The sequence below is a fragment of the Salmo salar genome, chromosome ssa03, assembly GCF_905237065.1.
Source record: "Salmo salar chromosome ssa03, Ssal_v3.1, whole genome shotgun sequence".
In the NCBI taxonomy this organism is placed as follows: domain Eukaryota; kingdom Metazoa; phylum Chordata; class Actinopteri; order Salmoniformes; family Salmonidae; genus Salmo; species Salmo salar.
The window spans coordinates 48,772,188-48,838,296 of NC_059444.1; the positions used below are offsets into that span (position 1 = coordinate 48,772,188).

The following is a 66,109-nucleotide window of genomic DNA, read 5'->3' on the forward strand; positions in this document are numbered from 1 at the left end:
GTGGGCCAAGCTGAAGGTGGAGCGGGGGGCAGTATTTTCACGGCCGGATAAAAAACGTACCCGATTTAATCTGATTATTACTCCTGCCCAGAAACTAGAATATGCATATGATTATTAGCGTTTGTTGCTGATTGAGAGTCATACATAGGCAGCCTGTTTTTCCTTTGGGGTTTGTGGGTGAATGTTTTCTGTTTAGTTTTACAACCTGACAGAACTGTTGCTGGTAGTTTTTGGTTTATTTTGTAAGTGTTAATTTAGTCCATTAAAGTCTTTCAAGAGTACCTGTAGGTATGTACGGCAGGACCAAATCGGAGAGATGGGTAGGAGCAACTTCATGTAATGCTTTGTAGGTTAGCAGTAAAACCTTGAAATCAGCCCTAGCCTTAACGGGAAGCTAGGCTAGCACTGGAGTAAAATGATCAAATTTTTGGGTTCTACTCAACTATTAGCAGTTGACATTAACCTCTTACATCTAGACGTTCCGCTAGCGGAACACCTGCTCCAATATCCAATGATAGGCGTGGCACGAATTACAAATTCCTCAAAAATACAAAAACTTCAATTTTTCAAACATATGACTATTTTACACCATTTTAAAGACAAGACTCTCCTTTATCTAACCACACTGTCCGATTTCAAAAAGGCTTTACAGCGAAAGCAAAACATTAGATTATGTCAGCAGAGTACCAAGCCAGAAATAATCAGACACCCATTTTTCAAGCTAGCATATAATGTCACAAAAAACAAAACCACAGCTAAATGCAGCACTAACCTTTGATGATCTTCATCAGATGACACGCCTAGGACATTATGTTATACAATACATGCATGTTTTGTTCAATCAAGTTCATATTTATATCAAAAACCAGCTTTTTACATTAGCATGTGACGTTCAGAACTAGCATTCCCACCGAACACTTCCGGTGAATTTACTAAATTACTCACGATAAACGTTCACAAAAAACATAACAATTATTTTAAGAATTATAGATACAGAACTCCTCTATGCACTCGCTATGTCCGATTTTAAAATAGCTTTTCGGTGAAAGCACATTTTGCAATATTCTAAATAGATAGCCCGGCATCACAGGGCTAGCTATTTAGACACCCACCAAGTTTAGCCCTCACCAAAGTCAGATTTACTATAAGAAAAATGTTATTTCCGATTACACGATTCAGCTTTTTGCCGCCTTCTGAGAGCCTATGGGAGCCGTAGGAAGTGTCACGTAACAGCAGAGATCCCTTGTTTTGGATAGAGATGATCAAGAATGCCAAGAAATGGTCAGACAGGGTACTTCCTGTACAGAATCTTCTCAGGTTTTGGCCTGCCAAATGAGTTCTGTTATACTCACATACACCATTCAAACAGTTTTAGAAACTTTGGAGTGTTTTCTATCCAAAGCTAATAATTATATGCATATTCTAGTTTCTGGGCAGGAGTAATAATCAGATTAAATCGGGTACGTTTTTTATCCGGCCGTGAAAATACTGCCCCCTATCCATAACAGGTTAAAGTATATGACAACAGAATGAACAGTCATCTATGACACCCATTATAACTAGTTTTATAACATCTTATGTCATTGCTCATAACTATTTAAACCTACTTATCACAGCGTATGACAAATGCGGTTATAAAGGCTTTATTAATGCATACATAAGGACACCTACAGTAAAGTGTTACCATCATTTCCATATCATAAATGGTAAATATTGATGCGCAGGAAATTATCCTGACACTAGTAGTTTGCTTTTCATCCCAAAACAATGACTTGAAAATAATGTAATTATCTTTGTTACGCAGATCAACAGTAACTCCCCACCTGTCGAAAACCAGTAGGGTTCAGGTGGCTTCTGTCACATTTCCATATTATGAATGATTTGTATTTTATGCTAATGAGGAGAGGGGGAAACTTTGGACTCCATTTTCTCCCTGAGTCGGTTTACGAGTCTCAACATGATTTTCTGTTTCACTCTCTGTGTTACAAGAATAATTATCACTCCTGAATGAGAATCATGTTTTCCTTCTTAACCTGTTCGGGCTAGGGGGCAGTATTTTCACGGCTGGATAAAAAAACGTACCCGATTTAATCTGGTTACTAATCCTACCCAGTAACTAGAATATGCATATACTTATTATATATGGATAGAAAACACCCTAAAGTTTCTAAAACTGTTTGAATGGTGTCTGTGAGTATAACAGAACTCATTTGGCAGGCAAAACCCTGAGACATTTTCTGACAGGAAGTGGATACCTGATGTGTTGAATTACCTTTAAGCCTATGCCATTGAAACACACAGGGGTTGATTAATGTTTTGGCACTTCCTATTGCTTCCACTAGATGTCACCAGCCTTTACAAAGTGTTTTGAGTCTTTTACTGTGAGATCTGACCGAACAAGAGCCATGGAACGGTGATGGCCGATTAGACTCTGGCGCGCAGTTCATGTTGGGTACCCTCGTTCCAATACGTTATAAAAGAGAATGCATTCGTCCACCTTGAATATTATTCATGTTCTGGTTAAAAAGGCCCTAATGATTTATGCTATACAACGTTTGACATGTTTGAACGAACATAAATATATTTTTTCCCCTCGTTCATGAAGTGAAGTCCGGCGGGCTTAGATCATGTGCTAACAAGACGGAGATTTTTGGACATAAATGATGAGCTTTTTTGAACAAAACTACATTCGTTATGGACCTGTGATACCTGGAAGTGACATCTGATGAAGAGAATCAAAGGTAATGGATTATTTACATAGTATTTTCGATTTTAGATCTCCCCAACATGGCGGCTAGTCTGTATCGCAACGCGTATTTTTCTGGGCGCAGTGCTCAGATTATTGCAAAGTGTGATTTCCCAGTAAGGTTATTTTTAAATCTGGCAAGTTGATTGCGTTCAAGAGATGTAAATCTATAATTCTTTAAATGACAATATAATATTTTACCAATGTTTTCTAATTTTAATTATTTAATTTGTGGTGCTGACTTGACTGCCGGTTATTGGAGGGAAACGATTTCCTCAACATCAATGCCATAGTAAAACTCTGTTTTTGGATATAAATATGAACTTGATAGAACTAAAAATGCATGCATTGTCTAACATAATGTCCTAGGAGTGTCATCTGATGGAGATTGTAAAAGGTTAGTGCATCATTTTAGCTGGTTTTATGGTTTTGGTGACCCTGTCTTTGAATTGACAAACATTACACACAGCTATTGTCAATGTAGTCTCCTAACATAATCTAACTTTATGCTTTCGCCGTAAAACCTTTTTGAAATCGAACAACGTGGTTAGATTAAGGAGATGTTTATCTTTCAAAGGGTGTAAGATAGTTGTATGTTTGAAAAATTTGAATTTTGACATTTATTTGGTTTCAAATTTGCCGCTCTTGAAATGCACCTGCTGTTGATGGAGTGCACCACGGGGGGGACGCTAGCGTCCCACCTAGCCCATAGAGGTTAAACCTTAAAATCGGTTGTCATTCATTCCTTAACTGGACCAAGAATCTGTTTCATCAAAGCCCGATTGATTGACCCCCTCTTGGCCAGACTTGAAAGAGTTTAAAGAGTTTAAAATGTCTTGTACAAAAGCTACTCTGACTCAACAAAGTCGGTATCCAACTTCTTTGATTCCAGCTCGTATTGACTCAGTGAAGTACTTTCCTTTTGATCTTGAGGTTAAAGTTGTAAAGGGCCCCTGCGATCAGTGCTTGGCCTTTCCATGGGGAGCTCTAATGCAGTGAATCACAAGAGACTCGGTGGGGGCCTTGTAATTCAACCACTGCAAATCACCATCGGCTCCCAAAGGGCCCCTGCGATGCAGGTTGATGTTTATTGTCTTGCCCTGGAGGCGGAACCAAATCACATTTTATTTGTCACGTGCTTCATAAACAACAAGTGTAGACTAACAGTGAAATGCTTCCTTACTGGATCTTCCCAACAATGCAGAGAGAAAGAAACCAGAGAAATAATAGAAAAGTAATAACACAATAATAATAATAATAAAAGCAATAATAAATACACAATGAGTAACAATAACTTGGCTATATACACGGGGTACCAGTACCGAGTCGATGTGCAGGGGTATGAGGTAATTGAGGTAGATATGTACATAAGAAGGAATAAAGTGACATATAATAAACAGTAGCAGCAGCGTATGTGATGAGTCAAAAAGTGTCAATGCAGATAGTTAAATAATTAACCAAATTGCTACCCGGACTAACTATTTAGCAGTCTTATGGCTTGGAGTTAGAAGCCGTTTAGGGTCCTGTTGTTTCCAGACTTGGTGCATCGGTACGGCTTGCCGTACGGTAGCAGAGAGAACAGTCTATGACTAGGATGGCTGGAGTCTTTGACAATGTTTAGGGCCGTCCTCTGACACCGCGTTGTATAGAGGTCCTGAGTGCAGGGAGCTCGGGCCCCAATGATGTATTGGGCCATATGCACTACCCTCTGTAGCACCTTGCGGTCGGATGCCAAGCAGTTGTCATACCTAGCGGTGATGCAGCCAGTCAAGATGCTCTCAGTAGTGCAGCTGTATAAGTTGTTGAGGATTTGAGGGGCCCTGACAAATCTTTTCAGTGTCCTGAGGGAAAAGGGATGTTGTTGTGCCCTCTTCACGACTGTGATGGTGTGTGTGCACCATGATAGATTCTTATTGATGTGGACACCGAGGAAATTGAAGCTCTCGTCCCACTCCACTACATCCCTGACGATGTGAATGGTGTGCTCGGCCCTCCGTTTCCTGTAGTCCACGATCAGTTCCTTTGTCTTGCTGACATTGAGAGAGAGGTTGTTGTACTGGCACCACACTGCCATGTCTCTGACGTCCTCCCTATAGGCTGTTTCATCGTCGTTGGTGATCAGGGCTACCACCGTTGTGTCATCAGCAAACTTAACGATGGTGTTGGAGTCGTGCTCAGCCATGTAGTCGTGAGTGAACAGGGAGTACGGGAGTGGCCTAACCACGCACCGCTGAGGGACCCCCATGTTAAAGATCAGCGTGCCGGCCCGTCAGAAAGTCCAGGATCCAGTGGCAGGGTCCCAGGCTCCTAAGCTTAGTGATGAACTTGGAGGGCACTATGGTGTTGAATGTTGAGCTGTAGTCAATGAACAGCATTCTCACATAGGTGTTCCTCTTGTCCAGGTGGGAGAGGGCAATGGGGAGTGCAATAGAGATTGTGTCATCTGTGGATCTGTTGGTTCGGTATGCGTATTGGACTGGATCCAGGGCGTCTGGGATGATGGTGTTGATTTGAGCCATGATCAGCCATTTAAAGCATTTCATGGCTACAGATGTGAGTGCTGCGGGGCGATAGTCATTTAGACAGGTTATCTTATTGTTCTTGGGCACAGGGACTATGGTGGTCTGCTTGTGTCAGTGAAGGCACTTGCCAGCTGGTCAGCGTATGCTCTGAGTACGCATCCTGGTAATCCATCTGGCCCTGCTGCCTTGTGAATGTTAACCTGTTGAAAGTAGCGATTAACACTGGTAACCGGGATCCTGTGACTTTCCCGTGACCTTCCCGAAAAATGTAAGTCTGGGAAAATTACAAAATGTACTCCCTATGTCGCACTAATGCAATTCCACAAAATACACAACATGCCAGCAGCAGATTGGATAATGTGCTATTACATTTTTTGCCAAACAGGTTGTCGCATGGAAGCCTTTAGCCTAGCTTATTCACTTTACACAAGTCGCCATAAATTCAAAGCACATGCATAATTGACACTGCCAGACTGCACACCCGAATGCAATTCAGAGTTCTCATCAGAACCCAAGTTCAAAGTAAATGGCACAGATCTATATATGGCAATGGTCTATTTGCATATAGGACTACTGCAGCTTTGATTGGTTATGCCGCACAGTCTGTGTAGAGTACAGCTTGAGTCATGTGCAATAGAATTCTACTCCGATGCATTCTGCCTACAACAACATCTCTTGCATAGTTTGTTTTGTTTCGGTATGTTGCATTGTGGCTAATATTGAATTGAATCGATCACAGTTGCCACATTAAAGAGAAACGTTGATAGTGTTAACAGGGAAAACTCTAGAAAGTTGAGTGAAGTTCAATCTCGTGCTTCTCTCTGTGGGCTGATATTTCTTCTGCTGTGGCAGTCCTGGGGGAGCTACGGGGCGCATGCGTGCTGTTTACATTTACATTTACATTTTAGTCAATTAGCAGACGCTCTTATCCAGAGCGACTTACAGTAGTGAATGCATACATTTCATTTCATTTCATGCATTTTTAGGGAACATTGATCATGAGGTATTCAAACTCAGGCGAGCAAAACTTGAGACTTCCTTATCAGTAGAGATCGCGCAGTAGCTGTTGTTTATTTATTTATCTGTTATTTTATTGAACCTTTATTGAACTTGGCAAGTCCGTTAACAACATATTCTTATTTACAATGACGGCCTACCAAAAGGCAAAAGGCCTCCTGCGGGGACGGGCGCTGGGATTAAACATTTTTATAAGTAAAAAAAAAATAGGACAAAACACCCATCACGACAAGAGAGACAACACTACATAAAGAGACACCTAAGACAACAACATAGCATGGCAGCAACACATGACAACACAGCATGGTAACAACACAACCTGACAACAACATGGTTGCAACACAACATGGCAGCAGCACAACATGGTAGCAGCACAAAACACAGTACAAACAGTATTGGGCACAGACAACAGCACAAAGGGCAAGAAGGTAGAAACAAGAATACATCACGCAAAGCAGCAATAACTGTCAGTAAGAGTGTCCATGATTGAGTCTTTAAATGAAAAGATTGAGATAGAACTGTCCAGTTTGAGTGTTTGTTGCAGCTTGTACCAGTCGCTAGCTGCAGCGAACTGAAAAGACGAGCAACCCAAGGATGTGTGTGCTTTGGGGACCTTTAACAGAATGTGACTGGCAGAACGGGTGTTGTATGTGGAAATCTCAGATAGAGGGAGTGAGGCCTAAGAGGGTTTTATAAATAAGCATCAACCAGTGGGTCTTGCCATGTGTAAACAGAGATGACCAGTTTACAGAGGAGTATAGAGTGCAGTGATGTGTCCTATAAGGAGCATTGGTGGCAAATCTGATGGCCGAATGGTAAAGAACATCTAGCCGGTCGAGAGCACCCTTACCTGCTGATCTATAAATTACATGTCTGTAATCTAGCATGGGTAGGATGGTCATCTGAATCACGGTTAGTTTTGCAGCTGGGGTAAAAGAGGAGCGATTATGATAGAGGAAACCAAGTCTAGATTTAACTTTAGCCTGCAGATTTGATGTGTTGAGAGAAGGACAGTGTACCGTCTAGCCATACTCCCAAGTACTTGTATGAGGTGGTAATCACATCTGTGGGGAGAGGGGCATTCTTCTCACCAAAGCACATTACCTTTCTTTTGGAGGTGTTCATTACAAGGTTAAGGGCAGAGAAAGCTTGTTGGACAGCAAGAAAGCTTTTGTTGTAGAGCGTTTAAGACAAAATCCATGGAGGGGCCAGCTGAGTATAAGACTGTATCATCTGCATATAAATGGATGAGAGAGCTTCCTACTGCCTGAGCTATGTTGTTGTAAATTGATGTAAATGTAAATTGAGAAGAGGGTGCGGCCTAGGATCGAGCCTTGGGGTACACCCTTGGTGACAAGCAGTGGCTGACACTGTATTCTTTGAGAGAGGTAGTTAGCAAACCAGGCCAAAGACCCCTCAGAGACATTTATACTCCTTAGCAGGCCCACAAGAATGGGATGGTCTACCGTATCAAAAGCTTTGACCAAGTCAATAAAATTAGCAGCACAACATTGCTTAGAATCAAGAGCAATGGTGACATCATTGGGGACCTTTAAGGTTTCAGTGACACATCCATAACCATATTGCATAACAGAGAGAATACTATAGACATCAAGAAAGTCTATAGTTTTTCCCAACACTTTTGATAAACAGGGCAAAATAGAAATAAGCCTGTAACTGTTAGGATCAGCCTGATCTCCCCCTTTAAATAAAGGACAAACCGTGGCTGCCTTCCAAGCAATGGGAACCTCCCCAGAGAAGAGTGACAGGTTAAAAAGGTCAGAGATAGGCTTGGCGATGATAGGGGCAGCAATCTTATAGAAGAAAGTGTCTAAACCATCTGACCCAGAGGTTTTTTTGGGGTCAAGTTTAAGGAGCTCCTTTAGCACCTCAGACTCAGTGACCATCTGCAGGGAGAAACTTTGTAGCGGGGCAGGGGAAAAAGAGGAAGGAGCATTGGGGCTATTCGCATTAGAAGGGTTTTTTACCAACCGTCTATGACAAATCAGGACAGGTCGTTTCACTGAGCAGCCATGACGAACACAGGCTGTAAAACAGTGATCACTAAGGTCATTACAGAAAACACCAGACTGATACATATCAGGATTATTTGTGAGGATAACATTGAGGAGAGTAGCCTTTTCTGGATGTTTGGAGTCATACCTTGTGGGATTGGTAATAATGTGAGAAAGATTTAGGGAGTCCCATTGCTTTAGGGCTCGGTCAAGTGGTTTAAGTATGTCCCAGTTTAGGTCACCTAGCAGGACAAATTCAGATTTAGTGTAAGGGGCCAGGAGAGAGCTTAGGGCAGGTAGGGTACAGGCCTGTGCTGATGAAGGACAATAACACCCAGCAGCAGTCAACGAAGAGCTATTTGAAAGTTTAATGCTTAACCTCTTACATCTAGACGTTCCGCTAGCGGAACACCTGCTCCAATATCCAATAATAGGCATGGCGCTAATTACAAATTCCTCAAAAATACAAAAACTTCAATTTTTCAAACATATGACTATTTTCCAGCATTTTAAAGACAAGACTCTCCTTTATCTAACCACACTGTCCGATTTCAAAAAGGCTTTACAGCGAAAGCAAAACATTAGATTATGTCAGCAGAGTACCCAGCCAGAAATAATCAGACACCCATTTTTCAAGCTAGCATATAATGTCACAAAAAACAAAACCACAGCTAAATGCAGCACTAACCTTTGATGATCTTCATCAGATGACACACCTAGGACATTATGTTATACAATACATGCATGTTTTGTTCAATCAAGTTCATATTTATATCAAAAACCAGCTTTTTACATTAGCATGTGACGTTCAGAACTAATTTACTAAATTACTCACGATAAACGTTCACAAAAAACAGAACAATTATTTTAAGAATTATAGATACAGAACTCCTTTGTGCAATCGAGGTGTCCGATTTTAAAATAGCTTTTCGGTGAAAGCACATTCTACAATATTCTGAGTAGATAGCCCAGCCATCACAGCTAGCTATTTAGACACCCACCAAGTTTAGCCCTTACCAAACTCCGATTTACTATTACAAAAGTTTGATTACCTTTGGTGTTCTTCGTCAGAATGCACTCCCAGGACTGCTACTTCAATAACAAATGTTGGTTTGGTTCAAAATATTCCATTGTTATATCCAAATAACAGCGTTTTGTTCGTGCGTTCAAGACACTATCCGAAGTGTAAATAAGGGTCACGAGCATGGCGCATTTCGTGACCAAAAAATTCTAAATATTCCATTACCGTACTTCGAAGCATGTCAACCGCTGTTTAAAATCAATTTTTATGCCATTTTTCTCGTAAAAAAGCGATAATATTCCGACCGGGAATCTGCGTTTAGGTAAACAGACGAAAGAAAACAAAGCATGGGGTCGACTCGGGCACGAGCCTGAGTCTCACAGTACTGTGACCAGCCACTATCCAAACGCGCTACTTTTTTTCAGCAAGAGCCTGCAAAGCCACGATTCAGCTTTTTGCCGTCTTCTGAGAGCCCATGGGAGCCGTAGGAAGTGTCACGTAACAGCAGAGATCCCGTGTAATGGATAGAGATAATCAAGAAGGCCAAGAAATTGTCAGACAGGGCACTTCCTGCATGGAATCTTCTCAGGTTTTGGCCTGCCAAATGAGTTCTGTTATACTCACAGACACCATTCAAACAGTTTTAGAAACTTTGGAGTGTGTTCTATCCAAAGCTAATAATTATATGCATATTCTAGTTTCTGGGCAGGAGTAATAATCAGATTAAATCGGGTACGTTTTTTATCCGGACGTGAAAATACTGCCCCCTCGCCATAACAGGTTAAAACCAGCAAATCAAATTGTTTGGGGGACAGACTTGGTGGAGACAACCGAGCACTGAAGGTGATCCTTGGTAAAGATTGCCACTCCCCCACCTTTGGAAGATCTGTCTTGCCGAAAAAGGTTATAACCAGAAAGGTTAACATCAGTATTCAAAACACTCATCCTCAAACACGTCTTAGTAATGACCAACACATCTGGATTGGATTTGTTGTTAACAAAGAGACACCTCCCCCCTTAAGCTCACCCTAATCTGCTGTCCTGTCTTGCCGACGCATTAAAAAACAGCTAGATGTACTGTACAGTAGGTTCTTCCTTTAAAAGTTACGAGCTTATGCCATGACCGTTAGTGGTAGATGGTGGCATTCTGTCATTGCACCACACTATCACAAGGGGGAGTTAGAATGCTGATCTATTGGTAGTCTAAACGGTGGCACAAATTTACGATCTTTTTGTAAATTAATGGAGGTGTTTTCAGTCAGAGAGTCTCTCTTCTCTGGCACTAGAGTCCTGCATCAGGCAATAACAACAAAAAACTGTCATTGGTCCTGGAGTTAAGTGAGAACTTGGGTAAATACAATGGGGGAAGTACACTTGACATGTGGACTGACGATTTTCGAAAAATAGGCATAGTGGGCTTTTGGTTTCTCTCCCTCTTAAAACAGGAATAAATCATTCTAAATAACAAACTGGCTTTACTTACAAATGAGTAAGAATGTCTCACCCCATGTTCAAGAATGGCATTTATTCAGATTATAACCGCTCACTTTCGGTTATTTGAAAACTTTTAAATTATTTTTTTAAACAAGCCATGGGACATGGTTTATGAATTGGCACGCACATTTCAGTTTATTATAACCTACTGCAGGCCTAAAACCTATGGGTTTAACCTTCTGAGTTGATGATTATATTGAAGATAGAAGCCGCCTCTTGAGTTCTGATAGCCGATCTGTTATCCAACGATTGTTATTATCATTATTATTATTAACCATGCATTGTAATTATATAAAAGCCCCTTAGATATTCTGTGTTTTCATTTACAGTAGTGATGGACAGCTGGAGGCATTTTGTTTTTCACATGCGTAGCACCTGTGAATTCTGCAAACAACGTTTCCAGGATGGGCTATTAGCAGGAAAATAGACTCTACAACCTTTACAGAAAGATAGTCTAATAGCTCGGCTACAGTAGGTGTACAAAAAAATCCCCCCAACTTGCAATGTATTACGTTTTACATTTCTAACTCCAAACCTCATGCAACCGCAAAATGTCAGATCAAGCATATACTGTACAGTATTTATGCCTTTGTTAATAAAATAATGATAAAAATACTCTTTCAAAATGCAGATGTTTATTTCAACTATCAGCAGGACAATGGGGAATAAATATCACCGAATGACAGAGCATGGGGATTGATCTTGATAAATGAAAGAGTTTTATTTGGAAATGTTAGGATTATTTTGCTCTTCACTTGCAGTCACTTAGTAGCTTAGGCATAAAGTCACGCATCGTTGGCGGTGAGTCAGGCGGAGAATGGCGCATTGAAGAGGGCGAGGAACGAGATGGAGTCACAAGCCATGCTAGACACACCTGTGAGCTCTGGAACTCCACCTCCTGTTTGTGGACTCGGCAAACAACGTGTCCTTGATGGGCTAGAAGCCATCCACCCTTTATGGGCTATCAGCAGGACAATAGACTCTTGCCGAGTTTAGGGACTTTAAATGTACATTATTAATGTCACTTCTCCCATATCTTTTGCATAGCCCACCAAATGCACTGTTTTCTAACCACATCTGGATGGATCCATAACGAATTACTAAGGGAATAAATATCACTGAATGACAGAGCATTGAGCCTGGTCTTTATAAATCAATCAGATTTTTATGTGGAAATGTAAGGATTATTTTGCTCTTCACTCACAGTCACTTAGTAGCCCAGGCCTACTGCCGACTGGTCACGTTGTACAGCAACATATTGTCTGAACTGAAACCCTTAATTAAATCACTTTAGCAGTGATTGTAAAATTAATCAGGGCTCCCTTTGTTATTTAGTTTTATAATTAAAATGCTTGACTGTATTTAAAGACATGGATGACATGCACAAATTAATGAGTGATTGATTGTACTGTATATTTAAGTAGGTCTTTATGCCAAAAAGTAAGTTACGCTAAAACAGCTACAGTAACAAATGCCTTTTCGTTTTCTTGGAATAGAAACACGTTGTACAGTGTCATATTTTCCTAACAGAAAACCTTAGGCCTACAGTACATCGGCTACAGTAAGAAATGCATGTTCTTTTTTTGGGGAATTGAAAAATAAATAATATTCATCAAATTAATTAAGCTACATTTCTAAAAATCTATCCCATATAGTCTGTTCTATTCAAGGCTCCCTCTCTTAGGCTTACAGCTCCATGTCATTTCAATGACTTAGCTTCTCAAAGATGCCCTCTGGAGGGCAAACTAGCACTTACTACCATTAATGGCAACGATGGCTGACTCTTAAATAATGTGCCATAGAATTTTGCAGCAGCCCGCAAGCTGGGCTGCAGTACGACACAAATTTTAAAGGAAGAACCACTGTATATTATCCATGTCCTTGTTCAGCCAGGACGCCAAGGAACTTGGAATATTACAGTTCTTCAGGTCCCATTGATAGGATAGTTTCGAACTGAGCTCGTCCAGTTTGTTCTCCGGTGATTGTAGGTTCATCAATAGAATGGATGGTAGAGGCAGTTTATTTACTCTCCAACGTAGTTTCGTCAGGGTGCCCGCACGTCGGCCTCTCTTGTGCCGTCTCTTTCTCTTCCGAGTCTCGGGGATTAGGGGCTGGTCCGAGGTGAGCAGTATTTCCTGCGCTGCCGACTCATTGTAGTAGAAATCTTTATCCAAATCGAGGTTAGTGATCGCTGTTTTGACGTCCAAAATCTCTTTTCTGTTATAGGATTTGATGGCAGAAACATTAATGTACAAAAAAAGTTAAGATTAGCTCAAAAAAACACACACTAAATAGCCTGTAAAACGGCAGCTATCCATTCCAGCACCACTGAGGGATTTCCACTAGATGGGCCAGCTGCAAAGTCAAAATTGGCTAGATTGTAAAAATTCATGAAAACAAAAATGTGCTTTTGGTCTTCATTTAAGGTTAGGGTTAGGCATTATGGTTAGCAATGTGGTTAATGTTAGGTTTAAAAATCTAATTTTATGACTTTGTGGCTGTGCCAGCTACTGACTACTCTGCAGAGTTGGCCTCAAGAACATGAGTCATGACAATAAATGTGCCATTGGAATAAAACAATGGTGATCTGAGTGAAGATTAAGACCGAACCAGATGAAACCAGATTCTACCTTATTCGTCTGACCTCAATTAAAGCTGATTGTCATCAAGCCTCATAACTGAAGAGTATCGCAATTAATTGACTCTCTCTTTTTTACCCCAAACACGCATTATGCCTGCTGCCGGTTCCATAGCCTGTGGGTGTCACAAGTGTAGAGAGGAGTAGGCAGGAGGCAGTCGCAGGTTTAGAACTACTGAGTTTATTAAAGCACCATATATATAAAAGCGGGACAAAACCCAAAGTGCAAAATAATAAGGTATTCAGGAAACAGTAGGAGAGATTCCTCTCAGGAAAATAAGCAACATTTACAATGACCAACAAAGACAAATGACAAAGGGAGTAAATATACAATGATAGAGTGAGGATTGAAACCAGGTTTGTGTAATGATGACGAGACAAGTCTGGGGTTGATGAGTGAAGGGCGTTTGCCAGCAGCAGGTTCGGCAGCAGCTAGAAGGCCGGCGACGCCGAACGCCTGAGATGGACAGGAGGCGGAGCCAAAGCGAAGCATGGTGTGACAGCAGGCACTTTACCCAGCATGCTCGGCAGCAAGGGGACCACATAGAGCTGTGGCGCCGCCGTAGTTAAGAGTCTCATCAGCAAAGGTGCTCATTATTCACACTGATCGCATAGTTAACATCTGGCTCCTCCCTCCCACTGCGATGGCTCTGGAGTGACAGCCACAACTGGTGGTTCTGTCTGCTACATCACCGACCGAGCGCACTAGGTTACCTCTCCATCACCATTCATATTGGAGAACTCAGGATTGAGCTTTTTCGTCCAAGTAATTTATTCAGTATCACTCTATTTGTGCGGTCTACAAGACTTTGTGGAACCCATAATAAGAAATTTTTCTTTGTGTGTTTCTGTGTGTCTGTCTTTGTGTGTCACAGCCTGTGAGATAAAGATCATGTTTCTTCTTGGATGTGATTAGAAAAGTGTTACTTGCTCTGCACTGTGCATGAGATCCCATTGATGTCTGAAGTGAATAGTTATTAGGCTACTCCTAATGGATTGATTAATGATATAGACTAAGATAACTTGTGGCATATTTTTGTGAGGAAACATATCGGTCTCATTATAAATGTGGTTGTTAATTTCCCCCCTTTTACTTTATGTTGATATGTGCAAATTCTCTATTGATGATTCAGGGAAAGTGTGAATGTCACATTCCGAAAGCCTTCATCTTGGCAGTCCGAACAACTGGTGCTCTGGACACCATGTGACCCTCTGCTATGTGCTGGTGGGCATTAATTACTTTTAAAGGGAGAAATCCGGTGAGTCACGCTCTCACTCTCACCAAGCGTAGGACGATATTCTAATAAGTTAATTGCGACCATTACAAACCAATAGACTATGCTGTTATAATGTCACCGTTACATTCTTGAGATAAAACGCCATTGTGGCGTGACATTGAGACTCGACAAGCCATCACACACATCATTAGAATTGGTCACCACTTGATACCATCAAAATCTCCAAGGCAGAGTCTGAAGAAAATATGCTCTATTTTGCATACATAAATGAATGCTTCCAAAGATTACACATTTTCATTAACGACTAGTTGTGTCTCCTCCTCGTGAAATGTCAGCAGCTGTTTATTCCTTTAAAGGGAGTTGCAATGTGAAGGGCTTCCAGGTGGCTATTATTGTTGTTCTAGATGTGATTGGAATACGTTTCTTTCAACAAATCAACATGGCATGAATGAATAACTAATGAAGGACCATGCCCTAAGATAGCATGCTAGCTTCACACAATAATCCATCCTCAAATATCTCCTAAGAAACACCCTCTGCTTTATAATTATTTGACATTTATTTCATGTTTTCTTTTCTTCCATTTTGTCCCTCAAATAATATGTATCTTACTGAACTGTTTCATGCATCTTCCTCTGTTCTCCACAGGATACTGTTCTGTCTCTGTAGATAGCGTTAGCATTGATAATTCAGACGCCTCCTTTGCATTGACGGCATCTGCCAGGCCACGTACTGCCCTTTTGTACCATTCTCTAGTGCAGTACATAAACCATCGAGCAATTGTGATCTCCTGCATTGTCCTTTCAGCGCTTTACGTGTGCCTTTAGATGGGGGAGATAAATGATTGCTGTCACAGTCCAACCACCTACCTATTATCCTTAGCAAATTAGCTGTGGATGAAGAGTCGTGTCACCCTTTGAGGTGGCAAATTGTCTGTCACTAATTGTATATACAGGGTCCAGAGTGCCTATTCTGTGGAGACCGGCGTCTTCCTTACAGTTCAATAAAATCAAACATGCCATGGGTTTCGAGAGTTATTAGCCTATTGCCTCAGAACAAAGGTTTGTTGTTGTCCTTATGTATGTTGTCCTGTGCTGTGTGTTTGACTCTGTTTGGCAATGAGCAAAGTGCACCCTGACTGCTAGCAGCATGCAACCCTGCTGTGATATATAAGCCCCTGGCAGTTTGGAAAACACCTGAAGGGGAACCGGGGGTTAAGGCTTGGGCACACAGGCTGTTACATGTGTGCACACATGGCAGACTCCACAAACACTCCAACAAGCCTTGCATGCAGCCAGCTACATGGCTACAGCGTCAATCATTCAAAATCTAGCCTTTCGATCAAGCTGATATGGATGCTCGTTTGAAGCACCGAGTTCAGGCTGAATAATAACTGATAGAGGGTGTCTCTTGATATAATCTTTTGTTTATGTTCGCTTACAATGATTTCAAAGAAGCAGCTGCATTACACTGCAATTTATAGGCATTTGTAAATGTGCACTGGGGCTTGGAATTTGGAATATGTTGAAACTTATCAGGGAAGTAGTGCCATGTAGGAAATCAACAGGAAGATTGCGAGGCACAGATGTTTTCTCATATTCCCAGAGGAGCCTAGTCTGTGTATTTATTGAGTCCCTGTAATGGGAGTTTGAGATTATGGCAACGTTATGCTCCTGCCTCCAGTGACGGGCCTTGATTAATAACTAGGACCATGTTTGTCAATGCCAGAAAGCCGTGGGGAAAAGGCATAGTGTACGAGCATGCATAGACTACACAATTAAGGAGTGGAAAGGGGGCAGGGGTGTGGATCATTCACTGCTACTTGGCTTATGACCAAATCATTACATGTACTGTATTGTGCACTTACAATATTGTTTATTATGGATGGATTTGAATACCCCATGGTAATGTTGCACAGCACACTCATGCCCAGAGTGGAGATACGAAAGCAGTGTGTGTTTGTTTCAGTTCGGCTTCCCATGGACAAAACCCTCACCTTTCAAATGAAAGCACCTCTCAGCAAAGGCATCGACGGAGATAGGGAAAATAGATTGTGATCAGAGACCTACACAGTTGTCATTCTTGACATGATGATTTTATCTAGGTGGAGTGTAAGATGCCAATTAGGGGAATCAAGATCTTTCAATGTCTAAATCTTGCTGCCTCTCACTCTTCATCAGATATGGGGTTGGGGATGTGTGTGTGTTTTTTTTGCGAGTGCGTGTGTGGGCGTGTGCATATGTGTGTGTGCTGTGTTCAAGCTGCCATCTTTCAAATGGGCCCATGATCTCAAACTTCTAGATTGCATACACTACAGCACTCGGTCCTGAGACACCCCTGGGTGCACGTTTTGAGTTTTGCCCGAGCACTACACAGCTGATTCAAATAATCAAAGCTTGATGATGAGTTGGTTATTTGAATCAGCTGTGTAGTCCTAGGGCAAAAACCAAAACGTGCACCCAGTGGGGTCCCCAGGACCGAGTTTGGGAGACCCTAAACTACAGTACCATTTCCTTTCAGGTGCTCAATTGCTTTGATTCATGTGACTGTCCATGCCCATCGCACAGTCATCCTTCATTCCTGGATTGCCTTTGTACGAGATCAAAGGCATAGTAGCTATGCTGAAAGTCACAGCGCTTTTGAATGGCTATAGTTTACGAGTGCATTATTTTTTCAAGAGACTAATGTTACAGTTGACAAAGAGCATTTCGCAAATCTGCTCTATAATATCGCATGAGGACACATTTCCCCCTGAAAATCAGCGTGAGAAAAGTGTATTCTCTGTAAAAGCAATGCAGGTTAATCTGTCTTTCCTTTTGGCTACCTCTCCAGCATACCAGAATATGTTTGATGTTGAATATGGAGATTGAGGAGAGCTGACATTGCCTCCATTTTATGAGAACTTCAGTGTTTTGCATTCTCAGTTCTTCAAAAGCAATCTATTTGCCTTTGATGTCTATAATTCATGTTTTTTGTGCCAGAAATGCAAATATTGTCTTATCCTGTGCACCAATTCACAAGATTTAATTTACAAGAAACAACCCCACACCCCCTGATGTTAATCCTTTGTGGCCAAACAGTATCATATTACTTTACAGTAGAGAGGGACTTGAAGAAAGCTCAATGCAGTAAGTCATTCTCTGCAGCCCATCTTTACTGTAAAGTATGCTGATTGATTGAATTTATTAGATAATTAACAGTAGTATGCTGCTCCAGCCAGAGACATTACATACATTAAAAATCAAGGATAAAAACACAACAAAGTAAAGCCTAAAGGCTTTTTGGGCACACATTGTTAATGTCATATTATGATGAAGGAAATATAAATATGGTTTTTATTTTTAACAAACTCTAAAGATTCCATTCATTGGGAATTAAAAGGGAAACCAAATTAATGATTCAATCAAACACGCAGCACCATTGTGAATTAGCATCACCAAATCAATTCACAAAATAATATAAGGTAGACCCCTCACATATGCTTCTAGTTCTCAAAATAAGGCTGTAGGCACATAGCTACATAAATGTCTGAGGAATCTCAAGTGGTGCATGTGAATACTATAATGGTACCCATGATTAGGTGCCTTATGCTCAAAGCATTCTGGGAAAGCTCAAGAACATTTGGATGATTCATCATTACTCACTCAACCCTTTAATTTGTCTTTCCAGTGGCTAAGTACTACTAAACTCAGCAAAAAAAGAAACATCCTCTCACTGTCAACTGCGTTTATTTTCAGCAAACTTAACATGTGTAAATGTTTGTATGAACATAACAAGATTCAACAACAGACATAAACTGAAAAAGTTCCACAGACATGTGACTAACAGAAATGTAATAATGTGTCCCTGAACAGTCTATATCTGGTGTGGCCACCAGCTGCATTAAGTACTGCAGTGCATCTCCTCCTCATGGACTGCACCAGATTTGCCAGTTCTTGCTGTGAGATGTTACCCCACTCTTCCACCAAGGCACCTGCAAGTTCCCAGACATTTCTGGGGGGAATGGCCCTAGCCCTCACCCTCCGATCCAACAGGTCCCAGACATGCTCAATGGGATTGAGATCCGGGCTCTTCGCTGGCCATGGCAGAACACTGACATTCCTGTCTTGCAGGAAATCACGCACAGAACAAGCAGTATGGCTGGTGACATTGTCATGCTGGAGGGCCATGTCAGGATGAGCCTGCAGGAAGGGTACCACATGAGGAAGGAGGATGTCTTCCCTGTAATGCACAGCGTTGAGATTGCCTGCAATGACAACAAGCTCAGTCTGATGATGCTGTGACACACCACCCCAGACCATGACGGACCCTCCACCTCCAAATCGATCCCGCTCCAGAGTACAGGCCTTGGTGTAACGCTCATTCCTTTGACAATAAACGCGAATCCGACCATCACCCCTGGTGAGACAAACCCGTGACTCATCAGTGAAGAGCACTTTTTGCCAGTCCTGTCTGGTCCAGCGTTGGGGGGTTTGTGCCCATAGGCGACGTTGTTGCCGGTGATGTCTGGTGAGGACTTGCCTTACAACAGGCCTACAAGCCCTCAGTCCAGCCTTTCTCAGCCTATTGCAGACAGTCTGAGCACTGATGGAGGGATTGTACGTTCCTGGTGTAGCTCGGGCAGTTGTTGTTGCCATCCTGTACTTGTCCTGCAGGTGTGATGTTCAGATGTACCGATCCTGTGCAGGTGTTGTTACACGTGGTCTGACACTGCGAGGACGACCAGCTGTCCGTCCTGTCTCCCTGTAGCGCTGTCTTAGGCGTCTCACAGTACGGACATTGCAATTTATTGCCCTGGCCACATCTGCAGTCCCCATGCCTCTTTGCAGCATGCTTAAGGCACGATCACACAGATGAGATGAGCAGGGACTCTGGGCATCTTTCTTTTGATGTTACTCAGAGTCAGTAGAAAGGCCTCTTTAGTGTCCTAAGTTTTTATAACTGTGACCTTAATTGCCTACCGTCTGTAAGCTGTTAGTGTCTTAACGACTGTTCCACAGGTGCATGTTCATTATTTGTTTGTGGTTCATTGAACAAGCATGGGAAACGGTGTTAAACCCTTTACAATGAAGATCTGTGAAGTTTTTGGGATTTTTAGAAATTATCTTTGAAATACAGGGTCCTGAAAAAGGGACGTTTCTTTTTTTGCTGAGTTTATTATTAAGGACTTTAATAAGACCAGCTGGGAATCAATAAAAATGAGAGGAAATCTAAAGTTCAATTGAAGTCTCTCAAAGTGCTTCCTTCCACCCCTTCCCATTGTATTGCATTTTCCAGGTCTGACTTGTAAAATAAGTATTCTGACCTCAATGGTACTTTCTGCATAAATAAAGGTTAAAAAAGTAATAATAAAAAAGTTAAATGCTGACTCATACTTTTCCTGACATATCAGATATGCAGACACATACCAGTAGGCTTGTCAGGGATTTCTTCGTCGTCAGACGATATGGCGAAATCATCGTCGGAAAATGAGGACCAATATGCAGCAGAGTTGTGATAGTTCATTTTGAACATTTAATAAACTCAAAAACGAACATACAAAAATAACAAAAACGAACTCACGATTTACAGACCGTCCTGTTAGGCTCACTCACGCTAAACAAGAAACAATCTCCCACAAATACACAGACAAACACACCCAACTAATATAGGACTTCCAATCAAAGGCAACACCACACAGCTGCCTTCAATTGGAAGTCCACCCCAATTAACCAAACATAGACATACAACCAACTAGATCAACATAGAAATACGTAGACAAGGAACAGTGCCCAAAACCCCCGGAATACTAAATCAAATGCCCTTTTACAAAAAACACCACCCCGAGCCACATAAAACAAATACCCTCTGCCACGTCCTGACCAAACTACAATAACAATTAACCCTTATACTGGCCAGGACGTGACAGTACCCCCCCCCCCCCCCCTAAAGGTGCTATCCCCGGAAGCACCTCAAAAATAACAACCCCCCCCCAAAAAAAATCCCCCTAACTAAAGGGAGGGAAGGGAGGGTGGCTGCCGTCAACGACTGCACTGTGCTACACCCCCCCTCCCCAACCCACCTATATCTGGAGGTGGCTCTGGTTCAGGCAGTTCCGGGCAGACGACCCACCCCGGCAGCGCCGGGTAGACGGGCCACTCTGGCCGGCCCGGAAGACAGTCGGGCCCCTCTGGCAGACCCGGAAGACAGTCGGGCCCCTCTGGCAGACCAGGAAGACAGTCGGGCCACTCTGGCAGACCCGGAAGACAGTCGGGCCACTCTGGCAGACCCGGAAGACAGTCGGGTCACTCTGGCAGACCCGGAAGACAGTCGGGGCAGTCTGGCATCGCCGGGCAGTCTGGCATCGCCGGGCAGTCTGGCATCGCCGGGCAGTCTGGCATCGCCGGGCAGTCTGGCCACTCTGGCATCGCCGGGCAGTCTGGCCACTCTGGCATCTCCGGGCAGTCTGGCCACTCTGGCAGCTCCTGACTAGTGGGTGGCTCTGGCGACTCTTCACTGACGGGCGGCTCTGGCGATTCCTCACTGACGGGCGGCTCCGGCGACTATTGACTGACGGGCAGTTCGGGCGACTCTTGAATGACGGGCAGTTCGGGCGACTCTTGACTGACGGGCAGTTCTGGCGACTCTTGACTGACGGGCAGTTCTGGCGACTCTTGACTGACGGGCAGTTCTGGCGACTCTTGACTGACGGGCAGCTCTGGCGACGTCGGACTGGGATGACGCACTTGAAGCCTGGTGCGTGGTGCTGGTACTGGACGTACCAGACTGGGAACACGCACCTCCAGGCTAGTGCGGGGAGCGGTAACAGGACGAGTCGGACTGGGCTGACGCACTTCCGGGTCCGCACGAGAGACAGGTGCTGGAAACCCAGGGCTATGGAGGCGCACAGGCGGTCTTGATCTTACCTCCTGCACAACCTGTCCTGGCTGGATGGAACTAGTAGCCCTGTACGAGCGGGGTGCTTGTACAGGGCGGACTGGGCTGTGCAGGGGCCTGATGGTAGCCGTGCGTAGAGCGGGAGTTGGGTAGCCTGGTCCTCGGAGGCGTACCGGCGACCAGATGCGCTGCGCAGGCATCCTCCTACCAGGCTGGATGCCCGCTCTAGCACGGCACCTGCGAGGGGCTGGAATAACCCGCACCGGACTGTGCGTGCGTATGGATGAGAGAGTGCGCTCCTCAGCGAAACATGGCGCTCTCCACCTCATACGCTCCTCCATATAACCACGGGTAGCTGGCTTCGGGCTCTTCCTTGGCTTAGCCAAACTACCCGTGTGCCCCCCCCAAAAAAATTATTGGGGGTGCCTCTCGTGCTTCAACGCCAGTCGCGTTCCTCGGTAACGTTCCCGGTCCTTACTAGCCATACTCCATGGGCCCTCTCCGGCCATAACTTGCTCCCATGTCCATTTCTCCCTTTTGCTCAACTGAAATTCCCTCAGCTCCTTCTTCTGCTGCTTGGTCCTGGTTTGGTGGGAGATTCTGTCAGGGATTTCTTCGTTGTCAGACGATATGGCGAAATCATCGTCGGAAAATGAGGACCAATATGCAGCAGAGTTGTGATAGTTCATTTTGAACATTTAATAAACTCAAAAACGAACATACAAAATAACAAAAACAAACTCACGATTTACAGACCGTCCTGTTAGGCTCACTCACGCTAAACAAGAAACAATCTCCCACAAATACACAGACAAACACACCCAACTAATATAGGACTTCCAATCAAAGGCAACACCACACAGCTGCCTTCAATTGGAAGTCCACCCCAATTAACCAAACATAGACATACAACCAACTAGATCAACATTGAAATACGTAGACAAGGAACAGTGCCCAAAACCCCCGGAATACTAAATCAAATGCCCTTTTAGAAAAAAACACCACCATGAGCCACATAAAACAAATACCCTCTGCCACGTCCTGACCAAACTACAATAACAATTAACCCTTATACTGACCAGGACGTGACAAGGCTAGATTAAATACTAACAAACAAGGATCCAACATTGTTTATTTGGGTTTGGATGGTTGTGAAAGATTTATCTCACTAATACTTTAGTATTACTATAGATGTTGGTTATGTATACTGAACAAAAATGTAAACGCAACATGTAAAGTGTTAGTCACTTGAGCTGAAATAAAAGATCCCAAAATGTTTCATATGCACAAAAAAAACATATTTCTCTCAAATTCTGGCCACAAATTTGCTTACATCCCTGTTAGTGAGCATTTCTCTTTTGCCAAGATAATCCATCCTCTTGACAGGTGTGGCATATCAAGAATCTGATTAAACAGCATGATCATTATACAGGTGCACCTTGTGCTGGGGACAATAAAAGGCCACTATAAAATGTGTAATTTTGTCACACAACACAATGCCACAGATGTCTCAAGTTCTGAGTGAGCGTGCAATTGGCATGATGACTGCAGGAATGTCCAACAGAGCCATTGCCAGAAAATGTAATGTTAATTTCTCAACCATAAGCAACTTCCAATGTCGTTTTAGAGAATTTGGCATTAAGTCCAACCAGCCTCACAACCGCAGACCACGTGTAACCTCTCCAGCCCAGGACCTCCACATCCGGCTTCTTCACCTGCTGGATTGTCTGAGATCAGCCACCCGGACAGCTGATAAAACTGTTGGTTTGCACAACTGAAGAATTTCTACACAAACTGTCAGAAACTGTCTCAGGGAAGCTCATCTGCGTGCGCGATGTCCTCACCAGGGTCTTGACCTGACTGCAGTTTGGCATCGTAACTGACTTCAGTGGGCAAATGCTCACCTTCGATGGCCACTGGCACGCTGGAGAAGTGTGCACTTCACGGATGGTTTCAACTGTACCGGGCAGATGGCAGACAGCGTGTATGGCATTGTGTGGGTGAGTGGTTTGAGGATGTCAACGTTGTGAACAAAGTACCCCAGGGTGGGGTTATGGTATGGGCAGGCATAAGCTACGAACAACAAACACAATTGCATTTTATTGATGGCAATATGAATGCACCGAGATAGCGTGATGACATTCTGTGGCCCATTGTCATGCCATTCATCTGCCACCATCACCTCATATTTCAGCATGTTAATGCACGGCCCCATTTCACAAGGATCTGTACACAATTCCTGGAAGCTGAAAATGTCCCAGTTCTTCCATGGCCTGCATACTCACCAGACATGTCACCCATTGAGCCTGTTTGTGACGCTCTGGATCTACGTTTACGACAGTGTGTTCCAGTTCCCAGCAACTTTGCACAGCCATTGAAGAGGAGTGGGACAACAGGCCACAATCAACATCCTGATCAACTTTATGTGAAGGAGATGTGTCGCGCTGCATGAGGCAAATGGTGGTGACACCAGATACTGACTGGTTTTCTGATCCACACTCCTACTTTTTTTAAGGTATCTGTGACCAACAGATGCATATCTGTATTCCCAGTCATGTGAAATCTATAGATTAGGGCCTAAATAATTTATTTCAATTGACTGAATTCCTTATATAAACTGTAACTCAGTAAAATCTTTGAAATTGTTTCATGTGGCGTTTATATTTTTGTTCTGTGTAATTATTACCTAGAATATGTGTTATTCCAGAGGACAATTTGCACGGGATTAGTTTTTCCAAACTGCCCCTGTCATTTTTTTTCTCCATTCAAATTTACTTATGACGGATGCCTGGAGGTTTTTAAACATGAAGGTATTTCAACATAATGTGTAGATGATAATAAGCTACACTGATAACTCTTGCTTGGTGTCCTCATATTATTTAAATTGAGGAAGGGTGATCATAATCATTATTTTAGCGACGTCCCTACTAATGAAAATGCCCCCCCATCCTGCTGATATGTGCTGCTAAGCAGTACATTTTCACTTAAGATGCGTTTACGGATGAGAAAGTGAACTTGCCATTTCCAAAAAGTTTAGCTCACTGGGGAATCAGGGATGACCTGCTTTGCGAACTATTGCCTACATCAACAGTCAGGGTCTCATTAAATAGGGCTAGGCACAATAGTTTTTTATTGCACATTTAATTAAACGGACGCATTTGGCAAGGTTCAGCTTCAAATAATTGGCACAAAACAAAATTATTCACTGTGAAAGTTGATAAATGTAGGCCAGTCATATGAAATGTATGCACAGCACTTTGTTTTAAGCATCAATTTATATAAAGCAGTTTTTGTTTTCTTGCTCAAACTTCGAGCAGCACCTGTCAAACACAGGGATGGCAATACGCAAAGGACTAGTATTATCAGAGGACCTTGGAGTTACCCGACAAACTGTTTTTTTTATTTTCTTGCTGGAATTGGTACTCTCCCGCCATGTAAAAAAATAACTGAAATGGCAGATTCGCATGTGACTAAAATTACGATGTGGTGTTTTGCGCTCGTGCAAATAATTACATTATCCGACCTCCCCCAGTAAAACTAATCCCGCCCGAATATGGCTTTTATGTCAAACTCGGTAATTGTACATTCAGAGTTCTAAAACTCTTTCTGATAGGCATTAAGTACACCGATACATTTCCTCACAGCCGTACTGCCTTGTAGGTATGTTGGAAAGAGGGATAGGCAAGGTCTAACATTCCACCAGAGTTCATTAAGTTTCCTTTTCCATTTGATCTCTGCTGAAGTGGGCCATTAAGTGCATCTGGCTAACTGATCGGCTAATCTCCCCATGATTTATGTGGCAAGGAAACTGAGGACTTAACTAAGGCTCTGAAGGCATTGATTACTGACATGGTTAATTGGCGAAACTCACTGGTAAATTGAGATGGGGCTTTTTGGAAATGTCAAATCAAGCGCCTCATTTGCATTCATGATGTATGGTGTCGATTACAACTTTTGCCCAGGCAGCACAAACTGACACAAACTGTGATAGAGAAGGGCTGGGACTTTTGCCTCAAATTTGTAACTGACCATCTGTCCTTCCGAGCGGTTGGCTCGCTTTTGAGATTCCACTTTTTTGTTCAACAAGGGCTAACATTAGCCTATCCATTGAGCTTAGCTTACTTTGGATGAATAGAGGACAAGTGCCATGCTGTTACTCGGGGTCAATACTCCTATGGGGGTTAAGGTAACGAACAGTGTTGTTACAATTACACATAACATGATAAAAAGATGTTGACGATACCTGAATGTTTTAGGTGCCCCTCATCGAACAGTGTGTCGGTGGGAAATTGATAGAACTTTCACGGTGTAATTTTGCTCCACAATTTCCCACAGTGTAGAAATGGAGGAAGCATGTTCAAATGGAACATTGTTGTTGTCATGATGATTGTAGGTGGTGGTGTTGACTGGAGTTATTGTTGTGGGATCTCCTTTCGTCTCAGGAAGTTAGTTCCACACAACCTGGCTCACATTCCTTGAGATCATGAGGTAAAGTTTTATTGTATATACAAAACAAATTTCTCATTTGGAACAGTAATGTATTTAACAAAGTGACAGACTCATCTACTAAAACTACAATTTGCTCTCTATCTATTTGGTATCCATAGAACATCTTTGTTGTGAAGCATGTGGTGCTTTGGTGACCGACTGGGTTCAAACTTGGGTATCCTGCATGCCACAAGACTTTGTAAGACCACTAAATGAATGTCTAGACATTGGCTTGGGGAGCTAATTTAAGTCTTCAGGTCTCAGGCAAGGTTACCAACAGTGCACAGATGTAATTTCAACATCTAGTTTTGACTTACATTTGGTTGAGTGAGTTGTCAACTAATATGAAATCAGCAAATGCCACAACGTCATTGGTTAAAAATGTAGGTTAAAAGTCCTTACGTTGATTACTTTTTTCAAATCCAATCAGTTTTCCACATTGATTCAACGTCATCACATTTAATTTTTTTTGTTGAAATGACATTTGTTGAAATGACAATGTTGATTCAACCGGTTTTTCCCCACCTCTGTTCCATTTCACCCCACTTTGACCTCCACTTCCCAGAGAACCATCTGGGTCACGGCACCAGGTCTTATGTTAGCCAGCTGAGCTAAAGCCTAGGTATGAGCACAGGGAGCTACCATAAGTCTTCAGGTCTCAGGCAAGGCTACTCACATAAACGTGGTACACAGTACCACCTCCGAAACACTTTGGCATATATTGTTGCTTCATATGAATGTAGTCAGGAATTACGTAACACTTCAGAGCACAATGAAACTGAAGAAACGTTCAACGTGAACAACTGTTTCTCTTTTGAACTCTCTTTCGAATTGCGACTCCTATATAGCCAATTAAACACTAGGCACTGCGTACCACTAAATCGCTGCTCTGCAGCTATACCTGAACTCTGTAAGAAGATATCGGCACTCAAAATGTTTTATCAGCAAATAAGCACCTTCTAAAACAGGTGGGGATCAACATATTAATGTTAAGTTCTCGTAAATGCATCTATTTATATCAATGTTAAGCAATTCACATGTATCCTAATTAAAACACTGTAGATGACTGTAGCTGTTCATGTGCTGCGATAATTACGTAGATGATGTGAAATAGTGTGCTGTCCATGTGGTTCAAGACTTAATCGTGATTTCATGGCACATTTCCATACAGGATTTACCTCCATTTTACCCAAAAGGCTCAGACTTTCTGTTTCGATCTATGCGGGCCGGCACGCATGTCTCACTGGGCCATGCCTCCGGCGGACCTGCTCTCTCTTGGGGCCAAAGTCAGGCCAATGGTACTTTTCAGCTGTCATTTACAGAACAATGGCTAATCGTGAATCTTAACACCTTCTCTCAAAGCAACTGTTTTGATTATGCAGAGGTTGTTGAGTCTGCTCTTCACAAGTCCTCACTGTCAGCCCTAGCTATGGTAACACAATTTCCCATAGTATAACACAAGGGTGTACTGTATACACTAGTGTAACACTGATGTTACAGTCGAAAGCAGCATCAGTGTACTCTAGCCACCCGCCGTTGTTTCCCCATTTAATTCACCATCCAGAGCCACCATTTGATCATTATCTTATCTTGGCATGCTCAGCGTGAAGACCCCTGTACTTCACTACTGTTTGTAAAAGCCTCAGCAATGAGCACCCATCTACATCAACCATGTTCAATCATGACAACCATTTTCATTGTTTGATCACGCGGACTGGTATATAGGATATGTTCCGGGTTGCCTCAGAATAAAATTGTAGTATACACTGACTCGTTGACTGAGTTCATCAGGAAGTGAATAGAGGATGTTGTTCCCACTGTGACGATTAGAACTTATCCAAACCAAAAAAATGTGGATAGATGGCAGCATTCGCACAAAACTGAAAGTGCGAACCACCACATTTAAGCACGGCAAAATGACTGGGAACATGGATGAGTACAAACAGTCCAGCTACCTTTCATAAGGCAATCAAACAGGCTAAATGTCAGTACAGAGACAAAGCGGAATCGCAATTCAGCGGCTCAGACATGAGATGTATGTGGCAGGGACTCCAGACAATCACGGATTACAAAGGGAAACCAGCTGGTGGTAACGGGGTGAACAGGATGTCGCGGACACCATGCCTTGCTCCCAGACAAGCTAAAAGCCTTGGCTCGCTTCGAGGAAAACACAGTGTGGCCGACACGGGCCACCACCACTCACGAGGACTGTGAGCTCTCGTTCTCCGTGGCCAATGCGAGTAAGACATTTAAGTCTTGTTAACCTTGTAAAGCTTAACCTTTGCTGTTAACCTTTGCAAAGCTGCCGGCCCAGACAGCATCCCTAGCCATGTCCTCAGAGCATGTGCAGAGTGTTTACTCAATCTCTCCCTATCGCAGTCTGTTGTCCCCACTTACTTCAAAATGTCCATTATTTTTCCTGTACCCAAGAAAGCGAAGGTAACTGAACTAAATTACTATTGCCCTGTAGCACTCACTTTTGTCATCATGAAGTGCATTGAGAGGCTAGTTAAGGATCATATCACCACAACTGCACCGTTTGCAACCGCAGGACTCCAGAGTTTGGTGCGTTCAGCCCAACGTATCTCTGTGGGCACACTGCCTGCCATACAGGACATCTACACCAACCGGTGTCACAGGAAGGACAAGAAAGGACCTCAGCCACCTGAGCCATGGCCTGTTCACCCCGCTACAATCTAGAAGGCAGAGACAGTACAGGTACATCAAAACTGGGCCAGAGAGCCTGAAAAACAGCTTTTATCTCCAGGCTATCAGACAGTTAAATAGTCACCACTAGCCGGCCTCCAACCAGTACCCTGCCCTGAACTTTTGTCACTGTTACTAGCCGGCTACCACCCGGCACTCAACCCTGCACCTTAGAGACTGCTGCTCTATGTACAGTGGGGGGAAAAAGTATTTGATCCCCTGCTGATTTTGTACGTTTGCCCACTGACAAAGAAAGGATCAGTCTATAATTTTAATGGTAGGTTTATTTGAACAGTGAGAGACAGAATAACAACAAAAATATCCAGAAAAAAGCATGTCAGAAATGTTATAAATTGATTTGCATTTTAATGAGGGAAATAAGTATTTGACCCCCTCTCAATCAGAAAGATTTCTGGCTCCCATGTGTCTTTTTATACAGGTAACGAGCTGAGATTAGGAGCACACTCTTAAAGGGAGTGCTCCTAACCGCAGCTTGTTACCTGTAAAAAAAGACACCTGTCCACAGAAGCAATCAATCAATCAGATTCCAAACTCTCCACCATGGCCAAGACCAAAGAGCTCTCCAAGGATGTCAGGGACAAGATTGTAGACCTACACAAGGCTGGAATGGGCTACAAGACCATCGCCAAGCAGCTTGGTGAGAAGGTGACAACATTTGGTGCGATTATTCGCATATGGAAGAAACACAAAAGAACTGTCAATATCCCTTGGCCTGGGGCTCCATGCAAGATCTCACCTCGTGGAGTTGCAATGATCATGAGAACGGTGAGGAATCAGCCCAGAACTACACGGGAGGATCTTGTCAATGATCTCAAGGCAGCTGGGACCATAGTCACCAAGAAAACAATTGGTAACACACTACGCCGTGAAGGACTGAAATCCTGCAGCGCCCGCAAGGTCCCCCTGCTCAAGAATACATATACATGCTCATCTGATATTTGCCAATGAACATCTGAATGACTCAGAGGACAACAGGTGAAAGTGTTGTGGTCAGATGAGACCAAAATGGAGCTCTTTGACATCAACTCAACTCGACGTGTTTGGAGGAGGAGGAATACTGCCTATGACCCCAAGAACACCATCTCCATGTCGATATAGGACTTGTTTTACTGTGGATATAGATAATTTTGTTTCATCCAGCATCTTCACAAGGTCCTTTGCTGTTGTTCTGGGATTGATTTGCACTTTTCGCAACAATGTACGTTCATCTCTAGGAGACAGAACTCGTCTCCTTCCTGAGCGGTATGACAGCTGCGTGGTCCCATGATGTTTATACTTTCGTACTACTGTTTGTACAGATGAACGTGGTACCTTCAGGCATTTGGAAATTGCTCCCAAGGATGAACCAGACTTGTGGAGGTCTACAATTTTTTTTCTGAGGTCTTGGCTGATTTCTTTTGATTTTCCCATGATGTCAAGCAAAGAGGCACTGAGTTTGAAGGTTGGCCTTGAAATATATCCACAGGTACACCTCCTATTGACTCAAATTATGTTAATTAGCCTATCAGAAGCTTCTAAAGCCATGTCAACATTTTCTGGAATTTTCCAAGCTGTTTAAAGGCACAGTCAACTTAGTGTTTGTAAACTTCTGACCCACTGGCATTGTGATACAGTGAATCATAAGTGAAATAATCTGTCTGTAAACAATTTTTTGTGTCATGCACAAAATAGATATCCTAACCGACTTGCCAAAACTATAGTTTGTTAACAAGACATTTGTGGAGTGGTTGAAAAACAAGTTTTAATGACTCCAACCTAAGTGTATGTACATTTCCGACTTCAACTCTATATACGTACATATACAGTTGAAGTCGGAAGTTTACATACACTTAGGTTGGAGTCATTAAAACTTGTACATCTACTAAGTAATTTTTCCAACAATTGTTTACAGATAGATTATTTCACTGTATCACAATTCCAATGGGTCAGAAGTTTACATACACTAAGTTAACTGTGCCTTTAAACAGCTCGGAAAATTCCAGAAAATGATGTCATGGCTTTAGAAGCTTCTGATAGGCTAATTGACATAATTTGAGTCAATTGGAGGTATACCTGTGGATGTATTTCAAGGACCAACTTCAAATGCAGTGCCTCTTTGCTTGAAATCACCATCGTTATGTTTGGAGGAAAAAAGGGGAGGCTTGCAAGCCCGAAGAAGACCATCCCAGCCGTGAAGCACGGGGGTGGCAGCATCATGTTGTGGGGATGCTTTGCTGCAGGAGGGACTGGTGCACTTCACAAAATAGATGGCATCATGAGGCAGGAAAATGACGTGGATATATTGAAGCAACATCAAGACATCAGTCAGGATGTTAAAGCTTGGTCGCAAATGGGTCTTCCAAATGGACAATGACCCCAAGCATATTTCCAAAGTTGTGGCAAAATGGCTTAAGGACAACAAAGTCAAGGTATTGGAGTGGCCATCACAAAGCCCTGACCACAATCCTGTAGAATATTTGTGGGCGGACCTGAAAAAGCATGTGCGAGCAAGGAGGCCTACAAACCTGACTCAGTTACACCAGCTCTGTCAGTAGGAATGGGCCAAAATTCACCCAACTTATTGTGGGAAGCTTGTGGAAGGCTACCTGAAATGTTTGACCCAAGTTAACAAATTTAAAGGCAATGCTACCAAATTAATGTCAAGGGACCTAGCATGTGCCAGGAAAACATTCCCTGCCCCATTACACCACTGCCACCAGCTTGTTCCGTTGACACCAGGCAGGATGGGGCCATGGACTCATGTTGCTTGCGCCAAATCCAGACTCTGTCATTTGCATGATGCAACATGAACCGGGATTTGTTGGACCAGGCAAAGTTTTTCCACTCCTCAATTGTCCAGTGTTGGTGATCGTGTACAGCTTCTTCTTGGAGTGGAGCAGCTTCTTCTTGGAATGGAACCTGGATCCTGGTGTAGTCTGCTGCAATAGCCCATTCGTGACAAAGACAGACGAGTGGTGTGCCGTTTTGCACACCACTATTGTACTGTGCCATTATTTGCTTGTTTGTGGCTCGCCTGTTAGCTTGCATGATTCTTGTCATTCTCTTTCGACCTCTCATCAATGAGCTGTTTTCGCCCACAGGATAGCCGCTGACTGGATATTTTTTGTTGGCCGCACCATTCTCAGCAAACCCTAGACACTGTCGTGTGTGAAAAGCCCAGTTGGCCGGACGTTTCTGAGATACTGAAAGCAGCGCCAGGCACCGACAATCATATCACGCTCAAAGTCGGCTTAGGTCACTTGTTTTGCCCATTCTAACATTCAATCGATCAGTAACTGAATGCCTTGATACCTGTCTGCCTGCTTTATATAGCAAGCCACGGCCACGTGACTCAATGTCTGTAGGAGCGAACAATTTTAGTGAATGAGGTGGTGTTTTTTAGTTTAGTTTATTAATTCGACCATTTTAAAAAACAAGCACACATAAAACTTAAAAGCCATACATGCACATGAATAAAATAATCGAGGATAACACACAATAAAGTCTGGGACTTATTTCCATTGTGGTCCTCTTGAGACAAGATGGCTAGACAAGATCAAACATAGTATGGCAGTGAAATAATAAAACAAAAACATAGAAGAACATCTATCTCATTCCAGTTACATCATAGGGGTTATTCATATTGGCACAGAAGACATCAAACATATTTTTACTTTATTTTTAAAGCTGTCCAGAGAGGACGTTGTTTTTATAGGCAGAGACAACTCATTCCATTCTGAGGCTCCAGTATACAAGAGAGTACCTTTCCCAGCATTACTCCTGAGCCTGTATAAGCACACATCAGCAACACCTGATCTGGTGCTGTGATTGTGTGCATCCCTAACACGAGGAAAGTAATCACTTAGATATCTGGGCGCAGGACTATAAATACTCCTGTAAACCAAACCTAGTCTAATCTGGGACACCCTAGCCTCAACAGGCAGCCAGTTTAGTTCCTGAAAGCAGCTCCTGCCTATGTGAGTACGTGGACTCACCTTCAATACTACCCTGATCAGCTTATTCTGGGCTATCTGGAGCTTCCCCTTCATAAGTTTAGATAAGCCCCCAAACCAGGAAGTACCAGCATAGTACTTGTATCTAATAAACTGGCCACTGAGTGTATATTTATATTCCAGACTCTGACATTACTTGTTCTAATATTTATATATTTCTTAATTCCTTTATTTTCATTTTGGGGTTTGTGTATTGTTTTGTATTAAGTATTACTGCACTGTTGGATCTAGGAATATAAGCACTTCGCTACACCCGCGATAACATCTGCTAAATATGTGTACGTGACCAATAACATATGATTTGATCAATCAGCACAAGGCTCCCTGAAAAAAGACTACTCTTAAATTAGACCGAGAAATACAAATGAAAAGACAGAGAATGAAGAGTAGCGTAATGAATGTATTTGAAAATCCCTCATTAATATGCTTCAAAGCAGCATGGAAAGAAAGGGAATGTGGAAGTCGGGTATAAATCATGCATTGTCTCATTGCGTTTCATTTGATGAGTGCACCACCGGCCAGGGTTGTATCAAGTGCGCTTATCCCTGCTTAATCCTTCTACAGAAAGAGCAGATTCAGAAAAAAACATGAAGATAGAAGTCTCATTTTGTCAGCTGTCATGTCGACGTGTTGAGACAGATAGAGCCTTAAAAGGACTTGGGACACAGCCGAGATAGATATATATCTACAGTGCTGTTACAGTCTTTATGTCCTCTGAATGCTCCGCACAAAACATACAGTGGGTCCAAAATTATTGACAGCCTAGAGAAAGATGAGTAAAAATTATAAAATCATAAATAATTCAAAGACTGAGCTATAAAAAAACTGGGAAATGTTATAATTTTAAACTAATGCAATTGCTCAAATAATAAAATTGTGTTTAACAAGCAACATTTGTTTCTCTCAAAAAGGGTCAAAATTAACACCCCTGTTTTCAAACGCTTTCAATACCTCACCTGACAAGGATAACGGCACTGAGCCTTTTTCTAAAATGTTTTACGAGATTGGAGAACACATTGGGAGTGATCTTAGATCCATACAGAATATTTCCAGATCCTTGATATACTTAGTCTGCGTTTATGGACTGCCCTTTTCAATTCAAACCACCGATTTGATGCAGATATGGGCATTGCAAAATGCCAATTAACCATTTATTTTTGGATTTTGATATGTGCTTGGGGTTGTTGTCTTGCTGGAAGATTCACTTGCGGCCAAGTTTCAGCATCCTGGCAGAGGAAACTTGTCACTGGTGTTGTCAGGAACTCAAAGCAGCAGGAGGGGTGAAGTCAGGCGCAGGAGACCAAGGTCCATGAACACACGTTTTAATAGGCAACAGTCCAAAACTGCCAACAACATGTAAGGCAGGGCGAAAAGACAATAACAGTAAGAGCCCGAAAACAGAGTAGGGGCGCAGCCCAGAAAACTCATATGCCTTAACACACAAAAATGCAGAGGGAATGCCTAAATCCCAACCTAACCAAACCAGACAAAAACAATCCCGCACAATCCCCAAAACTAAACAGAGAGACTAAATACCCCCCCCCCCCACTAACGATCTAACACAATACAGGTGCAAACATAAACCAGACCTCACCAAAACAAAATGAAAAGAGGATCGGTGGCAGCTAGTAGGCCAGCGACGACGACCGCCGAGCGCCGCCCGAAAGAGGAGAGGCGCCACCTTCAGTCGACGTTGTGACAGGTGTAGAGAGGAGTAGGCAGGAGGCAGTCACAGGTTTAGAACTACTGAATTTATTTAAGCACCATAGAACCAAGCTGGACGAAACCCAAACGCTGTTGTGCTCAAAATATATCTTCATAAACAAAAAGGCACAGGGCGAACCCAAAGTGCAAAATATAAAGTACTCAGGAAATAGTAGGAGAGATTACTCTCAGGAAAACAAGTAACATTTATAATGACCGACAAAAACAAATGGCAGAGGGAGTATATATACAGTGATAGAGTGGGGATTGGAACCAGGTGTGTGTAATGATGACGAGACAAGTTCGGGGTTGATGGATGAAGGGCGTTTGCCAGCATTGAGTTCCCAAATACGAACGAAGCAATAGACAGCACCCACATTGCCATTAAAGCACCATCCCAAAATGAGTTCAGCTATGTGAACAGAAAAGGCTTCCACTCACTTAATGTGCAGGTGATGTGTTATGTGATGTGCAAGAGACGGTGCTGAATGTGGTGGCCAGGTGCGATGTACAACCCCTTCGTTCTGCAGAAGAACAATGTTGGTCTATATGCCTACAGGAGGGAGCTGTTGAGGATGGATGGCTTATTGGTGAGTGTTGCCTACTCATTTGAAGTATATTTGCCATTGCTAAAGCAACTTGAATTGTCCTGATGGTCCTCTCTTTGTAGCTGTGTTTAGATTTTTACTGGTCAAGCCGCAACTGATCGAGCCAAATAAAACCTTTTGGTTGTTCGCAACTTCTGACACTAGCACCTCTATTTCAGTAAATAAAAAAACACTTTTTTTGGTTGCACCGTTGTATTTCATGGTACGCATTGTATATTCCCCACAGGCTTTAAAGGGATGATTTTGACCATATATGGTTAATTAGGGGTGTTTCGAAAGGCAAATAGCCAAGGTTGTGCATGAGCACTGAGGCTGAGAACAATTGGTATTTATCAATGGTGATGATCGTAGGATTGTTTGATGCATTTTCAATGCCTATGAACATTCTAAATTCTGTCGTAAGTAGTATTTTAGAATAATTTATATGCAATATTGATAAATAGGCCCCTAAAACACCCAAACACATTTACTTGATGAACAGTTCAGATACAAAGTTTGGTAACAGAATGACAGTAAAATCTCCCTCTGTTTTTTTTAGTTGAACCTTTATTTAACTAGGCAAGTCAGTTAAGAGCAAATTCTTATTTACAATTATGGCCTACCGGGGAACAGTGAGCTAACTGCCTTGTTCAGGGGCAGAACGACAGATTTTTACCTTGTCGGCTCAAGTAATCGATCCAGCAACCTTTCGGTTACTGGCCCAATGCTCTAACCACTAGGCTACCTGCCACCCCAAAGTTTTAATGCTCATTTCTAGCAATTCTATCCATTTTGCCATGGGGTGGAGAATTTGTTTTTCTGTTTTAAAGCTAATTTCCTGCAATTATACACATTTTGCCATGATGTATGCAATGGTAATGATATGAGTCAAAGTGACCAACAAAATCAATGGGTGCCCCCTGCAGGTCAGGGCCCCAGGGTCGTTATTTGGCCATGATTACTACAAGTTTAGTTAACTGGCTAGACTAACTTACTGATCTAAAAATTGTTAGCTGACATGGCTAATTGACTGTCAGCGACTGACAAAACAAGAGAAAACTGCTGATGCACAACCAAATGTCAAACTTCTGTATTCTACAACTCTAACTCTTAACAGTAAGTTGAGTTGTTTACATTTTAATAATTTAGCAGACGCTCTTATCCAGAGCAACTTTCAATCAAATTTTATTGGTCACATACACATGGTTAGCAGATGTTAATGCGAGTGTAGCGAAATTCTTGTGCTTCTAGTTCTGACCACGCAGTAATATCTAACAAGTAATCTAACAATTTCACAACAACTACCTTATACACACAAGTGTAAAGGAATGAATAAGAATATGTACATATAAATATATGGATGAGCGATGGCTGAACGGCATAGGCAAGATGCAGTAGATGGTATAGAGTACAGTATATACAGATGAGTAATGTAGGGTATGTAAACATTATATAAAGTGGCTTTGTTTAAAGTGACTAGTGATACATTTATTACATCAATTTTGTTTTTATTAAAGCGGCTAGAGATTTGAGTCAGCATGTTGGCAGCAGCCACTCAATGTTAGTGATGGCAGTTTAACAGTCTGATGGCCTTGAGATATAAGCTGTTTTTCAGTCTCGGTCCCAGCTTTGATGCACCTGTACTGACCTCACCTTCTGGATGATAGCGGGGTGAACAGGCAGTGGCTCGGGTGGTTGTTGTCCTTGATGATCTTCTTGGCCTTCCTGTGACATCGGGTGGTGTAGGTGTCCTGGAGGGCAGGTAGTTTGCCCCTGGTGATGCGTTGTGCAGACCTCACTACCCTCTGGAGAGCCTTGCGGTTGTGGGCGGAGCAGTTGCCGTACCAGGCAGTGATACAGCCCAACAGTATACTCTCGATTGTGCATCTGTAAAAGTTTGTGTGTTTTTGGTGACAAAAAGAAGGCAAATTTCTTCAGCCTCATGAGGTTGAAGAGGCGCTATTGCGCCTTCTTCACCACGCTGTCTGTGCGGGTGGACCATTTCAGTTTGTCTGTGATGTGTACGCCGAGGAACTTAAAACTTTCCACCTTCTCCACTACTGTCCCGTCGATGTGGATAGGGGGGTGCTCCCTCTGCTGTTTCCTGAAGTCCACGATCATCTCCTTTGTTTTTTTGACATTGAGTGTGAGGTTATTTTCCTGACACCACACTCCGAGGGCCCTCACCTCCTCCCTGTAGGCTGTCTCGTCGTTGTTGGTAATCAAGCCTACCACTGTAGTGTCGTCTGCAAACTTGATGATTTGAGTTGGAGGCGTGCATGGCCACGCAGTCATGGGTGAACAGGGAGTACAGGAGAGGGCTGAGAATGCACCCTTGTGGGGCCCGGGTGTTGAGGATCAACGGGGTGGAGATGTTGTTTCCTACCCTCACCACCTGGGGGGTGGCCCGTGAGAAAGTCCAGGACCCAGTTTCACAGGGCGGGGTGAGTGAGTGCATACATTTTCATACTAGTCCCCTGTGGGAACCAATCCCACAACACTGGTATTGCAAGTGCAATGCTCTACCAACAAAGCTACACGGGACTGAGCCCCTTACAGCCAGGGGATCTAAGTGACCGCTTATGTCACATATGCCTGGAGGCGGACCTGATTTTAACCAAAAACCTGGTTGCTTCTGCCAGGAGGCTGACATCTGTCCGCAAGTGGATCTTCCAGCAAGACAATAACCCCAAGCACACATCAAATCCACAAAGAAATAGTTAATTGACCATAAAATCAACATATTGCAACAGCCATCTCAGTCTCCGGACTTGAACACCTTCGAAAACCTGTGGTTTGAATTGAAGAGCAGATGAAGGTATGGGGGAATGGTCTAAGATCACTCCCAAATTTCTTTCTCTGAGGATTTTATTAGTATTAAAGAATATAATTTCCCAATTTTCCCCAACCCTGTCGTAGAGTCAGGGACTGGGTCAAATAGAATGTCTTCCTAATGAGGATTTTACAGTGCCTTTAGAAAGTATTCATACCCCTTAAAAGCCTAGGCGTCCCTTTGTCATCCAAAGGGTCCCAGCTATAACATGTAGTGTCGTGTTAGAATCCTTCTTTATATCCCAAAAAGTCTGTTTTGTTGGCGCCATCGATTTGAATAATCCACTCATTCACCATGCAAAGAAAGGAGTCCAAAAATCTACCCCTAAACTTTGTTTCAACAAGTCAAAATACGTTTCTTTTTATTCCTCAGATACCCTAAAATTTTATCAAACTATAATATTTCTTATGGAAAGAAGTATGTTCAATAGGAAACCGAATTTAGTAGGTTCTTCTTGGCACGCGCAAACATGGATTTCCAAGCCGGTGTCCTTGTACTAAAACTGTTATTTCTTATTCGTTATTAAAGTTACAAGCCTGAAACCTTGAACATAGACTGCTGACACCCAGTGGAAGCCATAGGAATTGCATCCTGGGAGCTAGAATTGAGTGTACTGGCCATTGGAAGAGCATGGTCTCTCTCTCAAAATAATTCTGGTTGGTTTTCTCCTACCATATCTATTGTGTTATACTCTCCTACATTATTTTAACATTTCTACAAACTTCAAAGTGTTTTCCTTCCAATGGTACCAATTATATGCATATCCTGGCTTCAGGGCCTGAGTAACAGGCAGTTTACTTTGGGCACATTATTCAGACAGGAAGTGAAGAAAAAAGGGGCCTAGTCTGATGACACCTTAACTTATTCCACATTTGTGCTACAGCCTGAATTAAACATGTGTTAAATATCTCACCCATTTACACACAATAACCCATAATGAAAAAGTGAAAATGTGTTTTTGGAATTTTGGCAAATGTTTTGAAAATTAAGTACAGAAATATCAAATTTACTTAAGTATTCACACCCCTAATCAATACATTTGTAGAATCACCTTTGGCAGCGATTACAGCTGAGAGTCTTTCTGGGTATGTCTCTAAGAGCTTTGCACACCTGGATTGTACAATATTTTCATGTTAGTATTTTTTTTATTCTTCAGACCCTGTCATGTTGATCATTGATAGACAGCCAAGTCACAACTGTAACTAGGCCACTCAAACATTCAATGCCATCTTGGTAAGCAACTCCAGTGTATATTTGATGTTGTGTTTTAGGTTATTGTCCTGCTGAAAGGTAAATTTGTCTCCCAGAGTCTATTGGAAAGCAGACTTCACCAGATTTTCCTCTAGAATTTTGCCTGTGCTTAACTCGATTCCATTTATTTTTATCCCCCAAAAAATCCTAGTCCTTGACGATGACAAGCATGCCCATAATATGATGCAGCCACCACCATGCTTGAAAATACGAAGAGTGGTACTCAGTGATGTGTTGTGTTTGGCCCAAACATAACACTTTGTATTGAGGACATAAAGTTAATTTATTTCCTTTTTTTTTATTGCAAACAGGTGCAAGTTTTGGAATATTTTTTTGCTCTGTACAGGCGGCTTTTCACTCTGTCATTTAGATTAGTATTGTGTGGGGTAACTACAATGCTGTTGATCCATCCTCAGTTTTCTCTTATCACAGCCATTAAACTCTAACTGTTTTAAAGTCACCATTGGTCCCCATCTACGAATATTTGCCCGAGGCATTGGAAAACCTCCCTGGTCTTTCTGGTTGAATCTGTGTTTTGAACTCACTGCTCAACTGAGGGACCTTACAGATAATTGTATGTGTAGGGTACAGGGATGAGGTAGTCATTCAAAAATCATGTTAAATACAATTATTCCACACAGTGAGTCCATGCCACTTATTATTTGACTTAAGTACATTTTTACTCCTGAACTTATTTAGGCTTGCCATATCAAAGGGGTTGAATACTTATTGACTCAAGACATTTCAGCTTTTCGTTTTTAATTAATTTGTTAAAATGTCTAAAAACATAATTCCACTTTGACATTATGGGATATTGTGTGTAGGCCAGTGACACAATTCAGCCTCAAACATCTTTTAGGACAGAACGGGCTCTGGTGTAATATACCAACAGATAGCCTGTAGTCAAATATTTTCTACATTTCATCACGTTTTCACAAGCCTCATGCTTTTCATTTAATTGGATTATACAAGTGGTTTAGGTGATGGGTTGGGTGATCTGCATAATGAGAAATTAGGTTTCCAAAATTGAAACCGTGACCTGAAATAACCTGTATACACAATGTGTATCATTATGAACTGGCACTGAACATTAGATGAGTCTTTGTGTTCCAGGTCAAGTCCTATTCTTCCCATATCTATAAAGCACATCATAATTGTTCTCCACTCCCTGCCTTGTACTCTTCTTTTCTCTCCACCACCCTCCCCATCCCCTTCTCTGTCCTGTAGCCCTGCATGAGGTCCTGTCCGCAGGCAGAGACTGTCTGGTGGCGGGGGACTCATGCTCCAGCGATGAGACCTGCAGCCCACGTCTGCGGACCCTGCGTCAGTGCGTGGCGGGCGATGGCAGCATGAAGCTGGGCCCCGGGGCCCGGAGCCAGTGCGCCAACGCCGTCTCAGCCCTGATTTCTAGCCCCCTGCATGGCTGCCAGTGCAAACGGGGTATGAAGAAGGAGAAGAACTGCCTCAGCATCTACTGGAGTCTTCATCAGTCTGTCATTCACGGTGAGCAACTTAGCTCTGTCATTTGTATCGGATGGGATGGCGGCCAAGTCCATTTATGTAACACAGGTTACAGATTTAACTCTCTACCCACAACACAATCTGGCTGATGCAGCTTAGTCATGATGCCTGGCACACAGTCAGTCATCAGTCACCACACCTGGCGTTACCGTGTAACAAATTACTGAAGGTCCTTGGAGAGGGGGAGTATTTGCTGTATTAACCTGCAGGAGTCATAATAAACAACTACAGGAAATGAACAATGTGCAAGTCCTGTTCATTAGCTCCAAAGGGATACAGTGTCATTACTGTGTCATATAATGTGTCATTCCGTATCCCCTCAGGACTCAACCTGGTAGAGAGTTACCCTTACGAAGCCATGGAGAGAGACTACGACTCCGTTCGTCTGGCCTCCATCACGGCTGGTAAGTAGATGGACCTCGGTTTATTTTGATCTTACTGCAACCTTTTGACCATGAGCCAGAGGTTTCATGTTGAAATAACCCATCTTGTATCTTTTAGGTCCCCCTGGAGGGCAGCCTTAGGCATAGAATAACCCACATTGTATCCTGAAGGCATAGTTAAAAATTTATACAATTAGCATCATAAAAAATGTGATGTTTTGCTTCCAAGCATCTCATTTACATCTGATTTAACATTTCATTTGCAGGAAGAGAAGTACAGAGGAACAATGAATACCCGTAAATAATTATTTAGGTTTCTCAAGACGTTTACTACTTTTAAATGGCAATTTCCCTCAAGACTGATGTATGTCTGAATGTGTTTATTCACTTATAATGAGATTATTGTTTCATGCTTTGGAAATTCAAATTAGGATCAAATGTCCTAAATAAGCTCTAACCATCAGATATATCTACCCATAACTTATATATTTGTTTGGTTATTTGAAGAGGTTAGGACTACAGTATGACGGTGTGCCTCCTCAGAGGAAAGAATCCAATGCATTCAAACAAAAAATACCACTAACCTTAGAACAAGAGAGGAACTTGATTATCCATCTGTATTGTTTCAACATGTATCACTGATAGGTGATATAGCATTTACCCAAAATGTTTTGCTTGGTCATTCTCGTCTTATTCTATGCTACTGATTCCTGGTTCCTCCTATTCCTTGCGCCAACAGACTCTGAGGCCAACGTGGCGACGGTGAACCGTTGCCTGGATGCAGCCAAAGCGTGTAACGTTGACGACCTGTGCCAGAAGCTCCGCACAGAGTACGTATCTGCCTGCATCAAACCCTTGGCCAAGTCAGGCCTCTGCAACAAGGCCAAGTGTAACAAGGCCCTACGCCGGTTCTTTGATCGCGTCCCTCCAGCCTACACACATGAGCTGCTTTTCTGCCCTTGCACGGACATGGCGTGCGCCGAGAGACGCAGGCAAACCATTGTTCCCGGCTGCTCCTATGAGGACTCAGACAAACCCAGCTGCCTCATACAGATGAGTATGTGCAAGGGTGACTATGTGTGCAGGTGAGTTAGAAGCTCTAATAACACAACATACTGTTAATGTGTAATGTACTGTACCCATGTACGTACTTTTCTCTTTTGGGACATAGGCCACAATGAGCTACTACCACTTCTTTCTGTTTTTGGCAACATATTGTGACTCGCTCCCAGAGGTTGATTTCTGCCAGCTCATCTCTCACAGCCTTGTACACTCACAGTGTAAGATGTATAACACTGGCTCCCAAAAGTATTTTTGCTTCTACCGAAAAACTGTTCATATTTATTGTGAACCACCAACTCAACAAACCAATGCTTCAACCCAGTCTTTAGTCATGAGTTTCATGACCCAGACAGTACCAGCTGTGACCCAACAGTGGGGCCGTGACTGATTATTTGGGAACCACATCTGTATCAGGTCAGACAAACCGAACAAGCAATCAACAAAATGGTTCAATATTCTACCCCCAAACCTGTCTACCAACATCGTTTAGAACAGCCCTGAGAGTCTGCTGGATAAACACATTAAATATTTTACGCAGATAAAATGTAAGATGGATTAAATTTATTGCTCATTGCGATCTCTTGTCATGACCATTATTTCTACTTCCCCCTTTTCTGCTCTGTGGCTGTACTAGTGATTCTGGATTGTGGAATGAAATAAATAAAATAAACAAATACCCCTCACTGCAGTATGCCACATAGCCTTACACATAAACTCAGCAAAAAAGAAACGTCTTCTAACTGTCAACTGTTTATTTTCAGCAAACTTAACATGTGTAAATATTTGTATTAACATAAGATTCAACAACTGAGAAATAAACTGAACAAGTTCCACAGACATGTGACTAACAGAAATGTAATAATGTGTCCCTGAACAAAGGGGGGTCAAAATCAAAAGTAACAGTCAGTATCTGGTGTGGCCACCAGCTGCATTAAGTAATGCAGTGCATCTCCTCCTCATGGACTGCACCAGATTTGCCAGTTCTTGCTGTGAGATGTTACCCCACTCTTCCACCAAGGCACCTGCAAGTTCCCGGACATTTCTGGGGGGAATGGCCCTAGCCCTCACCCTCCGATCCAACAGGTCCCAGACATGCTCAATGGGATTGAGATCCGGGCTCTTTGCTGGCCATGACATTCCTGTCTTGCAGGAAATCACGCACAGAACGAGCAGTACGGCTGGTGACATTGTCACGCTAGAGGGGCATGTCACGTGAGCCTGCAGGAAGGGTACCACATGAGGGAGGAGGATGTCTTCCCTGTAACGCATAGCGTTGAGATTACCTGCAATGACAACAAGCTCAGTCTGATGATGCTGTGACACACCGCCCCAGACCATGACGGACCCTCCACCTCCAAATCGATCCCGCTCCAGAGTACAGGCCTCGGTGTAACACTCATTCCTTCGACAATAAACGCGAATCCGACCATCACCCCTGGTGAGACACAACCGCGACTCATCAGTGAAGAGCACTTTTTTGCCAGGCAACGTTGTTGCAGGTGATGTCTGGTGAGGACCTGCCTTACAACAGGCCTACAAGCCCTCAGTCCAGCCTCTCTCAGCCTATTGCGGACAGTCTGAGCACTGATGGAGGGATTGTGCGTTCCTGGTGTAACTCGGGCAGTTGTTGTTGCCATCCTGTACCTGTCCCGCAGGTGTGATGTTCGGATGTACCGATCCTGTGCAGGTGTTGTCATGCCTCCTTGCAGCATGCCTAAGGCACGTTCACGCAGGTGAGCAGGGACCCTGGGCATCTTTCTTTTGGTGTTTTTCAGAGTCCGTAGAAAGGCTTCTTTAGTGTCTTAAGTTTTCATAACTGTGACCTTAATTGCCTACCGTCTGTAAGCTGTTAGTGTCTTAACGACCGTTCCACAGGTGCATGTTCATTAATTGTTTATCATTCATTTAAACCCTTCACAAGTAAGATCTGTGAAGTTATTTGGATTTTTAGGAATGATCTTTGAAAGACAGGGTCCTGAAAAAGGGACGTTTCTTTTTTGCTGAGTTTACTAGTGCGGTACCAAATTCATAGCACAACCCTATCGTCCACCAGTGAAAACCATTGCATAAAACAATCTTTTTTACCATCGTTGTAATTTGTGTCCAGCCGTTGCTCGCTACTAAACAGTGCTAGTTGTATTGGATCTGTGTAGGTCCCGTCTGGCTCAGTTCCAGTACGACTGCCAACCAGCCGAGTCGTCTGCCAACAGCTGCAAGCAGGGGAACTATGGAGCCTGCCTACTTGCCTACACAGGCCTGATAGGTGGGTACAGAGCCTGAGAGCAAATGAAGGATGCAAACGGATTGGAGAAAGCAAAATGAGTGGAGGAGAGAGGGTAAATCGCTGAATAGAGAACAGGAGAAAGAGAGAAAGGGAAGTATTTAAAATGTAACTAACCTACAGTGTACTGAAAAAGGAGAAAGCAGTTAGAGGCGCAACAAGAGAAGGATGGAAAAGGAAAACTAATGAATAAAGAACCAGAGAAAGATTGTCAGGAAATGTTTGATTTGGAGGGAAATTAAAGTTACTATGTAAAGGCGCTACATGTAACAATTTAGCTATAGTTCATATTTCTTTATTGTTTCAAAGTACGTCCAGAAATAGTTTATGCACTTCTTTCTGATCTTATTATAACCCCAAAAACATCTGCTGCATGGGTGTGAGGTAATGTTATGATATTTATGTTTGCAAACTTACGGATGAGACCCAATCATGAAACTGAAAGATGCTGATGTATGTACATACAAGGAAAGTATTTGCCATTTGGAGGTGGAAATGCGATATTTAGCTTCTTTAATAGTGTAGGCCTAAAATAAATGAGTAGGATTTGAGTAGATCCTATTTGTGGAGGTTTAAAGCAGTATGTACCCTGAGTATACAAAACATTAAGAACATGCTCTTTCCACGACAGACTGACCAGGTGAATCCAGGTGAAAGATATGATCACTTATTAATGTCACTTGTTAAATCCACTTCAATCAGTGTAGATGAAGGGGAGGAGACAGGTTTAAGAAGGATTTTTAGACAATTGATTCTTGAGACAATTGAGACATGGCTTGTGTATGTGTGCCATTCAGAGGGTGAATGGGCAAGACAAAAGATTGAAGTGGCTTTGTACAGGGTATTGCAGTATTTGACAGGCGCACCAGTTTGTGTCAAACCCTGCCGCGTTGCAGTTCTTTTGACGCTCAAGTTTCCTGCGTGTATCAACAATGGTCCACCACCCTAAGGACATCCAGCCAACTTGACACAACTGTGGGAAGCATTGGCGTCAGTATGGGCCAGCATCCTTGTGGAGTCCATGTCCCAATGAATTGAGGCTGTTCCGAGGAAAAAAGTGGAGGGGGGGTGCAGCTCAATATTAGGAAGGTGTTCCTAATGTTTGTTCAGTGTATATACAGTTGAAGTCGGAAGTTTACATACACCTTAGCCAAATACATTTAAACTTAGTTTTTCACAATTCCTGACATTTAATCCTAGTAAAATTCTCTGTCTTAGGTCAGTTAGGATCACCACTTTATTTTAAGAATGTGAAATGTCAGAATAATAGTAGAGAGAATGATTTATTTAAGCTTTTATTTCTTTCATCACATTCCCAGTGGGTTAGAAGTTTACATACACTCAATTAGTATTTGGTAGCATTGCCTTTAAATTGTTTAACTTGGGTCAAACTTTTCAGGTAGCCTTCCACAAGCTTCCCACAATAAGTTGGGTGAATTTTGGCCCATTCCTCCTGTCAGAGCTGGTGTAACTGAGTCAGGTTTGTAGGCCTCCTTGCTCGCACACGCTTTTTCAGTTCTGCCCACAAATTTTCTATAGGATTGAGGTCAGGGCTTTGTGATGGCCACTCCAATACCTTGACTTTGTTGTCCTTAAGCCATTTTGCCACAACTTTGGAAGTATGCTTGTGGTCATTGTCCATCTGGAAGACCCATTTGCGACCACGCTTTAACTTCCTGACTGATGCCTTGAGATGTTGCTTCAATATATCCACGTAATTTTCCTGCCTCATGATGCCATCAATTTTGTGAAGTGCACCAGTCCCTCCTGCAGCAAAGCACCCCACAACATGATGCTGCCACCCCCGTGCATCACGGTTGGGATGGCGTTCTTCAGCTTGCAAGCATCCCCTTTTTCCTCCAAACAAAACGATGGTCATTATGGCCAAATAGTTCTATTTTTGTTTCATCAGACCAGAGGACATTTCTCCAAAAAGTATGATCTTTGTCCCCATGTGCAGTTGCAATCCGTAGTCTGGCTTTTTTTTGGTGGTTTTGGAGCAGTGGCTTCTTCCTTGTTGAGCGGCCTTTCAGGTTATGTCGATATAGGATTTGTTTTACTGTGGATATAGATCATTTTGTACCTGTTTCCGACAACATCTTCACAAGGTCCTTTGCTGTTGTTCTGGGATTGATTTGCACGTTTCGCTCCAATGTACGTTCATCTCTAGGAGACAGAACTCGTTTCCTTCCTGAGCGGTATGACGGCAGCGTGGTCCCATGATGTTTATACTTGTGTACTATTGTTTGTACAGATTAACATGGTACCTTCAGGCGTTTGGAAATTGCTCCCAAGGATGAACCAGACTTGTGGAGGTCTACAATTTTTTTTTCTGAGGTCTTGGCTGATTTCTTTTGATTTTCCCATGATGTCAAGCAAAGAGTCATTGAGATTGAAGGTAGGCCTTGAAATACATCCACATTTACACCTCCAATTGACTCAAATTATGTCAATTAGCCTATCAGAAGCTTCTAAAGCCATGCCATAATTTTCTGGAATTTTCCAAGCTGTTTAAAGGCACAGTCAACTTAGTGTATGTAAACTTCTGACCCACTGGAATTGTGATAAAGTGAAATAATCTGTCTAAACAATTGCTGGAAAAATTACTTTTGTCATGCACAAAGTAGATGTCCTTACCGACTTGCCGAAACTACAGTTTGTTAACAAGAAACTTGTGGAGTGGTTGAAAAACGAGTTTTAATGACTCCAACTTAAGTGTATGGAAACTTCCGACTTCAACTGTATGTCCTAATATGCCGTACACATAAGGACCTCTGAAGGCAGACTCTGAAGTGTAAAGGCTGTTATTACGCTTTGAGAAGTGTCTTTGATGAAATGTAGACTTTGTTTTATGCAATCGCTCAAAGATTGGCCATTTCTTTCATGTTCTTGAAAAAAGAGCACAAAGCGACCTAATACATTTCAAGAGCTTCCTGTGGTGCACTTCAGCCAACAAACATACAATTGGCATTTTCATTCCTGGTCTGTATTTATTAAGCACTTAAACTCTCCATTCCATTTCAAAACTTGGGAGAGAAATGGCACACAAACACTTCCAACCGTTTTCAAAGAAAGCACAAATTAAAGTGTCTTTAACTCCATTAAAAACGAGCAACAGACAGCTGCAAGAATTACCCTCAACACACTTGTACTCATAGCTGCATTTTTGCTCATTTCTTGAATAACATCCCCACTCACATTGTGCGATTGAACTGTGAATTGCAAATAAGGTTCATAAATGTTTCAGGTTGCATAACAGTCTTATAACAATGGGTCTTTCGAGGGAATGAATATTTGATACTAAACTGAGAACATATTGTTTCTGCAGGCAGTTCGATAACTCCCAACTATGTGGATAACTCCACATCTAGCGTGGCCCCATGGTGCTCCTGCTCTGCCAGTGGAAACCAGAAAGTAGAGTGCTCCGACTTCCTGGAATACTTCACCAACAACGTCTGTCTCAGTGAGTGGCTCCCATCAAGTCATCACAAAAATCAGTCTCCAGTGACTTAGCCTGCATCCCAAATGGCCTAGTTTTGACTAGGTTCCATAAGGCTCTGGTCAAGAGTAATGCACTATTTAGGGAATAGGGTGGCATTTGGGATATAGCCTTAGTGTAGGGTTGTGTTCACTAGGCACACAATGGAGGAAAACGGCCCAAGGCACTATTGGAAACATTTTGAAACCTTTTGCTATGGTATTCTCTAATGAGCATGTTACACTACCCAGGTTTATAGGGGAGAAGAACAAGAGCAACATCTTCTTGTATCTCAAGATGCCCTATAAAATATTGTTCTGTATTTTCCAATGGTAAATTATATGGGACGATTTACTCCATGAGTTCTGGGGATCAGTTTTTTTGTCATGTCTCTCATATGCTGTCTCCCTTTTGAGGAATGATTTATCCAACATCTCAAAAACAACACTTTGGTTTTCCATGAATTGGTCTACATAACAATGCTTTTGCAATTACAAAAAACCTTCACAGAGCTACCATTGAAACCAAGCATAATTTGATTTGTTTAATTATCTGTTGAATTGAATGCAGCTTTTCTCTTATTTCCAAATGTTATTTATTGGGTGATGTTACTCCTCGTTCATCCTAGCCTATTTGCATTGATGTATACCTGTGCCAAAGGACTACAGCACATTGGGCTCACTAGGAGAAGTAATTTGACTAGGGGAAAATTTGATACAATGAGGCAGATATGTCCCACAGCAGTTAGTTACCTGTAGGCTCAATAGCAGTGAATGATTGTGTTAAATAGAGTTATCTCCTCTGTGGGAAAATTACCAGTCAGAGTATGATCTCGTGCTATTTCTTTCTCTCTTTCTTCCTTTCTTTCACTCTCTCACTTTCTCGCTCCTCTCTCTCTTTCACCCCTCTCTCTCTCGCCCCTCTCTCTTTCTCATTAATTATCCCCTTCATGCCGTATCCTTGGTAATTCCACCTGGGTGTTCACAGTGCCTTTCCTGAGTGAAAAGGAAATAGAATCACAGGGCTAACCTAAAGTAATAACATTTATTAATTCACCCCAGCTTATTGGCTTATGCATAGATTCCCGTTTCAACAGTTGATGTAAATATTGGCTGATAATATGCAACTTGTACAGAGTTCCTTATGGAGACCATTTGTGTCGATTACAGACTTAACCCATAATAGCACAGTAATAGTAATGTTACTACATGCAATGATTGTGTAATATCTCATGTTGGGAGACAAGTTAGTTTAACCTTCTGATGGTGTAAGCAAATGTGTGATATGTTCATGATCCATCTTAGAAGATGAAGAGTGCCTTCAAACACATGACCCAGACATTCATTTTTGGCTTTATTTTAGGAGCTTCATGCATCATTGTGTGTGACTCACTCACCCTGACGGTCATCCATTTCTATTCCAATCTTGCGCATGCCCTTTCTAATAATTAATCATCCTTGTTATTGACAGTGTTTTTCATCTCACCTGTTTAAACAGACAGGGGCTATCTTCCTCCCGGGTAAATCTAGTGCCATCAGATAGCAACCTGTCCTATGGCCTGTCCTCTCCATGACAAAAAAGGACACAGAGCGAGGTCTCAGACTTGTTTGGCCGATGCCACTAGTCTGTGAGCTAATGAGAGGATGTGGAGAGACAGGTGCAGTTGGGGAAACATGAAGAGAATACTGAGTATTTTTCTTCTCCACCGAGCAAATCCAAATTGGTCCGAGCCGTTCAGGCAGAATGCAGAATGAGTCCTGTGCAGTAATTGAATGTGGCCGTGATTGTAAATTCATTAAGACGTATCATGTCCATTTCGGGAGCCTCAGGTTAATTGTCTCCTCTTCTCACACTGTGCCTTTTCTCATCTTGTGAAACAGGGAATGCCCTCCTGGCGTTTGGGAGCGGGACAGACGTGATGCCCACGTCCAGCAAATCGGGACACCTCAGCCCAGCCACTGGCAGAGAGAGTCATGCCATCAACCCTCTGCCTGCTACTGTAGAGACCACATGGAACATTCCGGAATCAATTATTCCAACACAGGTGTGGTGATTGTTTTGTTGATTGACCCTGATGAAACAGAGATAAAATGGAATATAATAGACCGTTTTTCAGTTGTTTGTACAGTATTTCATCTAAAGAAAGAGTTGCCAGGAGTTAATACCTTTGCCATTAACTCCCACCCGATCACCTTTGACACATTGTTTTGAAATTTCTGAATGATAATGCATAGCTTAGTTTTGGCCCTCGGCAGTGAATAATACCTACCTAGTTTTGTTATGTTTCAGGCTAACCATGTGGGGCTACAATGTTTTTTGTCACATTGATCTCTCTTTCTCACCCTTAGGCCAGCGGAAACGACCAATTGCGGAGAGATTCTACCCTCCCATCAGATGGGCTCCCAAACTCTGCCCCCGCACTTGGCCTACTGCCTCCAACTTCCTTTACTGGCCTTTTGGTCCTACCTCTGCTCTTATATGGTCACTAAATGAGGAAACACTGCCAAGGACCACCCATAAAGCAGGAGTATTTGGTCACAAATTCTGGATACATTTTTGTCTTTAGCATATAGGCTACTCCTTCTCCTAAACATGTACAGCATAGTCCTTTTCCTATTTTTTGTGTTAGTGGTTCAGCTGCACTTGCAAGTCCCTTAGGTGTACGACTTGGAGAGACTGAGACAGATTGGTTTCAATCTGTATACTTGTACATTGTTATCGCTTCGAGTCAAGATGAAAGTACTTTTTTGTGGACTAACCTACCATCCAGCTATCCAAGCACATCCAAGCACAGGACTGAATTCTAAAAATGCCATCGGGAACTACACGGTTATTCTTTAAGATCTCTATATAAACGGAAAGCTCACGAGAAACGGACTCTAGTGAACAGTCTTTATTTCGTACTCAACTGCACAAACTGATTGGAAAAGACCCTTGCGGATATAAGGGCTTTAATACCGCTCTCTTCGACTTGACTGAAGGAGGAACATTGTTTCTGATCAATACTGGAATGGTAGAGATGGACAGTGGAGCTACGGCTTATTCAGCCATTCTGGACAAATACCCTGACTCTGATCATTCCAAGTGCTGTCGGCTGCAAGAGATGTGGAAACTTTAGAATACGTGGGATAGCTCTGACCTAATGATTATCATGCACGCAGTGAAGATTGGTCTCTTTGTCATGCTGTCATCGCCAGTTCATTTGTTCTCGCTAATGCTTAGCTAAGTGTTCATCATAAAACACTTTCTTCTCCTAGAACTTTGTTAAAATTAAGTTATGAGCAAACATGTTCTCTGTGTACAGTACCATTGTTCTGTGTTTGTGTGGAAGGACTGCCTTCTTTTCCTCATTTTGTAAATGGACATTTCTCAGAGGGTGTCTGAATTAGTATGCCATATAGGAACAAGGGCTTGTGTCTCAACATTTTGGGCAATATTGAACCCTTTCCACACTACTGAGCCTAGCCAAGACAAGCTGAAATGTACTATGCTGCCCTCGATACACATCCACCATAGTTGCTGAAACCATGCTGGAATGCACAATGTGAAAAGAAAATACCAGAGACAATCGCAGAATACAGTACAGTTCATACAGTAGAAAGGGTATATGTGACCTGTTCATGGTAATATGGTCATGAATGATGCTATGTTCAATGGGGGAGGACAATGGGTTTCTGACGACATGGATAATATAGAGTTGGCTGGGTTTACTGTGCATTGGCAGGACAGATAAGCTACGTCTGGTGAGACGAGGGGTGGGGGTGTGTATTTGTCAATAACAGCTGGTGTGCGATGTCTAATATTAAAGAAGTCTCGAGGTAGTGCTCGCCTGAGGTGGAGTACCTCATGATAAGCTGTAGACCACACTATCTACTAAGAGAGTTCTCATCTATAGTATTCGTAGCCACCTATTTACCACCACACACCGACGTTGGCACTCAGACCGCACTCCACGAGCTGTATAAGGCCATAAGCAAACAAGAAAAAGCTCATCCAGAAGTGATGCTCCTAGTGGCCGGGGACTTTAATGCAGGCAAACTTAAATAATGTTTTACTTCAAATCTAGACAACCTTTACTTCACACACAGAGACACATACAAAGATCACCCTCGCCCTCCATTTGGCAAATCTGACTATAATTTTATCCTCCTGATTCCTGCTTACAAGCAAAAACGAAATCAGGAAGTACCAGTGACTCGCTCAATACAGAAGTGGTCAGATGACATGATATTACGCTACAGGACTATTTTGCTAGCACACACTGGAATATGTTCAGCCGATGTGTGCAAGACCTTTAAACATGTCAACATTCTCAAAGCCACGTGACCGGAAGGATTACCAGGAAGTGTACTCCTGGTACACGTCCTGCTAAGTGTCAAGTGTCTTCCATGACATTTTCAACCTTTCAACCCCCTGACCCAGTCTGTAATATAATATGTTTCAAGCAGAACACCATAGTGGAATACAGTGAGAGGAATACATTGGCTTGGTGCGACTATACTCAACTCATCACATTGCATGACTGATAGCTTTAAATTTTCATACACAATGTTCTGTGAGGAAAAACATGAAATCGGTCCACATGGCTTACTCAAATGGTACCTGGCTACAATTGTATTAAATGGAATTTGTACGACAGAAAAAAGGCCTCTCTCTCTCTGAAATATAATTACACTGACCTTTCATTGTGGTGTATCATGCCATGCATGCATAACACACCACAAAATAGAACAATGGTGTGACTATGATTCTGAATGTGGTTGATACCAATATTGGAAGTGTGGTGTTAAACACCACTGGACTTGGCTGCACTCCCAGGTATGCGTCAGTATTGCTTTCACTATCCTCACTGACAATACTTTTGTTTAGCCCAGGAAAACATGCATAAGGAATAAAGAAAACCCACAACATCAGAATTCAGTGGGAGTATAAAAGGAACATTAATAATTCTAGGTTTCAAAATGTTTTTACTGAGCAGAAAATAGTTCTTGACATTTAAAGACTACAGAAGTAATAGCCGTCCAATGAAAAAGTGAAATCAAATCAAACTTTATTTGTCACATGCGCCGAATACAACAGGTGCAAACCTTACTGTGAAATGCTTACAAACCCTTAACTAACAATGCAGTTCAAGAAAAAGTTAAGAAAATATTTACCAAATAAACGAAAGTAAAAAATAATAAAAAGTAACACTGTAAAATAACAATAATGAGGCTAAATACAGGGCCAACTGTTTGCTATGTCAATGTAAATGGTCCGGGTGGCCATTTGATTAATTGTTCAGCAGTCTTACCGCTTGGGGGTAGAAGCTGTTAACCTCTCTAGGGTAGGTGGCACCAAATCGTCCCACCTACGTAACAGCCAGTGTAATCCCGTGGCGCGTTATTAAAAAACCTCAAAAATGCAAAAACTTCAATTTTTCAAACATATGACTATTTTACACCATTTTAAAGACAAGACTCTCGTTAATCTAACCACACTGTCCGATTTCAAAAAGGCTTTACAACGAAAGCAAAACATTAGATTATGTCAGCAGAGTACCCAGCCAGAAATAATCAGACACCCATTTTTCAAGCTAGCATATAATGTCACATAAACCCAAACCACAGCTAACCTTTGAGCACTAACCTTTGATGATCTTCATCAGATGACAACCCTAGGACATTATGTTATACAATACATGCATGTTTTGTTCAATCAAGTTCATATTTATATCAAAAACCAGCTTTTTACATTAGCATGTGACTAGCATGTGACTAGCATTCCCACCGAACACTGCCGGTGAATTTACTAAATTACTCACGATAAACGTTCACAAAAAGCATAACAATTATTTTAAGAATTATAGATACAGAACTCCTCTATGCACTCTATGTCCGATTTTAAAATAGCTTTTCGGTGAAAGCACATTTTGCAATATTCTCAGTAGATAGCCCGGCATCACAGGGCTAGCTATTTAGACACCCAGCAAGTTTAGCCCTCACCAAAGTCAGATTTACTATAAGAAAAATGTTATTACCTTTGATGTCTTCGTCAGAATGCACTCCCAGGACTTCTACTTCAATAACAAATGTTGGTTTGGTTCAAAATAATCCATAGTTATATCCAAACAGCGGCGTTTTGTTCGTGCGTTCAAGACACTATCCGAAAGGGTAAATAAGGGTGACGAGCATGGCGCAATTCGTGACAAAATATTTCTAAATATTCCATTACCGTACTTCGAAGCATGTCAACCGCTGTTTAAAATCAATTTTTATGCAATTTTTCTCATAAAAAAGCGATAATATTCCGACCGGGAATCTGCGTTTAGGTAAACAGACGAAAGGAAATAAAGCATTCGGTCGACTCGGGCACACGCCTAAGCCCATAGTACTCTGATCGGCCACTTGCCAAAAGCGATAATGTGTTTCAGCCAGAGGCTGCCTCGATATCGTTCAGCTTTTTCCCGGGCTCTGAGAGCCTATGGGAGCCGTAGGAAGTGTCACGTTATTGCAAATAATAAAAAGAGCCAAGATGAAACACAGCTTGTCAGACAGGCCACTTCCCATATAGAATCCTCTCAGGTTTTTGCCTGCCATATGAGTTCTGTTATACTCACAGACACCATTCAAACAGTTTTAGAAACTTTAGGGTGTTTTCTATCCAAAGCCAATAATTATATGCATATTCTAGTTACTGGGCAGGAGTAGTAACCAGATTAAATCGGGTACGTTTTTTATCCGGCCGTGTCAATACTGCCCCCTAGCCCTAACAGGTTAAGGAGCCTTTTGGTCTTAGACTTGATGCTCTGGTACCGCTTGCTGTGCAGTCTATGACTTTGGTGACTGGAGTCTTCGACAATTTTTTGGGCCTTCCTCTGACACCGCCAAGTTATACAGTTGAAGTCGGAAGTTTACACCTTAGCCAAAAACATTTAAACTCAGTTTTTCACAATTCCTGACATTTAATCTTTGTAAAAAATTCCCTGTATTAGGTCAGTTAGTATCACCACTTTATTTTAAGAATGTGAAATGTCAGAATAATAGTAGAGACAATGATTTAGGCCCGCCTATTCTTGTAGTCCACGATCAGCTTCTTTGTCTTGCTCACATTGAGGGAGGGGTTGTTGTCCTGGCACCAGACTGCCAGGTCTCTGACCTCCTCCCCGTAGGCTATCTCATCGTTGTCGGTAATCAGGCCTACCACTGTTGTGTTGTCAGCAAACATAGTGATAGTGTTGGAGTCTTGTTTGGCCACGCAGTTCTGGGTGAACAGGGAGTACAGGAGGGGACTAAGCAAAAAATGAGGGGCCCCAGTGTTGAGGAGCAGTGTGGCAGACGTGTTGTTGCCTACCCTTACCACCTGGGGCGGGCCATCAGGAAGTCCAGGATCCAGTTGCAGAGAGAGGTGTTTTGTTCCATGGTCCTAAGCTTAGTGATGAGCTTTGTGGGCACTATGGTGTTGAAGGCTGAGCGGTAGTCAATGAACAGCATTCTCACATAGGTGTTCCTTTTGTCCAGACGGGAAAGGGCAGTGTGGAGTGCGATTGAGATTGCGTCATCTGTGGATCTGTTGGGGCGAATTAGGAGTGGGTCTAGGGTATCTGGGAGGATGCTGTTGATGTAAGCCATGACCAGCCTTTCAAAGCACTTCATGGCTTCATGGTCTGTTTGAAACATGTAGCTATTACAGACTCGGTAAGGGAGAGGTTGAACATTTTGGTCCGCACATGCTTTGAGTACTCGAGCATAAAAGGCATATAGCTCGTCTGGTATGCTCGCGTCACTGGGCAGCTCGCGGATGGGTTTCCATTTGTTGTCCATAATAATTTAGCGTCAAAGCCGGTGTAGTAGGATTCAATCTTAATCCTGTATTGACGCTTTGCCTGTTTGAGGGTTTGTCTTAGGGCTTAGCGGGATTTCTTATTAGCGTCCGGGTTAGAGTCACACTCCTTGAAAGCGGCAGCTCTAGCCTTTAGCTCAACGCGGATGTTGCCTGTAATCCATGGATTCTGGTTGGGATATGTACGTACGGTCACTGTGGGGACGACGTCGTCGATGCACTTATTAATAAAGCCAGTGACTGAGGTGGTATACTCCTCAATGCCATTAGAGGAATCCCGGAACATATTCCAGTCTGTGCTAGCAAAACAGTCCTGTAGCATAGTATCCACATTATCTGACCAGTTCCGTATTGAGCGAGTCACTGGTACTAGCTTTAGTTTTTGCTTGTAAGCAAGAATCAGGAGGATAGAATTATGGTCAGATTTGCCAAATGGAGGGTGAGGGAGAGCTTTGTCTGTGTGTGTGGAGTAAAGGTGGTCTAGAGGTTTTTTTTCTCCTCTGGTTGCACATGTGACATGCTGGTAGAAATGAGGTAAAACAGATTTAAGTTTGCCTGCATTAAAGTCCCCGGCCAGTAGGAGCATCGCTTCTGGATGAGCATTTTCTTGTTTGCTTATGGCCTTATACAGCTGGTTGAGTGCGGCCTTAGTGCCAGCATTGGTATGTGGTGGTAAATAGACGGCTACGAATAATATAGATGAGCACTCTCTTGGTAGATAGTGTGGTCAACAGCTTATCATAAGATACTCTACCTCAGATGAGCAATACCTCAAGACTTTTTTAATATTAGACATTGCGCACCAACTGTTACTGATAAATAGACTCACACCCCGCCCCTCGTCTTACCAGACGTAGCTTCTCTGTCCTGCCGATGCATGGAAAATCCCCCCAGCTCTATATTATCCGCGTTGTTGTTCAGCCACGACTCGGTGAAACATAAGATATTACAGTTTTAATGTCCCGTTGGTAGTAATTGTAATTGAAGTAATTGAAATGGTTGCACTATCTCCCATATAAAAGCTCCAAAGGAATGCACAGTTAATGGACATTTCATGGTATAACGTTAGTTATGGATTGATGTGGCCACATGGAATCCCTCAATTATTTATTACCGAACACTGCAGGGACACTGCTTTGATGGCCTCCCTTTTAGATGGGTCTGATATTACATGATTTACGTACTGCAAGGTGATTACATTACCCCCTGCAAGAAGATACAACCTATGTACACTACAGGATGAGTGAAAATGGTTTGTTTTACTCTAACAGTGATGAAACTCAGTGGTGGCTGATGGCCTAACAAGTTGAGGAGGATGATGGGATGAAAATTATTTTGAAGAATAAAAAAGCTAATGGTGACCATCTTTTATGTTCCAAGCCACCCTCTTTTTTGAACTACAAATCTGATTGTGAATTGAAGATCAACATCTTTTTACCCCTCTGCCATTCCCTTGATCCAATGTCTGTATTTCCTTCCATTTGGCCAAGCTCATTGTTGTAAACACTGCAACAAAGTATAGCCCGAGTTCATGAAACATGTAAATACAATTTTCTCTGTGCTCTACTCTCATATGTAATGACTTGTTAGTAGCTATTTCATGATTTCAACCCCTAACAATGAAACACAGAGGTAAACCCCATTGCATGCCTTCTCTAAAGCCCGTGACAAATGCTCACATCAACTTTGTATTTTCTCTCAATCTGGGAATTGGGGAAAGGTAATACTATATTGACCTTGTACGTACATAAAAAAACACATTACAAAAGCATGACCCTGTTTTTATTGTTGTCCATTGAGATGGGTGAGTTTTTTTAATGCTTTGCACAGTTTCTCCTATTTCTATCATACACTCAAACAACTAATTGTACTTCATTGAGACGAGTGAGAGTTATGTGTTTTGTACACCTTTCATCATAAATTCTGAGCACTACTTTCTCTAGTTGTCTAAGAAGGACATGCAGAGAGCAGAGCGAAGCTGTGCTTTGTGTTTGAACTTTATTTGGCTGAAGCTTTATAATCCACATACTGGAGCTTGTTTGCACAGTTTGGCTTTAAATCAGTCCAACTCAGCGCTAATAATATTCTGTCTGAAGGGCATTGCTGTGTTTCCCAAGCAGGAGCTTTATCACTGCTCTATAGCCCAGTCCTGAACACTGACTGAGGCAAGGCTACCACAAACATGTCACCACACTGCACTGTCTGGAACATTCAACCAGCATACAAAGACATTTGACTAAAAATGTTTTTAACATCAGCCTACTGTAGCAGACCTGGGTATTTGTGCTGAGCTTGATTTGGTTTGCCCGATACAATGGAAACAATGGAATAGTCCCCAAAGTGCAAACGCCAAGATAAATCAAGCGCATCTACAATACTTTGAAGTATTTCACCTAGGCCAGGTCTGACCCAGGTCTGGCATCTTTCAGTGATGTTGATGTTCTACAGCAGTATTTTGAGAGATTGCATTTGTGGTAGAGTGCATGTCAGTGGAAGACTATCACATTTACAGTATGTGAAATAATCAAACTTTCTCAGTGGGGGGTTCAGCAAATGGGTCAGGGTGAGCACATGCTTGTATGTGTGTGTGTGTTTGTACGTCCAGCAGTGAGTGTGCATGCGCATCTTGTTTATCAAGTTCTCTCCCCTCTCTGTTTGTGTGTGTGTGTATGTGCATGTGTGCGCGCAAGTGTGCTGCATATGTGTGTGCCTAATATGTGTGTGAACTACATCCGTGTCTGTCTGTGTGTGTGTGTGTGTATGTGTGTGTGTGTGTCTGTGTGGTGCTCTTATCACAGCGGCCAGCAGCTGCAGCGTGGCTGAGGCACTTATGTCCCTGAACAGAGGGGGAGTCTGTTTGGGGGGGGGGTCAGCTGGACTGGATAAGCTGCCCACTCCCTCTCCCACTCTCTATGCTAGCCCATGGGTCCATGTTGGGCCCCACTCATGCTACCCCCGAGCCCTGCATTTGAGAGCCCAGACTCCCTGGAGGCCGACCAGGCTTGCCCCTGACATGAAGCTGCCTGCGAGGGCCCATTTAGCCGGCAACTGTCGCTCTTTCGGGTTACAGTACACTGATTAATCATGACACGTTTGCTATATCTAGCTTAGCTGTCAAAGAATGCACATCTGCACAGTTTCACATTGTACATCACTCTGTCGTTTAATGACATGTGCCACTCATTCTGACAACCCATTCATCCGTAAAGCAGCATACTGTTGTAAACCATAACAACGTACAGTACAACGAACAGCACGTTGTACCATACATAACATCCCCCCCCCTTTAAAACCTGGGACTGCTACCATACATAAAAATGTTCATAGGGCAAGAACCTAGAGTGATACCTGTAAGAAAGAAACATTAACCCTTAAACCGGGGGTCGGCAACCCGCGGCTTTAAAGCCGCATGCAGCTCTTTAGCGCCGCCCTAGTGGCTCCCTGGAGCTTTTTCAAAAATATGAAAATGGAAAAAGATGGTGTGAATATATTTTTTGTTTTAATATAATTTATTATCCAATGCTGTAAAAATGTGTATAATAAATATTTAATTTCAACATTTCTGTCAATGAAGATTTACGTTTCTTTCAGCTCGGCGTAGTGCCAGACAGGTGGCTGTTGCAAACAAACCGGCGGGTGTGTCATGGGCCATGGATCCCAAAGGGAAAAAGAGAAAGATAGCTGAGGAGAACAGAGGATTCCACAGTTCTTGGACCGAATCATTTGCTTTCATTGCCAATGCGGAAGGATTGCCTGCGTGTTTGCTTTGTAATGAGAAGTTGTCAAATAACAAAAAGAGTAACGTGGAAAGACATTTCCATTCTTCCTGACAGTTATAGGAACATGAAGAAATATGCATTTGGAGTATTATCCATCTTTGGATCAACATACCTGTGCGAGCAGATATTCTCAAACATGAACTACATAAAATCCAAATACCGCACCCGCCTCACAGATGAGAGCTTGCAGTCCTGCGTGAAGATTAAAGTTACATCTTACATGCCCGATGTTGAGAAGCTATCCAGTGATGTCCGAAAACAGAAGTCACATTAAACGGGTAAGAACACAATCCTGTCATAGTCACATATTTAGTAACAGTGGCTGTTTTTATAAAGTGATTTCTGATTTTGCTCAGGTCCGAGGATGGCTGCATTGTATTGTGCGTGTCAAAAGAGAAGAGGGTGCTGCTGCATTTTACCCTTGCACATTTGCAGAAAACTAAAGAGAAGAGGATAATGCACAGAAATCGAACTTAAACTGTATTATTTTAATTGTATATACTTTACCTTTTCAAAAGGCTGCTGTTTTATTGCACTCTGTATGTTGCCCAGATAAGGGGGAAAAGAGAAGAGGATTGTATCGTATTATTGAGGATTGAAAAGGACTGCATTTTATTTCCATGGGGAGGTCTGAAATTACAGGAGGCCTATTATGCACGTTGCACATTTTGTTGTTGTTTTTTCGAATCCTAAAATAAAAATGACATCAAAAATATGATTTCTGTATTGTATTTCTATAATTTCATCAATGCAACGAAACATAATACATTAATATTATAATGGAAGCTAAACTTAAAGCACCATCGTACAGCAGAGTAGTCACGTGGTGCATCATTCTCTCATTCTATTTGTAGCCTACTTATCATTTTGATAGTAGGCTACTATAGCTAATATAGACACTTACAGCATGTGTTGCCTTCATTATAAGGCTTATATAAGGCTTTTAATTTTTTGCGGCTCCAGACAGATTTGTTTTTTGTTTTTTTGGTCCAATATGGCTCTTTCAACATTTTGGGTTGCCGACCCCTGCCTTAAACGGAAGAGATAAATAACGACTCTCCAAACTAGCCAGTTCAGTCCATTAACCTGGAGGTTGACTAAGACACCTAACAGCGTCTAAGCATGAAAGGAGGCCTCTTGACGTTACCCTAGGATAGGGGGCGCCACAGCGCATTTTGGAAAAAATTCGTGCCCATTTTCAACGGCCTACTAATCAGACTCAGAAGCTAGGATATGCATATAATTAATACCTGTGGATAGAAAACCCCCTAAAGTTTCTAAAACTGTTTGAATGGTGTCTGTGAGTATAACAGAACTCATATGGCAGTCAAAACCCCGAGACCGATTGAACCAGGAAGTGGAATTCTGAATTGTGGACTCAACTTCACGTCGTCGCCCATAATTCACACCGTGAGATATCGTTTATTGAGCACTTCCTATTGCTTCCACAAGATGTCGCCAGTCTTTACAAAGTGTTTTGATCCTTCTACTGTTGAAACTCAGTGAATGAGACGCGTTGGAAATTGGTCACAGCGGGAGGGCCATCACCATTATGACGCCGGCGGCCCTGTCTACCCCCACCTTTGGAAACGTTTTGAAACACATTGAAATCGTCCCCCTCGAATCTTATTGGCTCTCTTGTTGAAACAGGCTCTGAAGATTTATGTTATACAACGTTTGACATGTTTGAACGAACCTAAATGTGAAAAAAAAGTATTATTTCGAAACCACTGTGGCGCGCAAGGCAGATTAGTTGGATATGCCCTTTGGACGCACTAACGTCAGCAAGCTAATGGAACATAAAGGATGGACTTTTTCGACCGAAAATACATCTGTTGTGGACCTGGGATTCCTGGAAGTGCTTTCTGATGAAGACAACTAAAGGTAAGGGATTATTGACAATATTATACAACATTAGATGTGAAATGCGATTGTTCCAAGATGGCGCCGAGCTGTATTTAATTGCTCATTTTCTGAGTATCGCATCCCCTTTTATCGCTAAGTGTGATTACCCAGTAAAGTTATTTTTAAATCTGGTATGACAGGTGCTTTCAAGAGATATTCCTCTATAAATCTTAGAATGACAATATTACATTTTTAAAAAGTTTTCGAATAGTAATTCAGTAAAATGTAGCACTGTTTCCCTGGATGCATTTGACGGGAAAATAGTTAGTCAACGTCAGACGCCGATGTAAAATGCTGGTCACTGCCTGCAGTGCCTGGTCACTCCCTGCTTTTCTTGGGTGTGCCTAGTCACCGGTTCTGCTACTCTCTGTGTTCTGATTCTGTCTAGTGGCAGTTCCATCTCACGACCTAGCATGAGAGATGCCGGGGAGGCCTGTGTTGTTGTGTGTTTGCTTGCTCTATAGTGCATTAGCATTTGGTTCAAAGCAGTTTGGAACGTGCACCCCTGGACCAGGTGCACTCTGATACCGTTCTTCAGCATTTGGTTGAAGCGTTGCACCTCTCCGTTAGCTTGTGGGTTGATTCCCTTGTTGCTGAGATAGGAGGAGAACTCGACAGAGGTTAGCTGGGGCCCATTCTGATGGTGAGGGGTAGGCCCCACCTTATGAACAGACTGTCTGTGACAGTTCCGACAGGAACCACTTCTGGCCACTTAGAGTTGAGGTCATATGCCACCACCAAGAAGCGCTGATGGTGAGGGACTGCGTGCCCATGGATCTCGCCACAGACGTCCAGCTGGATGTGCTCACAGGGGCGGGACGGCCACACGAGAGGCTGCAAGGGGGGTGGGGCGGACTTTCCTGTTTTCACACTGAGGATGCATGCACACAATCCCAGACCAGGGCTTCAATGTCGTGGACGATGCCTGGCCACCACACAAGGTCTTGACATCGCTGCTTGACTTTCACTATGCACAAGTGACCCTTGTGCGCCATTGATAGAACACCCGCACGCAGGCAACTCGGGACCACAGTGCAAAACCCTCAAGAGACACAGACTTCTTCCCAGCAAGAAAGTTCGTGCTTCACCCTGGCGAAAGTCGTCAGCTCTTCTGACACACTTGCTGGCAATCCAGTGCGTATGTAGGTGCGCAGGGTAAACAGTGTGGGATCCAGTTCCGATGCTTGCTTCAGCTCATCCAGTGAGATGGCTGACTGAAGGGGAGCGTAGAGCATTTGTACAAGCTCTGTTTTGTTGTCGTCTGACAAGACGGACGGAATAGGAGCGTCAAAGGAGCATGAGAGGAGGTCTCCCACCACGTTATCCCTTTCCGGAGTGAACTTCAGCTGACAGTCATACTGTCTGAGGCGGTCAGCCAATCTGTGCAGCCGAAGTGGCTTGTGACCAGTTCCTGATGCCGAGAGTAGCGTTGTGAGGGACTGGTGGTCAGTTCGGAGCGTGAACAGTAGGCCGTATAGGTAGAGGTGCCACCTTTCGCACGCCCAGACATAGGCCAGTGCTTCTCGTTCGCCCACTGAGTACCGTTGTTCAGTAGGGCTCAGGGCCCTTGAAGCGAAGGCGACGGGCCTTTCAATGCCATTCTGCAGCTGTGAGAGGACAGATCCTAATGCTCCAGCTGAGGCGTCACAGGTGACAATGGTGGGGCAGACGGGGTCAAAGTGAGCCAAGACTGGGGCTGTGGTAAGCTGGCTCTTCAGTGAGCGGACAGCGTCTGAGCAGGCTGCTGTCCAGGCCCATGGATCGTCCATCTTGAGGAGCTGGTGAAGGGGCGCTGTGGTCTGAGAGTAGTGGTGCAGAAACCGGAGGTAGTAGGCTGTCATGCCCCAGAATGAGGCCACCTGAGAGGCTGAGGTCGGTTCCGGGATGCGGAGGACGGCTTCAATGTTCGACATGAGTGGGGCAATGCCTTCGGCCGCTAGGCGGAACCCCACAAACTCGACGGCTGGAGCTGCAAAGCTGCACTTTCCACCGTTCAGGGTCAGGTTGTTCCGCAGTAGAGCACTGAATACTCGGTGGAGTCAATGGTCATGGATGTGGAGGTCAGGGCTGTGGACCATGATGTCGTCCAGATAGACTGCCACCCCAGGGATTCCAGTGAGGATGGTGCTCATCACCTTCTGGAAGCAGCTGGGGCGGAGCTAAGTCCAAAAGGCATGCTTGTGTATCTGAACACAGCATGTGTGACAAAGGCTGTGAGGTCTCTGCTGGCTGGGTGGAGGGCCACCTGAAGATAACCCTGATGCAGGTCGAGCTTCATGAAGACCGTGGAGCCATGAAATTGTGCGGTCAGGGCGTGCGCAGCGCGTGCTCGTTGTAGTGCGCCTGCTTGGGCTGAAGCTGCTGTGTGAGAATGGCTGGGGGCCGAGTGGATGCTGCAGAGTTGTCTGTTAGCATAGTAGAGCATTCCAAAGCCGCTTCAACCCGGAGTGCTATTTTAACCTCTTACATCTAGACGTTCCGCTAGCGGAACACCTGCTCCAATATCCAATGATAGGCGTGGCGCGAATTACAAATTCCTCAAAAATACAAAAACTTCAATTTTTCAAACATATGACTATTTCACAGCATTTTAAAGACAAGACTCTCCTTTATCTAACCACACTGTCCGATTTCAAAAAGGCTTTACAGCGAAAGCAAAACATTAGATTATGTCAGCAGAGGACCAAGCCAGAAATAATCAGACACCCATTTTTCAAGCTAGCATATAATGTCACAAAAACCCAGAAGACAGCTAAATGCAGCACTAACCTTTGATGATCTTCATCAGATGACACACCTAGGACATTATGTTATACAATACATGCATGTTTTGTTCAATCAAGTTCATATTTATATCAAAAAACAGCTTTTTACATTAGCATGTGACGTTCAGAACTAGCATACCCCCCGCAAAACTCCGGTGAATTTACAAAATTACTCACGATAAACGTTCACAAAAAACATAACAATTATTTTAAGAATTATAGATACAGAACTCCTTTGTGCAATCGAGGTGTCAGATTTTAAAATAGCTTTTCGGTGAAAGCACATTTTGCAATATTCTGAGTAGATAGCCCAGCCATCACGGCTAGCTATTTAGACACCCAGCAAGTTTAGCCCTGACCAAACTCCGATTTACTATTACAAAAGTTTGATTACCTTTGGTGTTCTTCGTCAGAATGCACTCCCAGGACTGCTACTTCAATAACAAATGTTGGTTTGGTCCAAAATAATCCATCGTTATATCCGAATAGCGGCGTTTTGTTTGTGCGTCCCAGACACTATCCGAAATGGTAAATCATGGCGCAATTCGTGACAAAAAAAATCTAAATATTCCATTACCGGACTTCGAAGCATGTCAACCGCTGTTTAAAATACATTTTTATGCCATTTTTCTCGTAAAAAAGCGATAATATTCCGACCTGGGAATCTACGTTTAGGTAAACAGACGAAAGAAAACAAAGCATGAGGTCGACTCGGGCTCGCACCTGAGTCTCACAGTACTGTAACCAGCCACTACCCAAACGCGCTACTTTTTTTCAGCCAGAGCCTGCAAAGCCACGATTCAGCTTTTTGCCGCCTTCTGAGAGCCCATGGGAGCCGTAGGAAGTGTCACGTAACAGCAGAGATCCCCTGTAATGGATAGAGATAATCAAGAAGGGCAAGAAATTGTCAGACAGGGCACTTCCTGCATGGAATCTTCTCAGGTTTTGGCCTGCCAAATGAGTTCTGTTATACTCACAGACACCATTCAAACAGTTTTAGAAACTTTGGAGTGTTTTCTATCCAAAGCTAATAATTATATGCATATTCGAGTTTCTGGGCAGGAGTAATAATCAGATTAAATCGGGTACGTTTTTTATCCGGCTGTGAAAATACTGCCCCCTAGCCATAACAGGTTAATAGCTCCATCAAGTTGTAAATTATTTTGTTTCCAAAAGCAGTTTCACCCTTGTTTTTCACATAACGTCCCCTCTATCAGCTGATCCCTGATGACCTCGTCAAGAGCTAGCCTAATCCCTTAGATTAGCCACGTAGCTTTGAATGGACTCATCTGGGCGTTGGTGTCTTTTCCGTAGCCGGTAGCGTCGAGGAGCACTCGCTCTTTCCCGTCAAAGGGGTTCTGTAGGAGGCTGACTGCAGCGGTGGATGTAGGAGCCGATCCAAGCGCTCTGAAAATCCTCTGTCCCTCTGTACCGAGGCAGTGATGGAGCAGTGCTGTCATCTGCTTGTCGGAGATTGTAGAAAAGTCCATAGCTTCGAGATAAGTGTTAACTTTCAAGCCACTTATTCCACGGGACTGGAGGTTTGCCAGGCACGGCGAGGAATGGCGCTGGTGGTGGTAAACTGAATTCAGCCATCTTCGCCGTCAATGTTATATCTAGCTTAGGTGTCAAAGAACGCACATCTGCACAGTTTCACATTTTACATCACTGTCGTTTAATGACATGTGCCACTCATTCTGACAACCCATTCATCCGTAAAGCAGCACAATGTTGTAAACCATAACAGCGTACAGTACGACGAACAGCACGTCGTACCATACATAACAACATTATGTCATGGTGCCCTTGCTGACACATTGTACAGTTACAGTATCACAATCCAGACTTGTGGGGCTTATATGTAGCCAGTGTATAGCTACCTGGAAATGGGTGGCAATTATTTTTTACTTTGATGCTATTTCCTTCATCCAGACTTGTGAAAGTTCTGTGAGTGAAGACATGGCG

At 42.9% G+C, this 66,109-nt stretch overlaps 1 protein-coding gene across 1 annotated transcript; it reads left to right on the forward strand.

Annotated features, from left to right (window-relative positions):
* Positions 1–40,336: 40,336 nt before the first annotated feature.
* LOC123741838 (GDNF family receptor alpha-4) lies at positions 40,337–52,043 on the forward strand (the record flags this gene model as incomplete). The annotated part of the gene is made up of 7 exons (XM_045716042.1): positions 40,337–40,652; positions 40,994–41,074; positions 41,793–42,138; positions 44,269–44,378; positions 47,725–47,859; positions 49,755–49,918; positions 50,223–52,043. Coding segments are annotated over 7 exons (1,293 nt in total), but the record flags the coding sequence as incomplete, so codon positions are not given.
* Between the last annotated feature and the right edge of the window lie 14,066 nt (positions 52,044–66,109).